The sequence below is a fragment of the Carya illinoinensis genome, chromosome 15 (assembly GCF_018687715.1).
Source record: "Carya illinoinensis cultivar Pawnee chromosome 15, C.illinoinensisPawnee_v1, whole genome shotgun sequence".
Lineage (NCBI taxonomy): Eukaryota > Viridiplantae > Streptophyta > Magnoliopsida > Fagales > Juglandaceae > Carya > Carya illinoinensis.
Genome location: NC_056766.1, coordinates 39,445,566 through 39,517,654, shown reverse-complemented (window position 1 = coordinate 39,517,654; position 72,089 = coordinate 39,445,566). Strand labels below are relative to the sequence as shown.

Sequence of the window (72,089 nt, the reverse complement as noted above, 5' to 3'; positions counted from 1 at the left end):
GTAACCCACCCAGCACAAAGAGACTGAACCTTTTCTGATCAGTATATTTAAGGATGGTAGAGCCAAACAAAAATTTGAAAAAAAAGGGTGTGTGTAGCAGATTCAGCAAGAACTAGGACAATTCAAGGCAGCCTTTATTTGCTGGACAGTGGTGCCAATAAGGTTATTAACAGTCGTCACCGACTCCAAAGTCAGTTTAGCAGAAGGCAGGCTGCTCACTAGTATCTGAAATGCCACTGTGATTAGAGAACCACTGCCCAACCTACCCATGCTCCCGTGCGTGCTAGAGCTCGTTGATGCACCATCTCCTCCCTGCATGTGATCTGGACGACCGTCGGGTGAAATGGTGAACCCTGAAGGTAGCAGAGGAATGTATGAAGGATCTTCACCGCTCATTGCGATGTTTATAGCTGGAAGATCAACGGGGCAATACACCACAAGTGCACCTGAAGAGTCTACGCAACTCTCTTGAAGTATCAGCATATTGTTCTGGCTTGTGTTGAAAGCCTGTTCCAGGAATTTCATACCATTAATCCACCAACCAAAAAAAAAGATTGAACTTTCAATGAAATCTGTTCATAAACTTACTCGGAGCACAGATATGCAGTTCCCGGGATGCGACCCGTTTGCTATATGGGCAACCTCTTGCACGGGATTGCCATTGGAGAGAACATCCCACTAAAATAAGATATAGAATGAAAGCAAAGGAACAGTTAGGATAAATGAAATTCCAATATAACGTTTTCGAACTTAATTGATTAACAGATTTCCAGCGTTTATATATACACCTGTGCTCGGGTTCTTTCATCCTTGAAGAAACTGAAGACATTTTGTGGGGAAATTGGAAGCCAAATCGTAGTAGCCGCACTAAGAACCACGCCATTGGGTTGGCCTGGATCTGTGCTCTTATGGACAGTCACTCGAACTCCGACTTCATTCATCCCGGAAAGGGTGGTCCACCGGTGGCCGTTAGATGTGCTTATGCTTGCACAGAAATTGTTGACCATTCTTTGGGCAAGTTTCATCATGCTTCTCTTGCCATCAGGTGATGGAATCACTGCAAAAATAAGTTATATCCTTATCAATAAAGAAAAAGGTAAGAAGATTAAGAATCATTAGAAATGTAGTTGAGATTACCTCCTCCAAGATCCCGGGTGGTAGAAGAGCTCGTCACCATAAGACAAGCAAATCTTTCACACATCCTGCAAAGAATAGTAAGCCATCTTTCAGCTCCAAATGCCAACCCACTGTGAATAAGATCTCTATAAAGCCGATGCGTGGGGTTTTTGTCTTCAATTTCCACATGCTCCACCCAAGTAACCTGTTTTGGCATTTTCCAGTAAGACTGAGTAAAAGCTATCCCAATGCTTATAGTGGGTGAGTGAAAATTAATGGAGTGCTTAATAGTGGTGGGAATTGAAATGTATAACCAATGACTAACTCATTTGATTATAAATTTGAAGACCTTGGAGTAGCCATTAGGCATGTCTTGAATCAAGCATCCTGAGGGAAGCCGGTGGCATCGAGACTCAGAAGCAAATTGGTTACCACGGGGGAAATCATAAGAGACGTCTACAATTGCCCACAAGCCTTGCTCAATTTGCTGACAATAACGGAGGAAATAGAATTCTCGAGTAGGTACTAATGGTGAAAGCACCTGCAATTCTTTGTACATCTGCAATTAAAACTTTAATGTGAGAAGTTCTTAAATAGCATAAGAGTATTGAAGTCAGGAAAAAAGAGAGATAAGAGAGAGAGAGAGATGATGCTTGTTACTAGTTACCAGTTGCAAAGAGCCACTATGACTACCCAACATTCCAGATGATATCACTTCAAGTGTCTTTGCCACTGAGACAATTGTGGGAAATAGCTCCACCCACTTGTTCTGCAAACCCAAAACCAGCAATCGCTTAGAGATGGTTACAACTTCAAGATATTGGCAATTCCAACAAGCAGTTTTTTAAGGATGAATGGAATTTACCGAGTCCATGAACATATCAACCAATGATAAACCATTCATGATCACAACTCCTGAATCCCTAGATGCCTCGATTCTCAAATGGGGGTTTTTCAAGTCAGAATTGGCCCTTGGAAAAATCCTTTCATAGCTTTCAAAATCGAGAACATCCCTCCCATCAGTAGCGGACTTCATCCACAAGGGTTCGTTGGTCTGCACAAGCCTTAGCAACTCTTCCATGGCACGAGCAGCAATATCTGTCATGAGGGACTTGTCCATGTCCGAAAGGCATGGCTGGAAAGGCAAACTCGGCACAGCTGATGAACTTCCAGGAAGAAGATCAAGATCAAGATCAAGGGAAGGACCACCAATCCCTTGGCCTCCAAAACTTCCCATTGACAAGTCCAGTGAAGATACATGAATAGGCTGCACTGGAGGGAGTTGAGAAATTGGCCTCCCAATGTACTTAGCCGCAATGCTAGATATTCTATCAAGCTGCAAAAAAAGCCAAACAAAAAGACACCGACTAAATGAGCCCAATAAAAAATCAGATACAGCTTAAAGTATGAAAAAAAAAAAAAAAACACTGAGATAGCATTAGAGTTGAGGCAGTAAATAACCTCTTCTTTCAACTGTGCATTCTCCATTCGGAGTTTTTGTTCGTCGAAGTAGGAATCTTCGTTAACTGGAGGACCCCCGCAAGATGGGCATATGACATTTCTGAGAGCCTCTCGAATTGCTATATTCTCGCAACGGATCTTGTCATTCTCTGCTCGTAGCGCACAGTTATCAGCTCTTTCGTGTTGGGCCTGAACGATATCAGATTACATAAAAAAAAATCTCCAAGAAAACGGAAAAGATCAAGGCATGCGATCGAGAAAGTGAGCAATACCTTCATCTGGGTCCTCCGGTTCTGGAACCAAAACTTGATCTGCCGAGGAGCCAAGCCTAGCTCCCGACTTAACTGCAACCTCTGCTTCTCATCTGGGTGAGGGCACTCCTTGAACATTCTTTATGCCCACGAAAGGAATGAAAACATAGAAACCAACTCAGAAAATCCATCATCATTCAAAACAACAAGGTTTTATAAAGCATCATGCATAGAGAATAAATATATGGGCTTACGCTTCGAGCCTCTGAATCTGATGAGCAGTGTGACGATGGTAGCGCTTCTTCCTCCTCTGAGGATCGGAGAAGGCATCGTGGGGGTCCCCGCCGTCTCCACCGCCGTACTCCATATTCTTCCCTAACCCCACTCTCTCTATCTACCACAAAAACCTCAACACCCTCGCAGTTCTCCCACAGTATTTGCCAAGATGCTGCGCAAGTGAATCACCAACAGCCCCTCTATACAGCATTTACCTTCATACAAACATGACAGCAAACAAACAAAGAAAGACTAGAATTTTGGGCAGTGTTTTAAGGAAATATGAGTATGGTGGACGCAGAATAAGCATATCATTTGGGGAAGTTAAAAAAACCCCAATGAACCCGTTTTCTCTCTCTCTCTCTCTCTCTCTCTCTCTCTCAAACGATGATGACAAGAGAAACGGCCGAAAAGAAAAGCATCAAAGGATTATATATCGGCATGATTTGGGAGTGAGTTAATGGCAGTGAGAGACAGGGATGAAATCTTGGGGGGCATAATTAAGTAAAACGAGAGTCATGTAGAGGACCCGAGCAGAGCACCCAGCCTCACTTCCACCCCAACCTCCCAACGCTCACCCAGCTCAGCCACACTTTCAACTATGTCTGCCTGCCTGCCTACCCACCTATCTAAACAGTAACTGACGGATTTTTAAAGCATTGCCTCTGAAAACACGGAGTCTGCCATTTAAATTCTCGCTCTACCCTATTGGAGACCCTCTCTCTACTATTAAAGTATCGGTATGTAGAGTGTGTACGCACACGGCCAGGTGTGCAGTAATGGAGCATTTATGAGGACGAGGTCCCGGCGAAGTCCGTTAGTGGACATCCCCGGCGAGATTCCGATCGTGTAATGACAAAAGCATCCTTTTTTGTTTTGCTTTTTAGTGCTCTTTTGGTGTCCAAAAGTCAAAACTTTAGGCTGTACAATTTCAAGAGAGGGGGCCATTTCTTGTGCCTGCGAGACATATCCAACACCCTTATTAGAATGACCAAAAGATGATCTAAGTTTATCGAACTGCACAAGATTCTTTCCGAAATCCCTTTCATAAAGTCAAGTCTTATTATATATAATTTGATAGAGATAAATTCAATTTGTGTGTGTATGTATATTTTACATGAGAGGGAGGATTTCAAATCCAAGTTCTTCAAATGGGTTATATGTCATCAAATTATTAAATTTTTAGTGTTTTTTTAATTATTAAATTGTCAATTTTATGTACATGATATAAGGAGATTACACATGAAAAGTTATTTGTACAGAATGAAGAGTATGCAAGTTTTAGGCATTCTATTTAAAAAAGAAAATTGGGATTCAAATTTAAAAAATTAATTTTTTTCACAATAGATTCTACTTTTTTTTTTAAATGAGTGTATACACGAGACTTGCGTATATTATATCTAGTATTACTCGATTGTACATACCTGAGACTTGAAAGATTATGATAAGACAAAGTTTGTAAATTGAAAGGGAGAAAAAACTCCTTTAATCATAGTGTATAAAAAAAATAATAACATGAAAAGGTTCATTATAAAATTTAGACTAACAAAAAGTACTAGAAAGAAAGAGGTTAATTATATTATTATAGCATATTTCCTTTTTATTTTTTTAACGAGTGTGCAAAATTTGCGTATTTTAAAATTATATCTAATATTATTTAATCACACATATCTCAAATCTAAAAAACCGCAAGATGAATTAATAAGAAAAATGAAAAAAAAAAAAATCCTTTGGATCGATAAGTTTGTAAAATGAAAAGGAAAAATACTCCTTTAATCATAGTGAATTAAAAAAACAATAGAATGAAAAGGTGCATTATAAAATCAAGACTAACAGACGGAAGAAAGAAAGAGTTAAAAATATTAATATTGTTATGGTTAGCTTTCGACCAAGTCGGCTTGGACTTTGGTGGGGTTCATAAGCTTTCGGGTTGCCTTTATTCTTCGTGTGTATTTATCATTTCACACACGTGGGGGTGAGAGAGAGAGAGGAAATAGGTCCCACGTCTTATGATTTTTAGTGTAATGTTTGTACATACATTGTATAGTTTTTAATTAAAGTAAATATGGTATAGTACTTTATATTTACAATTCTAGAGATATCTCGTGTACTTCTTTTAAAAAATTAATAAAATTCAAGACTCACATAAAAAAAGAAAATTATTTTTTAATTAATAAACTTTATTTATATTTTTAAATGTGCGAGATTGCACATTCTAACACTTTATCTAATATTACTCGATTGTAATATAAAAATAAGAATTCTATGCCACACACATGATCTTATTTGTATATCTCTATGTACATATTTATTTGTATATAAAAATTTAGAAGGATATACAATATATTAATTACTTGTGATTGGATACTTTAAAATCGTGACTTCTATTTTTACTCATCTATATATGGATCATATCTTTAGAATTTCTATTTTTTTAAGTAATAATTAATTTTTTTTTCTTTTTCAAAGCTTTATGGATTTTGATGATTATTTTATAATAAAATCTAAAAATCTAACATATATTTGATAGGTTGACTTTGAAAAATTGACAATCTCTTTAAAATTTTGGAGACTTTCTATTAATGATCAAATGAGTTTTCTATATCCAAAAAAAAAAAAAAAAAAAATACTACAAAGAACTTGTTTGGATACTTAGAGTATCTCAGGATTTTGTAAATATTTAGTTAAATAAATTCAGTGAAAATATTTTATTAGATTTTTAGAAAATTAGAGAGAAAATTTTGAATAAAAATATATTTTAAAATAAATATTATCTTGGAGTTTATGAAAGTGAATATATAAAGTTAAAAAATTATTTGAATACGATCATTTTATATTATTTTTGTTTTGAAGTTTATAAAAAGTGTATTAATTTTGTGTTTGAATAATAATTAGATGAAAATGTTAAAAATTTAAAATTAGAATGTGTTTTGTATTCGAGTAATATATATTTAGGAACTAAGTTATAAGAAATTTGAAAATTTTTAAGATAATTGTTTGCCAAACATATGGATTGAGCTGAAAATTAAAAATGCATTTAGAATTAAGTATTTTATATATTTCATTTATATGTTGGTTGATCTATTTATAATATACAAATTGAATCTTTAATTTTAATAATATTTGGTCTCTTTTGAGATCCTGGCTCCTCATCCCCTATGTAATGCTTGTACGTACGTAGTTTAGCAAACATCTCTCCCTCTGTGTATGTGTTAGAAACCCATGATACATGCCTATTTTTTTCCCTTTCTCGATCTTTTGTCTCTTGACAAGACAATACTAAAGCATGCCCCCGAAGAAAAAACATGGTTTCGTGGACCATATAATATAACCATGCATGATTCTTTCCCTCAAATTCCAACGTCCGGCCATCTCTCTCTCTCTCTCTCTCTCTCTCTCTCTCTCTCTCTCTCTCTCTCTCTCTCTCTCTCTCTCTCTCTCTCTCTCTCTCTCTCTCTCTCTCTCTCATGTGTCTTATAAGTATTAACTGTTTGATGGTATGCTTATAAAACCACAAATTAAAACAGCAGCAATAGTAGTAATGGTGTGAAAAATGGTGTAAAAATGGTGTAAAAGATCGATCCAGCAGTAGGTGAGAGGCTTTAATTTATGCAAAATATACGTACATACAATTCTCACACACTCCGAACAACATAATATTGTTTGGTCAGGTGGGAATTAGTCTATTTATATATATAGATGGCGGTCGTTAATGTGTTAGATATAAATATATATATATACATATATATATATATATATATAACTAGTACTGTTGCTGCTGCAATATTATAAATATGGCCATGCGCTACGTAATTGAGCATGCATGCATGCATGCAATATCTTATAATCTAACATTTGTTAACTCTATAAAAATAGATTTTATAAATTTAAATTTATAAATTAGAGTACTCCACGCATAATAAGTTAGACTTATTCATAATAAAAAATATTTTAAAATTTAATATATATAACATATCAAGATACGTCAATTTATATATATTTATTTTTTGTAAGATTCTTGGATAGAATTAGTTATCGATTTTGTTCATGTTTTATTAGAAAGGAATTAAATGACAAAAAATAAAAGTGAATATATATATGGTATTTCAAATTGCCGAAAGAAAGATATATGCTATAATATATAAGAATAATTCTACTTATATAAGAATAATGGAGCATTTATGAGGACAAGGTCCTGGCGATGTCTGTTAGTGGACATCCCCGGCGAGATTCTGATCGTGTAATGACAAAAGCATTCTTTTTTGTTTTTGCCTTTTACAGCATCTCTATTCGGTGTTCTATTTTACTATTATCCTTAAATTATAGAAAAAAATTTAGAGAGGAGTGATAACCCCCTCTCATCTCAGTTCCTATTTTATTCGTTACTAATGAAAAGATAGAGAATTCAGCAATAGGAAATTCCCTTCTACTGTTGGAAATAAATCTCCCATTGATGTTCAATTAAATTTACTTGTAGCTGATGATATACCGAGCTATCTCTAATTTCATAATGACGTTGAATGAAGTTCATAAATTTTGAGGTCGGATTGTGCAAAAGTTCTGGAATTTGATCATCAACTTGATTGTACTCTATGTTTGGACCCCTACTATCATCACACTCGTCATCAATATCATGTTATGTAGAATAACACATGTTTTCACTATATTTGTTAGCTCATTAAATTTAAAAATTCAATAAGGTCCATGGACAATTACAAATCGTTGTTGAAATACCCGAATGCATGCTCGACATCTTTTCTTGTAGATTCTTGTGTTGTGGTGAAATGTTTGTCCTTATTTCTGTAGGATTGTGGAATCGTCTTCATAAATATTGCCCACTTGGGATATATACCATCCGTAGGTAGTACTCTATAGTGTACTCATTACCGTTTATTGTGTAATTGATTGGAGAGCACGTTCTTGGACAAATTTCGTGAAAATAAAATATCTCTCTAGCACATTAATATTATTATGTGAATCAGATATACAAAAAAATGCATGCCATATCTAAAGATCATATGAAGTAATTGTTTCTAAAATAATAGTTGGTTTACGGATATGGTCAGAGTGTATACCTTTCCAGATAGCGGTGCTTTCACCATTGTCTTGCAACAAATAGTCATTTGAAAAACCACTTACCATTGTCTTGCAAAATTTTCTTTAGGCTTTTCAATCCAGTGCTTTCACCAATACGTATGTATTTATCTATAAAATCTGCAATAACCCTATATGCCAATATTCTAAAAGTTACGGTTATCTTTTACATAGAAGATAATTCGAGTCTTCTGGCATTATCTATTTTTTAGACGAAGTATGGCTCGTCAGCCTCTACCTTATTTAGAATACGGAGAAATAGGAGACGACTCATATGAAATTTCATTCGAAATAGGTTCGAGGGATACTAGATTTTCTATGAAGTAATAACGAAATAGGCACTTGTGTCCTTGAATATGATCACACAGAATAAACTTACGATATTGTTGATTGCCACGATGTCTCGATGACTCTCCATCGACTTCGATATTAAGAACAGCTTTCAACTCATCTTTAGAAGATAAGTATGTGAGTAATTTGCAAAAAAATGAACGGGCCATTTGATGAAAGAGGATTGGAGATGAGGGGGGAATGTTGAATTTTGGTTCTTAAGTAAAATGAAACTTAGGTTTGTGAAAATGTGAATGCTAGCATAAGGTGGATTTATAAAGTAAAAAGTTACCATTACATATATGACAAAACATGTTACCGTCGAAAAAAGGATAAAACAAGTTACCATTAAAGAAATGACAAAGCATATTACTATTAGAAGCAGGAATTGAAAATGTTACCATTAAATAAAGGACAAAAAATATTACAGTTGATAGAGAGAGGACAAAGAATGTTACCATTAGAGAAATAACAAAAAATTTTCTAGTTGATAAGTGGATGCATGGTACCTTTAGATAAACTGGAAAAAATATTACCGTTCTATCAAAATGAAAAAATGTTACCGTTAGACAAATGCAAATAAAATATTACTCAAATATATGTGGACAAAATCAAATTAAAAAATACCATCGTGTTGGAAAAATCATATATTTTATTAAAGTATTATTTTTAATATTGATGTTGGTTTGAAAAATGATATTCTATCTGGAGAAAAAAATCGTATAAATATTTATAAATAAATTTAGAATGTGATATTTAAAAAGAGGAGAATAAGACAAAAGAGTTAATAGTTAAGAATAGAAATAAAAATGAGAGAAAAAAGTAATAAAAAATTAATAAAAAAATATTATTTTAATAGAATAAAAAAAAAGATAAAAAATGATATATATGAAATTTTTTAAAAACAAGTCAAATCTAAGATAAATTTATACGAAATGTACTTTTTAACTAAAATTCTAAGAGAAAATTTAGAAAACGGATATGAATGCTATTAGTGCGCCCAAAAGTCAAAACTTTAGGCTGTAAAATTTCAAGAGAGGGGCCATATGATCTTGTGATTCTTGTGCCTGCAAGACAAATCCAACAGCCTTGTTAGAATGACCAGAAGATGACGCACGTTTTTCGTACTGCACAAGATTCTTTACGAAAGTCCTTTGAGAATTGAGATCATAAAGTCAGTCTTATTAGATATTTGATTGATATAACTACATTTTGTGTGTGTGTGTGTGTTTTTTTAAGTTATTAAATTGTCAATTTTACAGTGTCTCATTTTTTATTCTAAAGTTGGACATGATTTTTATGTACATGATATAAGGAGATTTCATATAGAAAATTATTTATACAGTTTTAGAATGCGTAAGTTTCACGTATTTTATTTAAAAAAATAAAAAAAAAATTAATTTTTTCTTCATAAATTCTATTTTTTTTTCAAGATGAGTGATATATGAGATTTGTATATACTGTATCTAACATTACTCGATTGCACGTACCTTATACCTAAAATATTATGATAAGACAAAGGGATAAAAACCTTTTAATAAGTTTGTAAAATGAAAAAGAAAAAATACTCCTTTAATCATAGTGTATAAAAAAAAAATAGCATGAAAAGGTTCATTATAAAATTTAGACTAACAAAAAGAAGAAAGAAATAGGTTAATTATTATTATAATGTCTTTCATTTTTAAAAAAATTAATTTAAAATTTATATATTTTAAAATTTTATCTAACATTACTCAACCAAACGTATCCAAAGAAAAATCATTTGGATAAGTTTGTAAAATTAAAAGGAAAATACGCCTTTAATCATAGTGAATAAAAAATAAAAAAAATCAAAAGACTAATAAAAAGAAGAAATTGAGAGAGTTGATTATTATTATTATTTTTATGGCTAAGTGTCGTCCAAGTCGGCTTGAACTTTGGTGGGCTCATAAGCTTTTGGGTTACCTTTATTCTTCGTGCACATATTTATTCACACACACGTGGGGGAGAGAGAGAGAGAGAGAGGAATTAGGTGACCACGTATTATTATTTTTAATGTAATGTTTGTACATTGTATAGTTTTTAATTAAACTAAATATGATTTAATACTTTATATTATAATGAGAAATGATATTTATAATATTTCAGAGTTTTCAAACCCCATGCACTTTTTTTTTTTTTAATAAGTAAAATCTAAAACTTATATGAAAAAAATTATTTTTTAATTAGTAGACTCTATTTAAAAAAAAAAAAAAAGAGTGCCCGAGATTGCATATATATCCTAAAGTTTTATCTAACATTACTATATTGTAATATAAAAATAAGAATTCTATGCCGCACACATCTTATTTGTATATTTCAAGGTACATATTTACTTGTGATTTCGATACTTTAAAATCGTGACTTCTTTTTTTTTTTTTTTAATCATTTATGGATATATTTTAAATTTCTATTTTTTAAGTAATAATTAATTTTTTACTTTTTTCAAAGTATTATGGGTTTTGATGATTATTTTATGATATAATCTAACATATATTTGATCGGTTGACTTTGAAATGTTAACAATCTCTTTAAAATTTTGGAGACTTTCTATTAATAATCAAATGAGTTATATATATATATATATATATATATATATATATATATAAAACTACAAAGAACATGTTGGTCAAGAACACCTAAAGAATATTAAGCGTTTGTTTGGATACTTAGACTATCTCAGGATTTTGTAAATATTTAGTGAAATGATTTCAATGAAAATGTTTTATTGGATTTTAGAAAATTAGAGAGAAAAATTTGAATAAAAATATATTTTAAAATAAGTATTATATTGGAGTTTATGAAAGTAAATAGATAAAGTTAAAAAGTTATTTGAATGTGATCATTTAATATTATTTTTGCTTTGAAGTTTATAAAAAGTGTATTAATTTTTGTATTTGAATAATAATTAAATGAAAATGTTAAAAATTTGAAATTAAAATGTATTTTGTTTTTGAATGATTTTTAGAAACTAAGTTATAAGAAATTTGACAATTTTAAGATACTTCCATGTTTGCCAAACGTAAGGATTGAGCTGAAAATTAAAAATGCATTTAGAATTAAGAATTTTATATATTTCATTTATATATTAGTTGATCTATTTATAATATACAAATTGAATCTTTAATTTTGATAATATTTGGTCCCTTTGGACCTTTGGAGATCCTGGCACCTCTTGCCCTATATGTAATGCTTGTACTCTCTCTCTCTCTCTCTCTCTCTCTCTCTCTCTCTCTCTCTCTCTCTCTCTCTCTCTCTCTCTCTGTTTTAGAACCCCATGATACATGCTGGCCTATTTTTTGCCCTTTCTCGGTCTTTTGTCTCTTGACAAGACAATATTAAAGCATGCCCCCAAAGAAAAAACATGGTTTGGTGGACCATATAATATATATAACGATGCATGATTCTTTCCCTCCCTCAAATTCCTAATAGATGATCACAACAAATCTTTGTAATCACAGCAAATCGTTTTCCTTGATTTTGTCTAGCAAGAATTACGAAGTCAACTATATTCATTTTCCATATTTTAGTCTTTTGTTTTTCTCTGTTTTACGTACAGCAGAGTCAATTACGTGCTCTTTCCTTTCCTGTCTGTATAGATATATTTGTATAAATAGGAGCCTCATTTGTAATACATACTGTGACAGAAATTACAATAAAATACAAGTGTTCAAATTCTCTATATGGTATCAGAGCCAGGTTAACCTATGATCAATGATGGGCTCCTGCGACCTACCCACGATGATGGTACTGGAAATACCGGCCCACACGTGAGGGGGCATATTGAGTAGTCCCACATGGTTTAGGAACAAACTCATCCTGGGCTTTATAAGGAGTTACCCTACTCCTCTTATTAGGCCTTTTAAGGGGAGAAATTGGTGTTTCACCAACTCCTTCCATTCCACCCTTTTACCAACCAATAATATTGTTGCCATTAACGCTCATGCCCAGCTTCCTTACAAGCTCACCTCCTCTAATTTTGCTGCATGGCGTGCACAACTTGAAAGCCTTGTCATTGGGTATGACCTTCAGGACTTCATCGATGGCTCTAATCTATGTCCCACTCTTGGGGCTACCCCGACTGCTGAAGCATTTGTTGCTCGTAGTCGCTGGATTCGTCAAGACAAACTTCTGCTTAATGGTATTTTTGCTTCTGTTTCCGAAAGCATCTTGCCATTGATTGCTACCTCTAGCACTTCACGAGAAGCTTGGCTCAAATTGACTCGGCTTTATGCCAATCGCTCTCGCAACAGAGTGATGCAACTCAAGGATTCTCTTAATTCCTTGACTCGTGGCTCCAAAAGTGTCACTGAATATCTTCAGCAAATTAAAACCACTGCTGATGAACTAGCATTGGTTGATTCTCCTCTCACGAATGATGATTTAACGCTCTATATTCTTAATGGCCTTGGATCTGACTTTCGTGATATTGTGGGACCAATTCGTACTCGCGAAACTCCTCTCACATTTGAGGAACTTCATGACCTGCTTGTTAGTCATGAGACCTATCTCAAACGCCTTGAGACACTGCAGCACAACACCATTGCCACTGCAAATTATCACCAGAAAAAATCTTTCTCTCCCTCAAACAGAGGCAAGTCCAACCGCACCTCTCATCATTCACGGCCCAACCAGCTATCCAATCAGTCCCAGCATACATCTCAATCCGCTCCTAAGAATTCTGTGGTTTGCCAATTCTGCTCTATCGCTGGTCACACTGCTCGTCAATGCCGGAAGTTCTGGACTCCTTCTTCACCAAATGCTAATTGTGCTGCCACTAGTCCTTCAGCAGATAAGTCTTGGGTTGTTGATTCCGGAGCCTCCCATCATATTACTTCCGACCTGTCCAAGCTTTCTATTCATTCTGAATACGATGGCACTGACGAGGTCATAATCGGTGATGGATCAGGTTTGAAAATATCTCATACTGGCACTGTGCATTTTCGATTACCCACTCGAAATCTCACTCTCACCAACACACTGTGTGTTCCTACCATCCATAAAAATTTACTCTCTGTCCATCAATTCACCAAAACAAATAAACTTGCTCTTGAATTTCACCCTTATCATTTTTTTGTGAAGGATCCGACGTCGGGGGCGATACTCATGCAAGGCAACTGTGACAACGGCGTCTATACACTACCTGCTTTCTCCTGCAGTTCTGGTACCTCGAAGACAGCATTTTCTACTGAACGTGTATCTTCAGAAATTTGGCATAACCGTTTGGGTCATCCCTCTCGGTCTCTTGTTCATCATTTAATCAATCGTTTTCAATTGCCTTCTACTAAAAGCATCTCTAAATCCTTATGTACTGCATGTTCTATCAATAAAAGTCATAAACTTCCTTTTCATGCTTCAACTATTTCCAGTTCCTTGCCTCTTGAGTACTTGTTCACGGACGTCTGGGGTCCTGCCCCTCACACCTCCCTTGAAGGCTATCGTTATTACGTTCTCTTTGTTGATCATTTTACCAAGTACTGCTGGTATTTTCCCATGAAACTAAAATCGGAAGTTTCCACCATTTTTCCACAACTCAAAGCTATTCTTGAAAAGCAATTTTCCTTACCCCTTAAAAATCTTTATTCGGATAATGGGGGGGAATTCATTGCTCTAAAAGGATATCTTAGCCAACATGGCATCAGTCACCTAACCACGGCTCCTCATACCCCTGAACAAAATGGGGTGGCTGAACGATGCCATCGGCATATAGTGGAAACCGGCATGTCCTTAATCCATCAAGCTCATCTTCCACCATCCTACTGGAACTTAGCCTTTCAAGTCTCTGTTTACCTAATAAATCGAATGCCGACCCCTCTCCACTCTCTCAAATCTCCCTTTGAGGTTCTATTTAAATCCAGTCCAAATTACCACAAACTCCGAATTTTTGGTTGTCTATGTTTCCCATGGCTCAAACCTTATTCCCAACACAAACTGGATCCTAAGTCTCGTCCATGCATCTTCGTTGGCTATTCCACCTCACAGAGTGCGTACAAGTGCCTTGACCCTGACACTCATCGCATTTTTCTCTCTCGGCACGTTCGCTTTGATGAAACTATTTTTCCTCATTCTCACAAGCCGTCCACTTCTTCATCTGCTCCACCCGTGCCCTCCTCCTCTCAGCTTCTCATTCTTGATTCTTCTATACCAACTCAGTCCACGACACCCTCCAGTGATCATGCTGTCTCGGGTCCGCTGTTGGAAGCTGCTAGTTCATCGACGTCGTCACTGCCTTGTGTTAGTATCTCCCCTGCACAGCCTTCATGTGATAAGGTACCTTCTCCCCTGCCTTCTTCTCCTGTACCTCCTGCATCAGTCATTGAACCCAGACCACCTCAGCCTTCTCGCATGGTTACTCGCTCCATGAATCACATTTATAAACCCAAGCGACTTTTCATGGCTACCAAACATCCTTTACCTCCAGCCTTAGAACCCACTGGCATTCAGCAAGCCCTCAAAGACCCTTCCTGGCGTCAGGCCATGAGTGACGAATTCACAGCTTTGGTTCGACATGGTACCTGGAAGTTGGTTCCTCCTCATCCCTGCCAGAATCTCGTTGGCTCCAAATGGGTGTTTCGCATCAAAAGAAAATCTGATGGCTTCATTGATCGCTTCAAAGCACGTTTGGTTGCCAAGGGATTTCATCAACGACCCGGAATTGATTACACCGAAACCTTCTCCCCAGTTGTCAAACCTGCCACCATACGCATCATCCTCTCCCTTGCCGTGATGAATGGTTGGCCCATTCACCAACTCGACGTTAATAATGCGTTTTTGCATGGCACCCTCCATGAAGATGTGTTCATGATGCAACCTGTCGGATTTATTGATGCCTCCTATCCTCAGCATGTTTGTCATCTGCAAAAATCCATCTACGGACTGAAACAAGCCCCGCGGGCTTGGTATCATGCTCTTCATGACTGTCTCTGTCGTCTTGGCTTCACCAAGTCTGCCTCTGACCCATCGTTGTTCATCTACAAACAACACAGCACTGTGGCTTACTTTCTTGTCTATGTTGATGATCTGGTTCTCACTGGCAATGACTCTAAATTTATCTCTACTGTCATTCATCAACTTGGACTTCAGTTTTCCTTAAAAGACCTTGGGCCTCTTCATTTTTTTCTGGGCATTGAAGTCATTCCCACACCTGCTGGTCTATTTCTTACACAGCATAAGTATGTCCGTGAACTTCTTCTCAAAACCGAAATGGATGGTGCCAAAGATGTCACTACTCCTTTGGCAACCTCCAGTCGACTCTGTCTGGATGATGGTTCGAGTGCTGCAGTCAGTACCACATATCGGAGTGTCATTGGTGCCCTCCAGTACCTATCCCTTACACGCCCCGACATTGCGTTCCCTGTAAACAAGCTTGCTCGGTTTATGCATGCACCGTCTGAAATTCACTGGACTGCTGTCAAGAGGCTTCTTCGGTACCTCAAAAATACCCTGTATCATGGTATTCACCTTCGTCGTTCATCCACTCCTCAGCTCCTTGCCTATTCCGATGCCGATTGGGGAGGTAATCTTGATGATCGCTCTTCTACATCCGCATATATCATCTTTCTAGGTGTCAATCCCATTTCGTGGTGCACTCGAAAACAGAGAGCTGTTGCTCGCTCTTCCACCGAAGCGGAGTACAGGGCACTTGCGAGTGCCACTTCTGAAATTGCATGGCTCCAGTCTCTCTTCCATGAGCTTGGCGTCACTCTCTCATCTACTCCAAAAATTTTATGTGACAATGTCGGCGCTACCCAATTAAGTTTAAATCCGGTACTTCACTCTCGGATGAAACATATCGCCATCGATTTACATTTCGTCCGCGATTATGTCAGCAAAGGTATTCTTCACGTTGCCCATGTATCCACTCAGGATCAACTTGCTGACCTAAAGACTAAAGCACTCTCTCGTCAGCGATTCCAGCTTTTACGTTCCAAGATTGGTGTCACTGATGGGAGCACCATCTTGTGGGGGCGTAATAGATGATCACAACAAATCTTTGTAATCACAGCAAATCGTTTTCCTTGATTTTGTCTAGCAAGAATTACGAAGTCAACTATATTCATTTTCCATATTTTAGTCTTTTGTTTTTCTCTGTTTTACGTACAGCAGAGCCAATTACGTGCTCTTTCCTTTCCTGTCTGTATAGATATATTTGTATAAATAGGAGCCTCATTTGTAATACATACTGTGACAGAAATTACAATAAAATACAAGTGTTCAAATTCTCTATAATTCCAACGTCCATCTCTCTCTCTCTCTCTCTCTCTCTCTCTCTATATATATATATATATATATATATAAGTGATGTCTATCACTTGTCTTATAAGTATTAACTGTTGGATATATAGTATGCTTATAAAACCACAAATTAAAGCATCAGCAACAGTAGTAATAGTGTGAAAAATGGTGTAAAATTAATTGAAATAACTTAAAAGACCAATCCAGCAGTAGGTGGTGAGAGGCTTTTATGCAAAATATACATACAATTCTCACACACTCCGAACAATATAATATTGTTTGGTCAGGTGGGAATTAGTCTATTTATATATATAGATGGCGGTCGTTAATGTGTTAGATATATATAGTACTACTGTTGCTGCTGCAATTAATATTATAAATATGGCTATGCGCTTCTGTACGTAATTGAGCATGCATGCATGAATGTTATAATCTAACATATGTTAACTCAATATATGTTATTTTTCCTATAATAAATATGTAGTGTATAAATGATAAGTAGAACGACTCAATTAATTTAATAAGAATAAAATAAAATAAAAAATAATTTTAAAATATGTTGTGTAGTGTGGCGTGGAATAATGAGCATCATTCCTCATTATATAAAGATCATCAGTTCGATCAATGGGTATCTTTGAATTGTTAAGTTAAAAGTTGTAGAATTGGAAAAAGGTTATTTCCATTAACGTCTCAATTTCATAACAAGGTTTTATTAATTCATTTGTTCTAGAAATATTTGCACAAAGTTCTCGAGTCTCTCCACGTTTTCATTGCTAGCTTTGAATTGGTTCTTCACTTGAATTCATGATCATCATCACCACGAGTTAATGTACTACAAATATAATATTGGAATAAAAGTGCAAAAGGGTTTGGATCAAAGTAATTAAGAGAAGAACCTGTGGTCAATAGGGCACAGATAGCATATTTATTTCCATGAAATAAAAACATTAATTACCAAAACACAGCAACCTTGAGATAGCTTAAGTAATTCATGCATGCCAACACTCCTCCTTCAAATAATTGAGAACTTAAATATATAGATCATCATCATCATGAGAATCATGCACAATTAAGCACAAGTTCTTACCTTTTCTTCTTCCCAATGACTAATTGAGAATGGTACTTGGCACCCATTTTTAATTAATGTACTTCATTTAGTGAATCAATTAATTTATTTATTAAGAACATTAATTATAAGTAGCAAATACCCATTGCCCTTGACTTTATGCAATTTACTAATTGCAGCAGCAGCAGCTTGTTCCATCTTTTTATAAATAATTAGTTCTCAATGATTTGAAGAAGGAGGCTTTGCTTGCAACCATTTTTAAATCCAAAATTGAATGTTTGAATCAAATTTCGTGCAATCATCTTGAATGAATAAAGCACATTGACACGCTACTGTTAATAATATTTAATTCATGAAACTGTTTATTCTTAAATAACTATGCTCTCACCAGCTTGGAAGCTAGCATTCTACTACTTTTTTCTCATAAAATATTATATAATTGCTCGCATGCATGCATGCATTTGTTGAAATTGCGATCATCAATGCCATATATGATCTCTAGTACAAGTACTTAATTAGTGCGTGTGGTAGGTATTTATATAATCGAAATTTTTGTGTACAGTTATTTTTATATACTTCACTATTAATATAATTAGCTGCGTCATTTTTTTAAATATAAAATAATTGATTTGGCCGATCACATCAATGAAATACGCAAGAAATACACAAAAGTGACTCTATTTATCTTAACTCATATATAATAGAGATTTTCATAATAAAGTTTTTAATTGTAGATTTTTATTAAAAAACTCCACTATTAAAAAGTTGTTTACTGTTTGATAAATATAAGCCTAAACAGTTTTCAAAGTTAGTTACGGTAGTTTTTAAAAAAGACGTACATTCAGTGTCATCTGCAAGAGCTTATCAACAAATTAAAAGTTTCGATTAGGTGTTTTTTTTTAAAAATGTAGACTTTTAGATTTTTTTTAAAGTGCTTATAAAAACATTTTTATAAATTTTGATCTAAATATATCATTTTCTTTCAAGTAGATTTTAGACCGTTAAAATTACTTTGTAAGCTTCCAAATTCAGACCTAATTAGGCTCTCAAGTTTTTGCATATTTAGAAAAAGAACTTGTCAGTCCAATATTTATTAATTTATTTTCATGAATATGTAGCCAAACGTGACGATCGAGAACATGCATGATCATGTACTTAAAAATTAAAATACGGAATTAACCTAAATATTTTATCATAATTAAAATAAAAATTATCATAATTAATATAAAATATATTTTCTTTGTTAAAAATATAATATATAACTAGTAGATATATAAACGCACGCAAAATACGACTTTTTTTATTATTAGATAAAAATAGCAATAAAAGAACCAAAAATAAATAATATTTTATTATTATATAGAATTTAGATAAATAAATAATTCAAAGTAAAATTAAACTTTGAATGAGATAAATAAAAGTCAAAAAATATGTTAGTACTATATAAATTTTGATTGATGAAATATATAGTTAAATCGATGCATGTAGTGCTGATCTTACGATCGAGGAATGGGATATTGGGTGTGGTTCGTCTTTTGCAATAAAATATTAAAAAGGGGGGATTTCACAATCAATGCAATCAATTTTCACATATATATTACATGGTTAATTTCTTTTTATAAGTTCAATTCATAGTTGTACCACAACATTAAGACTTTGATTTTTGGTATGAGTTGCTATATATATACATTCAATGTTAATTAAAATGGCTAAGAATCATGATATAGATTCCATATAATTAATCTAATACATTGAGTTGCTGATGCAAATAAGGAGGATGCTTCGTAATTAGTGAAGCTGTTTTAATTGGTTGTTATCTTTTCTTAATTATTTATTGTTTTCCTAGTTAGACTAATATTTTATAGTTTTATTTTATTTGCAATTGTTATTTCCAAATTAGAGTGGTATTCTATTTTGTTGGCTATTTAAGGATCAATAATGTATGATTAAAGGCAATTTTTTGAATAATTAACAAAATTGCATGTTTGACCGCAAATGGGATTAGTCTGGTGAGATGCCATAAATCTATTAATTTATTTTCTTGGAGATCATATTCTAACTTTATAGAGAGATCAGATTATGTGCTTTTCTCTTCTTGATATCAGCCAGTGATTTGATTAATGAAATTGCATATTTGAACCAGGAAGTTGGCACAAGTTGCATGCTAAAATTCTAAGAATTATAATGAAATTAGATCATGCTTTAGATTTTTTTTTATAGCATTCATCATTTTTAGATGATCATGATCATGTGTATGGAAATAATTATAATGATTGGGATTTTAAGATTCCTATTACTAAGTTACGTACCTCTTAAACATGGACTCATGTAATATCCATTCTAATTTATAACTCATCTAGATTGCCATACGTACGTACCCTATGATTGCAACAATATTAATTTCTAGATCTAGAAATTCATTTATGAGGGATCGAATTAGTATTATATTAATTAAATTTCTTTTTTTTCCTACTGTATAATATGCTTACATTATTGCATATATATATATATATATATATGCCAAAAAGTTTTCTAAACGTATTTCAAGATACAAAAATCTTAAAAAACTATATATATATATAATAGGGATTATTACTCATACACAACTTTAGCACAAGTAGTATTAAAAAAATAAATTTTTTTTTTTAATTCTAATTCAAATATATCTTCCGACAATCGACCGTTTAAAAGTATTAAAAGATTATTTTTTTAAATGGTAACTCATGCACTAAGCTTTAGTACGTCTTTATAACATTTTAAAGACATACATTTCTCTTATCTTCAGTACTTCAATCATATATATCCTTATACAGTGCGTACAAGTTAAGTCTTGTTTTTACTACAAATCCTAAAGCTCGAGCACTCAGCTTGATGAAGGATATATATATATATATATATGTATGTATATGTATATATATGATCGAGGCAATAATATATGAGAGCTGCTACAGTTACTGAAAATTTGGTTCCGAATGAGTACTGAATAGGCTAAATCATCTTTTTTTTTATTTTTTTCTTTATTTTATTTACGCATTTTATAATCATTATAAATATTTTTTAAAAATAATAAAATTTAGATAATTATTATAAAATATTTTCTTAATCATTAAGTAAAAAAAAAAAAAAAACACACAATTCGGTGGAAATTTTTGGTAGAAAACTTATGTGGGAATGGTATTTCTTATAATGAGGTTTCATTCAAAGTTTAATAACACAATAATTATAAGCCTAAGCTTATAAGCTATATATGCCTGTCCAATTATATATAAAAGACATCATGGCCTAATGGTTTTGTCTTTTGTTCTTCTTCTTCTTCCTTTTGTTTTTAAAGTAGTTGTTCGCTGATGAATGTACAGCTTGGAACATTTGTTTTAATGCTGTTCCCTATGCTATTTCTGCATTCAACATCTCTCTCTCTCTCTCTCTCTCTCTCTCTCTCTCTCTCTCTCTCTCTCTCTCTCTCTCTCTCTCTCTCTCTCTCTCTCTCTCTCTCTCTCTCTCTCTATATATATATATATAGCAGCTTAGCTAGCTGCTTCAGCATTTAAACAAGCAAGCAGTAGTATACTGATTTTCCATCAAGAATTGGTGCATGTTTTCCAAAAACTTTTAAGCAATCATGTCATCATCATAATACTCATGATCTACTAGTAATTACGAGATCGATGAATCAGCTTATATAACATTGGTGTATGTGTTTAATTAATTTGTCCTTTACATTTAAGATATCTATGTTAAGTATTTCTTATATATTATTGTCTTCTAATTAATTAGTAGTACTTGATCTTTGTTTTGCTTAAAACATGTGAGTGTGTACTCCCTAGCTATATGTACATATACATGAGCTACAAAAATTTCACAAAAATAAATTTATAAATTGACGTAATAATTTTATATAATAGTTTAGATCTGCCATAAGCTAAGAGTAGTTTTAGAATCTAATGCACGTACAACATCGAGCGAAGTTAGTTTGTGTTTAATTTGTTTTTGTAAGATCTTTTTATAGTTAAAGTATTTCTTATATGCATGTCCCGTGCGGGTGTGTATATATATATATAACATCTCCTTGGGGCTAGCTTCTCCATTCAGTAGGAACATGCATGCAGCATATCTATATATACATGATTATAAGAAAACCCCTTATTCGTAATAAGGTTTTTGCAACCAAAACGATTATTCATTATAAAAATTGACCCATTCTCGTAGTAATTGATCATTTTCGTCATATTTACGTAACCATTAATCAACTTTCTTGTAGAAATATAATGCAAGTAAATGCATGCTTGGTTCTTTAAAAGGAATATCAAATCACGCTGATTTTTGTTACTTGACTTAAATAATTAAGTATCGAACCTAATTTCTTAGAGAACAAGCGATCAAGGTATACGTACTTGTCGACATAATGACCAAAGAAAATGGTTCGATTCATTAAAGTTGCTAGCTTGAGATCTTAATGGAGTTAGTCATGGTTATTGAATTATGCATTAATGCAACGCTTTAATGCTAAGCAGAAAATTGTTGGTATAGCTAGCTGTATTGGATCGTATGCTTAAAGAGCTAGACCGACCATATATTATATATCACTAGATAATATTTTCAATTTAAAATATGCAGAAGCGATCGAATAATTAATATCCCTGTATGAGCTGGTATATATATATCACCATTTGCACCAACATTAAATTAATGCTACTTGCATTTAAAATCTTACACAAAAATCAACTTTTTAAAACACATGGATGTTAATTTCTAGTTAATTGTGAAACCAAATCAAGAAAAAGTTATCAAATCATGATTGATTTAAATTGCTCCACTTCCTAAAATTATCGAGATTAAGTATAGCAAAATCCTCATTAATTAGAAATGAGTATTAGTGCTATACGACGAAGTTACACTTTTTCTTACAAGATTTATTTTGTTAGTTTTCTTTTGAATTTTTGATTTTTAGCATATCAATAATGTCTAACATATGGAAAATGAACTTTTTTTTAAGTTTTTATTAAATACATTTAGCATTTTCCATTATAAGTAGAAAACATTATTCATTTTCATTTAACTATACCTATATCATTATTCTCTTATAATGTGATGTAAAATGATTGACAAATAATTAAGCAAATGATAGCAACTAAGTTTCTAATCATTTGATATTACGCCAAAAGGTAACAAAAGAATGATGATATTTTTCTTAAATATAGATCATATATATGCCTCGATTGCATTAGTATTAAAAATGTTAATTACTTGCATATAAGCTTATAGAAAAATCTATGCGTGACGTCTTATGACCATCGAACACATGATCGGCCAATAAATTAAATGATTTGGTAGAGAAGATTTTCAACATAAATTGTGATGTGGATTTAGAAAAGTCGTGGTGATCTTTACAAGCTAGCTGAGGGTCGTTGAATGATATCTACATATAGAAAAAATCTATTCATCATCCTCTCATCATATATCTCATAATGTAACATTAGATGATAGGTTCACAAGTAAAAATATAATAAATAGTTTTCAATTATCTAATGCCACATAATGAGATTATGGAAGGATAATGAGAAGCATTACTTCTACATATATTGTGCTAATCATCATGTATTCTCTTTCTATCTATTTTTTCTCTTTCCCATAAAAGCTATTAATTATTGTACGCGTTATGATCAACTAATTTTGTGTATATGCATCAACCAAAATGAATAATTCAAAAGTCATGTGAAGCTGATTTAACCACGAAAATCATGATACTATATGTATCAATTACCATATTTGAGTAGTCAAAGTCCTACTTTTAGGAAAACTTCTACTTTCATTAATTTATTCACCACTAATTGCATGTTCTCATCATACATATAAGATCCTAATTAATCAAAGTCCAAAACATCTAGAGATCGATCGAACATGAATGCAGAAATTAAAAAGATCCGGCTAGCTAGCTAGTTAGATGTCTCCTTGCATGTGTACGCGTACGGAGTACCTGGATTTCCCACCCAATTCGATCAGTCTCCAGCATATATATATATATATATATATACACACACACAACCAAACTAGCCGAGTTATATTAATGCCATAGCTAGAGTGGGCTAGCCATAGCCAGCCATGTCAACCTAACTTCATATGTACATGATATGCAGTACTACTGCCCGCCTGCAAGCATGCTAGCTGCAGCCGAGGCAGGTCGACGTGGTCACCGTACGTACGTGTGCTTTTATAACTAGAGGTTCACGTCTTAAATACTTTACTGCGGGCGGGAGTTGAACTTAATTGATCGATGGTCCAACTAATTTTAAATTGAGGCGGAGGAACGGCCCCACCGTGTATAAATATGAGTAATTTCTGATTAGACTCATATATAGAGAATTGTTAAGTAGATAATGAAAGTACATAAAAATAATTTTATAAATTAACATAATTTTATATAATTTATTAAATTTATTTTATAATAAAAATAATTTTATAATATGATAAATTACGTTAAACTATAAGTTATTTTTATATAATTATTTTGTGATTAAAATATTTTTCATATATATATATATATAAATATATATACACACACATGCGTTTATCGATCGGCAGTTGACCTGGTCTTTAATGATCTATCTGCCATGCATGCGCGCACACTGCCCTTCCTTCACCTAAGTACACAAAATATTAAATCTTCTGCAGCTAGCTGCCTCTTAAATATTTGTGAGGTTGCATCCAATATAATTTCTTCCCAACATCCAGGTGAACCTATAGATATACAATAATATTGGTTAGGAATATTATGAATATATATTGATTGATTAATTAATATTCCAAGAGCGAGCAGGCCAGGAATTAAATATTTTGAGTGTTCACGTGTATGAGTAGCATGGTATAATGTACTATATACATATATATATATATATATAAACTTACTTGCTTTCTCTTTATTATTGCTATTATTATTAATTATTTGTTGTTGTTGCTGCTGTTGGTATCAGAATTATTATTGCGTTCTATCTCATTACTGATCAGTAGGGCTGATGTGCTGCAATATTATTGAGCATTTCTTGTTAGGTTGGAATATGGTTCCCATTCATGATCATACGCAAAGTTATTATATATATATATATATTTAGGATCGGTACGTAGCAGAAATAACTAGCTATGCATCTAGATAGCTGGAGGAATATGTTTGTAAAACAGATCATCATGATATTGTGAAATAAAAACAGATCGGAAGCAAAACTAGTTAGGATAATTCATATCACTTCCCCATAATTTATAAAAGTGAAATGTAAAGCCGTCTGGTGTGGAGACGTGATGATATCTTAGCTAGCTAGTAATTATATATAAAGCTTTGAAAACTGACATTTTTTAACATTAATGGGAATTTTGAAACAATTCAGCTAGCTAGCTAGAAGATCACCAGAGTAAAAGATCAGTTCATGAAATAATATAGATATAGTTGAAAATTGACAATTAAATATTGTTGCGTGCTGGAGCAGTGGATAAGAAAAGGAAAACTTGAAATATAGTCAAAGGCTGCAGGCTGTGTCGTGATGATGATGATGACGACGATGAGAAGTTTTCTTTGCAGCAAGCATGTTCTGGCGCTCTTTCAGCTTTAATTTAAGTTTCTCCTGATCATGATCATGATGAAGAGTTATATAATATGCTGTGTATTTCAGTTGATGAATGAATTATGAAAAGGTTTGAAGGTCAATTAGTGTATTAATTATCATCGCAAGTCCCCACTACTACACGTAGCACGTATACGCGGGCCGCCAGCTGCATGCATGACTTCCTCGATCTCATGTGTAATAAAGCGACCCGCCGCGCGCGCGTTCGCCTAGCTAGCTAGCAGCTAGCATGCAGCTGCAATTGCTTATCCTCAGGGTAATATTAATTAGTAGTTAAACCTCTTAAGTCTAAATCATATTAATCCTATTTGCTGTATGCATGCATGCAAACCCTAGCTAGCTGCTTGCACTGCATCATGTCATGTAGACGTACGTGCGTAAGCCTGATGGAATTGATCAGTTAATCAAATCAGGGTTTTACGCTATTAATGAAAGTTCAGACGATCGATCGAGTAATAATTGATCATTAGCTAGGGTTTGAGCTGGCCTGGCGGGCACCTAATGATCATGATGATCAGGTGAATCGAAGATTTCAAGAACATGATGATGGATTCATGATGATGACCAGAATTATATGCCATCATCATGTACGTGCTTAATTAATATGGAGTGCTCATTATATATAATAATATTATGGAATCAGTACTCATTTATATATTGATGTAATTAAGATGATGCATGCATGGTGGTATTTTATATACAGCTGCATGCGACATTAACCATATTAAGTAAATTATTGATTACTCATGTCATGGTATTGGTAATTAAAGATGATAAATATAGCAATAATTATGAAGTTTGTAACGATAAATTAAAGAGATGATATGTATTTATAATAATGATACTCTAAAAGCTCATGGTATATTAATGGTCTTAAAAAATATATATATATATATATATATGAAATACGTGTGAAATATTATAGATATATATATATATATATATATAAAGTGATTTTCCCTCACTAAATCATAATTTGAATGCATATTATAATCAAATACACAAAATAGATTGAATATAAGGATTCACATCCCTTAAAGACAAATAAATAAATAAATAAATAAATAACAAAAAATTTACATGCAGTCATTTTTGTGTATACTTTGTGCATTCCATTAATATGATTGGCTCTATCATTTTTTTAATATGAAATAACTGATTTGGCAAATTACATGATCGGTGGAGTGTGTAAAAAGTATGCAAAAGTAACTGTATATAATATTAAATGCTCAATAAATATTATACGATCCATTATATATATACATATGTCTATCTGTCTTCCACTTTAAAATTTTAAATTCAAACCTTAATTATAACTTTAAGGTATCTTAATCCTAAATATAAGCATACATAGAAAATGTATTATTAAGGCTGAATTGTCATTTGCAACAGTCAAATTGATCATCAAAGTAGCATTTAATAGAATAATAGATATTAAAATTGCAAGAAAGGAGAGATATAGAATCAAAGATTAAAAACGAATGTGATCATGACAACATGGACAAATTAAATAATATTATTGGGGATGATGAGTCAAGACTTAACAATTATGTTATCTTATATATACACATCATGATCTTGTAATCAAATACATGGATTTCAACAAATTAATTAAGGCCAGAACATGATTGATATATCTATATATGGTACACATGATATTCTTTAGGTACGTATATAGTTATACGTACGTACGGTATGATCTTCAAAATTAAGACTACACCATAATAAAATTTTAAAGGGATGTAGTTAATTATTTGTAATCGATCGATGCAGATCTGTCATGCATGCATAACGAACATATAATATATTATTATAATTATTGTTTTCGAAACGTCTAATTAATGTAAATATAATAATAATAATAACCATGGAATCCTATTTAAATGGACTCCGATAATTCATATATAATTAATTTATACAAGATGTCATATACGTAAGTCCTGATTTATAAACAAAACCAATTAGAAAACATAAAAAACTGACCATGATCATGCATGAACCTACCCCAAATCTTGAGCTAGGGGTCTTTTATTTCAGGTTTTTTAGTGCATGTTTTGGTATTTTTATTTCTTTTACATGACGACGTACATCTGATCATCATGCATGCGTGGACTGTCTGTCTGTCCATGTCAGTACTTCATGAGTGTGTAAATACTGTGGGAAATATGCATATATGCTAAGGCTAGCCGTACGTGTTCTTCAGCTGCGGCTAGGGTTTAACTATATATATTGAGTTTTGCATCCATTTGAGAAACCATGGGTGCTGGGTTGGTGCAGTAAACCCATGATCAGCAGAAGTAGTTCGATCTTAATTTGATCAGTCTTTTGTTTTTTCTTGAATTGAGCAGATGATCTCCCAATTATAATATAGACTTGTCTTTTCATTGGGGGATGTATTTAATAGATCGAGATGGTTTATGCATGCTGATTTTTTTTTTTTTTTTTTCAAGAATTAGATGGCTGCATGCAGTCAATTAAGAAAGATCTGCATGCATGGGGAAGATTTATCAATCTATTTTCAAGAAGAGATCATCAGTTTTTAAGTGATTTTGGTCTGAGAATAGTAGGGTAACTGGAAGGGTACTGTGCCTCATGATCTCTCTTATCATAATATGATCTCTCTTATCAGTAACTTCTGGATTTTGCTATTTCAATTGTTTCTGTCCATGTTCAAACCGGCCAATTCAAATGCATCCCCCAATAGATCTAACGGACTGGACGGAATCAATGATACTTTAGTAGGGGAGTTTATTTCTTTTCAACATCCCCCTCAACCTTTGGTTCAACACTTGCTATTTTGAGAGCCTTTGTTATGAAACAGGAAATTGGCATTATATATTCGGTTGGAGAAAGAATCTACAGTTTGTAATATGATTAAGAACATAGAAAAGAAAGACTTTGAGAACTATGGTATATATCTCATTGATGTATATGGAAGTACCTTAAGGAGTGGAGTACATACTTTCCAAGCCCATTACAACTACCAGGCGTTTGGGCATCCGGTTACAAGACTACTTCATAACAAAAATTCGAACTTGTAGCTTCATATGGTGTGCATGATCGACATGGAGCTACCCAAATATGCAATGCAAAACATACCATAGTCGATCTGCTATCTTGACATATGATTAGCATGCAGTATTTGCACGACTTAGACGTTTCTTCCTGTATCTCCATGCCACCTGAATGCGATTGGCAGCAAGGGATCTCCAGTAGGGTGATTCATACCTACAGAGAAGCAAATATCACAATGCTCGGTGAGAGGTGTTTGCAAGAAACTAAAATACTCTTTCTTGTTATCATGACTGGAAAAAACCACTTGCTTTTACAATTAGAATGTGTTATCTAATTCATCTTAAACAAAAGAAAAAGATGTGGTTTCTAATAAATCATGATGCGAGAAACAATGTAATTTATTTAGGCTCAGTCTAGTAGGGCCTGAGAAGCAACACGGTTAGTTGGTGACATTCTTAAGCACCCTTTGGTTACGAAACTATATGCAGGTAGCTTCTGTTTTAGAAAATGGAGCACCCCTGGAAAAGCCCCAACAAACAAGGCTTTCGTTTGCAATTGCTTTCATGCAGATATCTAAGATAGCAATCCTAAAAATGAAAAAAGCAGCAGAACAGAAATTTGGAGTCTCTTTAGCTCTGATAATCAGCCAGCCATGTTACTGGTGTTATTGTGAGAAATACAACAAAACCCTTCTGAATCGTGATTAAGGGAATAAAAAGTTAGGTTTGAATTACTATGCTTGCTGCCAGCATTAAGGGAAACATATTGGATTGATTTATTGTCTTGGACAACATAGATATGGCCTAAACAACATGATTGCATGAATTCCAGCACATGCACAAGCATATTTGTTGACATGAGGGATGTTTGGGAAATGAGATGAGAATTATGTGAATAGTAATAAAATGATTTTTGAATAGTAGTGAACTAGTTTTCTTTAAGATGCTTTAGTGGGTTTTGGGAAAGGAGATAGATAAAAGTTGAATAAAAATATTATAAAGTTCAAATTTTATCAGAATATACTTTTTTAACATTATTAATTATAAAAATATTAATAACTTTTTAATATTATTTTTGTTTTGGAATTTGAAAAAATTGCATTTTTTTTTCTTATGTTTGGAAGTTTGGGAAAGTTATAATGATTAGATAATAAAGTTGAAGATTTGAAATTGAAAAGTGTTTGTGTTTGAGTGATGTTTGGGAAAGAAATTTTGAGATGAGATGAGATGACATGGTTTGTGTTCCCAAACAAGCCCTAAGACTCTAATGCCTACCCTTTCAGGTCCACAACCAGGCAGTCTAAGGGATCCTAATGTGATTTTTAAGGCATTAAAAAGACTAGATGTAAGTTGTGTGAGACCTATACTCTATATAGCATGAAAATAAAATCAAATTTCAGGACCCAGGTGTAGTAATTTTGACATACATACACCAAAAACATTACATATTATGAGTTCTACTTTCTCTTTATTTTTTCTAAGAAAAATATATTTTTGGATTTTAGAAGATTTTTAGGGTCAAACTTTTAGGTTTCTAAGAAGCATTCAATTATTTTGTAAAATTTTGTTCTAAAATTGTAATTATAGTATAAGTCTACATATATGGACTTTATTAAAATTCTAAATAATATAGGTGTACTTTTGGGCGTAAATTCAAAAACATTTATCGTAGTTTTGGGATGTGAAATATAGATATACCATGAAATTAACTAGTATCTTAAGACAGCATATGCACCCAAACAGGTGTATTTATCACAAGATTATTATGCATCAAGCATTCAGATATGGGTTAACATAGAAATAACCTTATGGCTCCTTGAACATGTTGATTCCGCAAGAATCTTGCAAAAAGACTGGTAACTTCCTCAAGGTCAGCAGCTTTGAGTGAAAATGCTTCTACATTTGTTAAGCACCTTACCATCCTGTTGCTATGCAATCTCTGTCCAGGAATCCTTATTTTTTTCCCATCTACAATGGCAACCGTAGGAATAAATATGCTGGTATCCTTCAAATGCAGGAACTTATAGTGAAGCAAAGATTCTAGCTAGCAAGTTCTCTAGGCCCTTGAACATATGGAGAGGTAGTTATTGATTAAACTCATACCTTTATTTACTGAAGACTGCTCGAGACACCATGTGAGAAGCTCCTCACCACAAACATCCCCTTCAGATAAGGGAACTCCAATCCCATCATATCCTATGCTCTCTATTTTTCCACGTACGATGAATACCATCTTCTCAACCACACAACCTTCGTACAAAATTTTGCTTCCTTTAATGTATATCTTCTGTCTTAACCTCTCACAAATGGCATCTAAGACAGGATCATCCATCATTGAAAAAATCCGAACCTGCAGTACATTTTTTAATCCTGATAACATGCTTATGAATAGATTAGCGTAACTAGGATATCAGCGATTTTCATTACTTCAGGGTGTATTTTGATATCCCACAGTTTTTATACAATTTTCCAGTGGATCTCATCGGCTCATATTGCAAAGCCAAATGAACTTATTAAGTCCTTAAGTCTGAAAGATCTGAACTAAGTTTTAACTAAAGTGTAATCAATCAACATGCAAATTTATTCAAGGAACTAGCCATGCTACAAAACTCCAATATTCTGATACCTACCTTCTTCACAAATTTGAAGAGATGTCGTCTTATATCTCTCTGAAGGTCCTCCGGCAAATTCTCCACAAGAATTTCTTCATTTACTCCTCTGGTGGCTGCCCAATTATATCTTTCAGCTTGTCGAACTTGCCTACATGAAAAGCCAATTCTATGGGTCAGATTGTCAATAAATCCTGCAAGAGAAAGCACATTTGTGACTTAAGAGATGTAAGATGTGTACATATAGATGAACAAATAAAGAATCCAATGAGCTCAGCACGACCTCATTTTCTATCTTATTCTTATTAGGGAAGGAAGCGCCATTGGGGCAGAGCTTATTGGCTTCTTTCTTTTGTTATATACATATATAGCTTACAACTGATAATTTCATTAGGTGCCTTCGATATCTCAACTCTAAGCAGAGAGAAAAGATTTATCATCATCATTCCTTTCTCATTATAAATCCTCAAGTATAAAAAATCTCAAGTTGTTTGTCAGTTAATATTAGCTTAAATTAAAAGCACAACCCTACTCCTAGGTGTGAAAAGACTCTCAAAACAAGAAATCTAATAGAACATAGATGTTGTTGCATTGTTGATGGCAACACTAAACAACTTCGGTGCTGTTTGATTTCAAAGCATTTTGAGATTTTTTTTATCCACGGTTTATCCCTACCACCGACAGTCGCATTCTAGATGGTGAGCTGCCTTTCACAAATACAGAGCTCAAGTCCTCATTCTCATTCACAATTTATCGTTTATCATTCATTTTCAGTGAAGGTGCTAAGCTTAGCAAATGTTAATTGGCTGCAAAAATTGCGTTAAGGACAACTTCAAAAGCATGGCACAAAGATTTTAAATTGGTAGCCAAATGTTCTTGTCTGCTGAGTTAGGTAATTTTAGTGGAAAAAAATATCAAGCAAATATGTTTCTTCAATTATCCTGAACTCAAAACATAGGAAGATGAAATGGAAGGTGCAAGGCAGGAGTTGCACTTGTCACAAATGATGACCATTCCACTTCAATTTCTCTTTGTTATTTCTTTTCCCACGTCTAGCTTGTTTAGCAAAGAATTATAAAAAATAGCAGGTGTATTTTCTTAACACAATTTGCAATTCTCATCTTTTATGGTTTATGGTGATGTATTACATACAATAGACAAAGAGAGAAGTATACATATAATATCAATTCATAAATTGATATTATCTTACATCTAAAAAGAAGGATAAAAGAAACACAAAAAATTTACAAATAAGTTTATCTGACCTTTTTTTGTATTTTTATTAAATATGCAAAAAAAAAAAAAAAAAAAAAAAAAAAGAGAAAATAATTATGAAAAAGAAACAACTTTTCTTGTTGTGCTTTTTATTGTTTACACTAGAGGTTGGAATTTAAAAAAAAAAAAAAAAAAAAAAACGAAAAGGTAAATTGTGAGATAGAGAGGGATTTAATAGGGCATAAGTGAAAGTTGAGAAAAAATGAAATCAAAATGAGATAGTTTGGCAAGAAAGAAAATATGGCTCTCTCAGATTTTGAAGTCCTTAATTTCTTTAAGGTTTTTTGGGTCCCCACCAATTTAATAGTTGTTTCTTTACTCTTTTCTTTTTTATATTCCTATTTTCATCTTTCATCTAGTTGTATGGTTTCTCTTTAAAAAGGTAGCTGGACATTTTTTTTAAGTAACTTAGGCCAAGACAATGACCCAGAGCATGGTTCAGGAAGTTTTTATTAGCAGTATTAGAGTTTAGTAGTTGCAATGATAGACCATTCACTATTCCACTTACATAATGATGAAGGCTGCATTCTTCTTGTAGAATATGAAGATGAGATTGTGATAACTAAAAATGACTGGAGGTAATGCTAGGAGGATTTTACAGCACTGGTTTCATACCAGGACTTAGGCCAGTATAGAAGTTGTTAGGTCTAAGAAAGGTGTTAGCTTATCTAAGAGAAAAGTTCTTAGGTCTCAAAACTGGTTTATAAGGTGCTCGATCCAGTGATATTCCCATGGATCCATATCACAAAACCCTTGATAGATAAGAGAAAACTATTTGAAAATCTAAATCTTCTCAAATAGTTTGGAAGCTAAACTGTGTTACCATTGCTTGACTGAATATCTCACATGCAGTTAGTGAACAAAGTCCATCTTTGGAAGCTGCTAGGATTCCACCTTATAATAATATTATTTGATATTTAAGTAAATTATTTGTCTTGGATTTTTGTTCCTGCCGATTATAGACCTCAGAGTGGAAGGTCTTACTGAGGTTGACTGGCAGGCTCTCTTTCAGATAGGAGATGTACAAGATACAATACCTACCTAGGATGTGATTTAGTAACATGAAAGAGTACAAAACAAACAGCAGTAGCATAGTCTAAGGAAAAAATTGATATGGAGTAATATCTCACACTTCTAGTGGGCTGACAATTTTTTACTAGATAATCTTTTGATAATAGAGTTTCTTTTTCACATAACCTAATGTATATATATCATAAGGGTATACACATCTGCTTATTTATCAAATCTTTGAATAATTATGAGTGGGAAGTAGGAACAGTAGAATAATCCTCTTCTACAACACTTCCGAACCATAAACATTAAAATAAGAGAAGACTCTTTATGACATACCAGCCTCTTGCAAGGTATTTATAGAGTACCATTGGCTCTCTCTAGAAAGAATAGAGAGAGAGCATGGATTGAGGGGAAAGGAAATATAAAAGCTGAGAGAGAGAATTGACAAAGAACATTAAGACAAGAGAAGAGTGGAAAGTAAAAAAACGTAGAGTAGAACCAATTAAAAGAAGTGATTAGTACCATTGGCTCTCTCTAGAAAGAATAGAGAGAGAGCATGGATTGAGGGGAAAGGAAATATAAAAGCTGAGAGAGAGAAGTGACAAAGAACATTAAGAGAAGAGAAGAGTGGAAAGTAAAAAAACGTAGAGTAGAACCAATTAAAAGAAGTGATTAAACAGACTTCGTCCTTGGTCATCTTAAGTATAGATTACGTTGTAGTCTACTCTTAGAATGTGAGATTTTAAAATTGGATTCGAAAACCGTCAAGAGGGCTTTTTACAAGGAGGTATCATTTATTGAATTATTTATTTAGTAATGCAGTTATCTTGACCTAATCACTGTTCATGACCTATCATATAAACTTTGGGTGGTGTTAGCGGGCTGCCCAGCACTTACTGCTGGGCATACTACTAGCACAAATGCGTAGTTTGTTTTTTTATCATTTTTGTGTAAATAATTTTTTTAACATCCTTACCAATTAAGAAAAATTAAAAAAAAGATACAACTTCACTAATGATCACTTCCTTAATCACTAAGTAAAATAAAAATATTCAAGCGGTAACTTTGAACGGTAACATTGAAGGGGGCTAAGTAGCATTTTCCATAAACTTTTGGAAGGTAAAACTAAAGGTACCAAACATGCAGATTATAGGGATTTGTCTGGCAAAGAATCATTCCAAGTCATATGCATTCAAATGTTTCATATTTCTACATCATGACATCTTAGAGACATTTTATGTAGTTAAGAGAATGGCATACCTTCGTAGTTCTTCTGGCAAGCGTCGATGGCTCATCCACTGCTCCACATCACGACGTCTTAGAGACATTTCCAACCTCCTAAGGGATAACCACCAAAAGAGAAAAAGAAAAGGCAACTGGTCAAAGAAGACCAAAACTTTGGTGGTACATAATAAATTTGAAACGCAAATGTCATGTTTTGTTTTTCAAATTCTGTTAGGTAAGCGACAATACAAGTCACATCTAAAATAAGATTGGTAGCTATTATTCATGTATTATGTGTAACTCAACTTTGGAACTAAAAATACAAAGAAGAATGCTGTCCTGTTTTGAGTAACTGAGCAAAGAAACATGTGATGTGCTTTAATTACTTGCAACATTTTAAACTTGATGTTAACACGCCAACAATTGACATTAAGAAATAAGTAAAAAAAAAAAAAAAAAAATTAACACCATTTTGTTAATGAATTTGCAAAAACTAATTACTTTCAAAACCAAAGGAAACAGAAAAGGTAAGGAATGCGTGAGTCAAAAGAAGGGAAACAAATTACAAAACCAAATGCACAGATAAGCACAAGCTCACATCCTAAGGTGGCCTTTATAGATTGGTATTTGTGAAGGCATAGATACATGAGTTTTGACCAAGTGGACCCAAGAAGAAGAAAGAAGAACGGCCATAAAAATGATCAAACTAGATGATACAAATTAAACTCTAGCAATATTCATAACTACAATCTTACTGAGAATTAAAGGGATAGTTTTTCTTTAAAAAAGTACGCACCTCTTACAGGTGATCAAGTGTTAGCGTGATATGCTCTGTGTTTCCTTATTTAGCTTTAGACACTTGTATATATTTATTTACGTAGAATCTGTACAGAGGGCTAGTTTCCATACATAGACAGATTTTATTTACTGTAAGCGTGATATGCTCTGTGTTTCCTTATTTAGCTTTAGACACTTGTATATATTTATTTACGTAGAATCTGTACAGAGGGCTAGTTTCCATACATAGACAGATTTTATTTACTGTAATCCAGGCTTAATTCTAGCCGTGTATATTGCACTTTGGTGCCTTTATAATGATGAGAAATCCTCACAATGAGGTCTTCAAGCCATTTTGACATCAAGCCCAAATTCTGAACTAAAAACTTCTAAAGGAGAAGAAAAGATAAAGAAGGAAAATAAATGTGGTACTTCTGCATTTAAAGGATGGGTCTTAAGCAAAAAGGTCAAGAGATTTTATGGCTTCCAACTGTAATTAATCATCCACAAATCATCATCTTGATAGATTGCAAAGGACTTTGAATGGAAGTGAGATTTTGAGGTAAAAAAAAAAAAAAAAGGAAGCAAGGAAGGAAAACTGGAGAATTCAAGTAATGGGGAGTTGAGCACAACTGAGTGCATGTAATGTTTGATGTGGTAGTTCAGTACTTGAACATCATAAGGTAGCAGATTGGAACAATCAAAAGAGATAATTATTAGGTGCAAGAATACAGAGATGATAACTGTTAAAAAAACATTTCCTTCCTCTAAAAGAAGAGATGATTTTCACTTTATAAATAATTGCATATCTAAACCTAAGAAAAGTTTTAAACTTGGTCGATTAGGGTTAGGAACTTCTTTAGTTTATTTATCTTCAAACCCATACAATCTAACCATCATTCACATAATCTGCTGTTTGTGTCCACAAAATTATAGGTTTCTATTTTAGGAAACTTGTTTCCTTTAAATCTAGGGTTTATATTTGTAGAAGCATATTTTAATATTAGTGTCAAAAAGTTCCTTGTGACTTATTTGTTAATTTTAGTAATAAAAAATTCTGCATTAGAAAAATAGGGGAAACGGGGGAAGTTTAGAAAGGCATTTAGGGTTACCAAAAGAATACCACCAAGGGTGGTGTCACTATGGACCATTGGACCTTGGGTTACTCCCAAATGGTTTGACATGTACTAGGTTCTAAGTTCGAATCCAAAATATGGATTCACCTTAGACTATTAGCATTAGCTGCCTAAGGATTCATTGAATTCCTTAGAGGGAATGAGGTCTAGGCTTTGGTACAAACTTGACTTAAGGGAATACCTGCAGCTTTCTGTCATCTAGACCATCCTGTCTGGCATCCAACGGATAGGGTGCTGCTATAGTCACTCCCAGGTAGAGAAGCCACCTCTAGTTGCCACCTCCTACCGTTTTTATCCACAATAAAAGGGCTACCGAAAGCATAATAATAGCTGTTAAAAACAAGAGAGAACTATGTTTTCGATGCCGGATTCAACCGTGTCTTCAATTTTTTAAAAAGTAAATGATTTTGTTAATTTAACTTCAAACATGGATTGAACCATTTTTTCTATCCTCTAAACAGCCAAACAACTCAAAACCGAATGCTAGAAGGGATCCCGAAAGGCTGCAAGTTATTGTGCAATCTCTAAACAAGGTAAAGATGAGTTTTCTTCAAGATTGTACAAGATTCAAAACGGTCTCCCTTCTTGTAATAACATTGAGGCTTCCTTGATGTTTCTGTGACTTGGGGAACCTAAACCAGCCACAAGGAGGAACAAAAAGCAGTTCTTGTGCACAAAACTGAGTGGACAGATACTGCTTTTTCACTCATCCCTTAGTAAATGGCCAAAACTCCTAGGTAAGGACTTGGTTGAGGCTTATATCAGATGTATGCGTGCTTCATTACAATTATAGGGTACATGTTAGAATGTTATATTTCGATTGAATTTCTATACATGTCCATAGTTAGCAAAACTGTTTCCTTCCAAGCTGGATCTAAAAACCAGTTCAAAAGAATATGCACACGTAGCTAATTATGAGAATCTTGTGAAAGGAAGCCCAATGTGCATGTTAGAGTTCAATGAATTATGTCTCAGCCACTACAAAAAGTTTGCAGCATAGCAACAGCAAAGGCTGCTGTTAGGCCTTAAAAAAGAGTCCTAATAAGCCTTCAAAGGCCATGACTTAAGAGCATGTTTGGGAAGTGAAATGAGATGAGAATTCTATGAATAGTAGTGAAGTGATTTATGAATAGTAGTGAAATGGTTTGAGTTAAGATTTTTATTGGGTTTTGGGTAAGGAGAGAGAAAAAGTTGAATAAAAATATTATAAAGTTAAAAAACTGTTAGAGTATAATTTTTAATATTATTTTTGTTTTGAAATTTAAAAAAGTTGTATTGGTTTTTGCATTTTGTTTGGAAGTTTGGGAAAGTTGTAATGATTAGGTAATAATTACATAAAAAAGTTGAAGATTTGAAATTGAAAGTGTTTTGTGTTTGAGTGATATTTGGGAAGGAAATTATAAGAAGTTTTGAGATGAGATGAGATGTTCTCAACTCATTTCACTTCCCAAACATGGCCTAAGTCTCCAGTGGGTTACCTTCTCAATGACCAAGATACATTACTTTTGGATTGACCTAGGAGTTGTAGCAAGTCAAACTCTACTTATACACTGCTGGTTTGACAGTATGCACATACCAACACTTAGTATCAATCATGTGTGATTGTCAGATCATCCATGAAAAAGAGTTGTTTTTATCAAAGAAAACATAATTGCGATCAAGAACTATCCCAAGAGTAAAAGCATGAGTAGAAAAGCTCAAAACGTTAGAAATGTGTATGCAAGGAAGAGTAATAATGAACATGGATGTGTTTCTTAAAGTTGCTAAGGAAATGTTGACACTTTGCATCTTAGGAAAGCAAGGTAAGTAGTATGATCATGCCCTTGATGTTCAAGCTAAAATGTTACATTTTCTTAACTGAATTTCCAAGTTATATGATATTGTTAGCCTTTTCTTGTAAGACCCTTTTTATGCACATGTGATATGATATGTTATGAAAGTTACATTTTGCAAATGCTTTAATGTGATGTATGTGCTATATATGTTTGTCACAAAAGCTACACGTATGCTTATGATTTGAAAAGTTATGAAAAGGTTCATGTCATGAAATTTATGAAAAAGGAAAAAAAGAAAGGAAAGAAAGTATGATGAATGACTGCATGACAGGTTTTAGTATTTGACCATAGAGGATATGATGTTACCAAAGTTAGAAGGGTGGATGAGCAAGCCATTCAAAAGCTGTGGTCCACCAAGATGTTTTACATACAATATGAGAGGTTAGTTCCCCTGGTGGCCACAAGACGTGGAACTGGTGCACAGCCTAGACACAACGGTTAATGTGTTTGTTGTTATGGGAGGTTATAGAGAAACGTTTTTTCTCAATGATATGCATCAGGTGTTAAATGTGTTTCAATGATTCTTTTAAATGAAAACCTACTTAATGAGATTTTTACAATATGACGTGTTACTTGCTAAGTATTTGATTCATTTCTGTTTTATGTTTTAAAATGTCACAGGTAAATGATAAGGACAAGTCAGCAGACTAGAGTTAGTAGAGGAGACATTGACTCAGTGAAGGATTGAACTAGTGTTTTCAGCAGAGGCTTTTGCATTTTGTTTGAACTCGTTTGATGGTTTTTCCTTAAGATCAGATGCGTTGGATTTTTACATTTATTCTTTTGAGGTTTATAATATTTATAAAATTCCAATTACCTGGTCTTATGGAAAGTAGTCAAGTAATATTCCTAACCTTAGCAGGAAGGGGTTGTTACAATTTAAAAGAGAAAATGAAATGTTTAGTACAGAAATAGCAAACAACTAATCTGAAGTATTCAAGTGAACTCCCTAGTATCCTCTTTAGTCAAGCGCATATAGGTAAGAGACATGTTCCCTCAGGCTATATAATCATGTGGTTTCTGGAATTTTAAAAATTCATATCCTTGATAATTCTATGATCCATATGGCAGAGAAGCTCCCATAGCAATAAGTTTTCCTCTTCAAGCTCCATTGAACTACCAAAGAAAAAGGGTAGAACAACTTGGTTCAATCTTCTCAACTCTCTCTCTCTCTCTCTCTCTCTCTCTCTCTCTCTCTCTCTCTCTCTCTCTCCCCCAAACAAAATAAAAAACAAACAAATTAAAAAGGTTATTGCCTCTCACAACAGGCAATGGCATTATAGCACGTTTCCTTTTCACTTACCTTTAATGGAATATTTGTCAAAAGAGGATTTGAAGAAAAATAGTAATTATATCAATCAACATTGAACACACACTATAACTACAACTTGTCAAGTGGCTTTGCATAAACAAACATTAAGGGGAAAAACAAAAACCATATGAAAAAATTGTACCTCCGTCCGAGAGCTTGAAGAAAGTTTTGCATATTTCCAATGAGGAGAGCAAAGAGTAAGAGGCCTAGTCCAATGATGGCCATGGTAAAAAGGACTTCCCCAACAAAGTAGCTAGGAGTTTGATTTCCAGCCAGCGTACTAATTTGCTTCACAGAATCATATGCAGAAATGAAAATTCAGCTAGGGGTATAATTAACTATGAAATTCAGAACAAAAATGATTGAATCACATATGAATCACAAACTTATTTCACAACGCACGAAATTTGATTATGTACTTGTTACGAAGTCAATACAATATCATTACTTTTCCAATGCTGTGGGACACTGGAAGACACACTCATAAGACCCTGATGTAGTTGACTTTGAGCTTCTGTTCCAGCATCAATAATGCACAACTACTCAATTGGTTTACAACTTCAAGAGAGAATGCATATGCAGGGTAATGTGTGGTCTCACTTGGGAGGAATATATATAAATCAATTATCAAAGCACTCCCATGAACTTTTGGGTTTATTTAGAGTTCTATACCTATATAGGAGTGGCCATTTATATGAGACATTATGTTCTATACCAGTCCAAGGCACAAGATATATAATCCCAAAGAACCTCAGGGATTTTGAGGTCAATAACATGAGTGCCTTTTAGCAGCATAGGCTTCCAATATAATGATGATTACAGCTCCCGTGTTCAACTAGAGTACTTTACACTTTCTTGTGGATATGACCTTCCTACACGAGGATCGCTAACAATTACCATATTATCACAAAGGGCCACAGTGAACACAATTCATGTTCAGTAAAATACCCATCTTGATCAACCCGTATCTAATGTTCATCTCTTATTTCAATCAAGAGAAGTAAATCAGGAGATAACACTCAAGAATGCACCCAACTACACCAACAATACAACCAAATAGAAACTCACATCTACACCTTGGGAAAGGAAACTATTTCCAAAAAGCACGACCGGCTCTCCCGATACCCCTCCACAAATCCACCTTTTCTATGCTTCATGTAAGAGTTTCCTATCAAAGGAAAACTAGGGTTTTCTTTATTAAGACTCCTGATTTACTGGGAAACTGAGTTGTGCTAGATTAGGATTCTAATCTTATCTTCTATTTAAAATTAAACTTGTGCATATTTGGATAGGACTTATCTTTGTAATTTACGGGAACTATTGTTTATTTCAAGGAAACACCTCAAAGAGGTAATTCGGCCAAAGTTTGACATTTCCAACCTCTTCCACCTTCCCCCAATTTAAGCCCATCACATTCTACATAAACTCTCTCTCCACTGCAAATTTGTGAAGCCATTTACCCAAAAGGATCTGTTAACTGCTCAAAATCTTGACCCCAAAATTCCAAAAATTGGGTAGGTAAAATCCTCATGGCTCACCAAAACATTTACAGTCAAGGTCCTACCCGTGTCTTGTAAACCTAGCAGAGTGTCTAATTTGGACTCTTGATTTTTTTTTTTTGATAGGTAAAAGAAATTTTATTGATCCACGTAAAAAGGCAAAGCCCAAGTATACAGGGAGTATACAAGAAAAAGCCTAATTACAAACTACGTGCTACGTATAGTAGCATAAAAGTCATTAAAACTCGTTCCATTCAATAATTTGGACTCTTGATTTAATTGACACTAGTTGTCAATTTCCTTGGAAGATACGGTTTTGGAGAGAAATGGTGTGCGTGGATCAGACATTGCATTTCAACAGTCAAGACTTTTGATTTTGGTGAATGGTTCTCCAGCTGGCTGGTTTCTTTAATAGTTCTCGAGGTTTGAGGCAAGGGGATCCCTTGTCTCCTTTCCTCTTTATTCTTGTCATGGATGCTTTGAGTAGAATGATTGAAGCAGCTGTTGATGGAAGCTTTTTGTTGGGGGTACTCTCTTGGCAGCATAACGCTCTCTCATCTCCTTTTTGCTGATGATTCCCTAATTTTCAGTGAGCCTAATCAAGATTATCTTTGATCTTTGAGAGCCCTTTAAATATGTTTTGAAGCTGTTTCTGGTCTTAGAGTCAATTTATCTAAGTCAAAAATAGTTCCAGTGGGTCCTGTTTCGAATACTATGGATTTGGACAACATTTTGGGTTCCAAGATTTCATCCCTCCCAATGAGATATCTAGGCCTTCCCTTGGGCACTCTTTCTAAATCTTCGTTGATTTGGAATGGAGTGATCAAGAAAATAGAGAGGAGGTTGGCTGGTTGGGAAATGATTTATTTGTCCAGAGGGGGAATAATTACTCTGATTAAAAGTACATTGTCTAATTGTCCATCGTATTTTCTCTCCCTATTTCCTTTGCCCGCTGGGATGGCTTGTAGAATTGAGAGAATCTTCCATAATTTTTTGTGTGGGGCAGGCTTGGGGAAGATAGGAAGTTCCATTTAGTAAGTTGGGATAAAGTTTGTTCATTGGTTGCTTGTGGAGGATTGGGGATTCGCAAGTTGAGGCTTTTTAACAAAGCTCTCCTTGGGAAATGGCTTTGGATGTATCATTTAGAAATGGATGCTAAATATTATGGAGAAATATTATTGATGCTAAATACAAGAGGGCTTGGGGGAGTTGGTGTTCTAACAAAGTAAGAAGTGTGAATGGTGTGGGTTTGTGGAAATATATTCGGAATGGTTGGGGGGATTTTCTCAACCATGTTTCGTTTAAGCTTGTATCTAGGTGTTTCCGCTTGTATACTCCCTATGTACTTGGGCTATGCCTATTTACTTGCTTTAATAAAACTTCTTATTACTTACAAAAAAAAAAATCCTCTTCCGACATTAATGTGACCTGAAAGATACTTGATTCGTACAGAAATAAAAAATTTGATGAAAATATAAATTTCAAACATGTACTTCAACTCCCTATACCACATTCTTTGATCAATATCAGCACAAATTGAGTCTGTCAAGCTAACAAACATGAGGCATGGAACAGAGGGATATACTCTACGACTAGGATGTATAGGCTAATCATCTATGAAAAGAAATAACATAATCAAATGACTAATCATCGAAGGACATTTGTTAACAAACATGACGATGAGGGGACAAGGCCTTAAATTTCCACATATAATTCCGGAGTTTCACGAAGCTAGAGTAAAGACCTTTGTAGTGTCAAGTGCATATAGAGCATTTTAAACGAATTGATATGCTTATTTTTCCGCCATTGCTACACATGGTGCAGACCCTTAGAATTATCTTGAAAAAAAAAAAATAGAAGTTGGACCCAAGAGTTTCCTCTAGCCATTATCCAACATATCATGTTTGCATTCCATTGAGCTTCAGTTCAATGCCAAAGAAGAGATCAGGTGGAAGACACCACGTAAGTGTCAGAAGCTAAAAGTTCCAAATCTCAAGTTATTAACAGGTCAGCCAACAATGATATCAAGTTCACAGATATATTCATATTTCTCTCAATTGTAGGGTTTTAAGGCAGGAAGTATATTGAAGAGAATAATCACAGATGCTTAAAGAGAAAACATCCCAAGAACTTTGGTTTTCAAATAATATTTTTATAGAAGATGGGGGACACAGATAAGGGTAAAATGAAGAGAAGTTGTAAAGAGCAATCTGTGATAATCGGAGATCACATGATGAGATTTTACGAGGAAATTATACATTCTCAGAATGATTTTGATTGTCTAATATGCTGGTTGACAGAAACCTATACTTAAAATAAACATATACTATCAAAGTTTCCGTAATATTCACTCAGATATTACGAAATGCCTCCAAAACACAAAAAGATGAGTTGAACATGAGAAAAGCAAAGTCCACAAGCAGCATGATAACACTTGCAATGTATTTTTGTAACCCTCTCAACCGCACAAGAAACCCTGTGTAAAACTAATTTCTGACAGGAAAAAAAAAAAAAAAAAAGAGAGAGAGAGACCGATAAAACAATACCTGGAATCCCCAAAATAACGAAAATGTATATCTGGTTATGATGCTTCGTTCTGTAGTAAGATTGACAGCTTGCCCATATATTCCATAAGAAAAAGCATCTGAAGTAAAACAACCACTAGCATTCTCATTGCTTGACCAGTTAGTCCATGCTCCATTGGAATCATCTCCAAACTCATTCCCATGCCCACAGTCAATGAATTTCATGCATCCTGGAACTCCAGAGTTTTTGCAAGCATCTCGAAGACATTGATTAACTCTCTAGGTAAGAAAGAGGGGGTAAAATGAAAAAATTAGAAAACCATTAAGCAAACACGTTCATCCATGTAGTAAACACACTAAGTGGCCAAGTAGAAACGATAGTAAATAATTGCATACTGAACTCTCCCATGATTAACGCTTCAAATACGAAGTAGAGATACAAGTTGTAAAGTTCAAAGCAAGAAAAAAAATTGCCTAAAAGAAAAAGAAAGCTCAACAAGCATCTTTAGATGATATGACAACCTCCACCCACCTGCAACCCTAAGAGGTACCAGCATGACCCAACAATATGGCCAGACAACATGAAAGTGAGAAGATTTATAACAAAATTTGCCCACGCTGACTCAAATACCAAGCCACTTGGAGACTGCCCGGCAAGTAGAGGTAGAAACCTGTACAACCTGGGAATGTATTGAACAAGAATAGCTGCCCGTAAAAGATTCTTAGCATAATTTGCTCCTGATGACCCCAAAGATTTTGGTAGAACTAACAGTATTATGATCTGCGCCAGAAAAAAAACTGTAATTTATGACAAGATTGATTCCCTTATCATTTAAATGAAGCATGTACTATCAGATTACTTGGTATATAAACAGATTGATCAATACAGGTAACCATTTTATAAACAATTTATGCAATGAAATGAGTTGAGGATGTATATGCATGCATCTGTTGCTTCAAATATTCATCAGTCAACAATCAATAATGCATTATTTCCCTTTTAAGAAACAAGTAAATTACAAATGCTCAGCCACCTACACAAAAACATCCTGGCACCCAAAAAAAAAAAGAAAAGAAACAAGTTTGATCACTTCAGCCTTTCACCACACCAAAGAAAATAAAAATGTAGCTCTTAATATCTAGCCTCCTTGGATAAGTTTGTCGGTGTCATTAGGGAAGTTCACCATCAGAAAGTTTGGACCTGCAATAGAAAATAAAAATGCAGAAAAATAACTTTGTTTAGCCTTCTGTTCTTGAGGTTTTGTTTGGACCTGTTCCACCGTGTGTCATTAATCACTAAAACCAAATTTCTAAATTTCTTGGGGTCAATCAAGGCAAAACACGTTATAATATTTAAGGGGTTCACAATTCACCACACTCGATCAAAACTTCACTTTATGGCCTAAACTCTGCGATAATCGAGAGGTCAATGTCCCACTACAGGATCAGTGCCAGGATGCAATCTGTGCCTTCTGGGGTCTATAGCAGGGCTTAGGGAGCCTATCATGGACCATCCTTACTTGGGAGTTTGTAACTTCATGTAAAGAATGAAAGAGCTCAGTTCAGTTTTGAGACTATACTACAATAAAGTGGCCTTTTTAAGCTAGCAAAAGACAGAGGCATTGCTTCACTTATCTAGTGAGAGAGTTATAATGCTTGGATAGATGTCCATATTGGATGGTTAAATAAGGATATGAGGTATCTCATCAAAAAATAGTATTACTGCTTCAGCCCAATTTTATCCTTAATGTTGCCTTACTCTTACCTCAAGCTAAACTCTTACACAATTCATCCAACTCCTCTCAACGAGACCCATCTTTCAAAGCCCTCAAAGATCCATAAAATCTTTTACCCCAAAAATGACCAAAAGTGCACTCTCAAAAATAAGTTCTTCAAATCGAAACTTTTTAATGAAGTGTCAGAAAAGATAATAACAATATATCATGAACAAAATCCATGTATATTAAATAATAGCAAAACATGGCATCTCAAAGAGAGGTGGTTTGCCTTAATATGACCAGTAACACGTTAACATCAGACACATCCACAACAATGTCCAGATAAAGAAATATGAATCTTCAACAAGAAAATCCTAAACAGCATGTGGCTGTGATATATGACTAGATGGTGATGAATACAAAGTTGATAAGGAAAAGGCGAGTCCTCTTACTTGAGGAAGGGGTAATACGACAAATAAGTCGATGAAAAAGAATCCACGAATATAATGGAGAGCAATTTTTTTTGGATGGTCAACTAACTCTCCAGCACCAACTACTCTTGACTCAGGGGCCACATAAGCCAACCTAAACTGCACAAAAGAAAATTAGACAAATTGGTCAAGAATAGAAGAAAGGCTCCAGCCAAAGCTAATACAAGTAAAATGGCATAATGACTGAAGACAATGGACGTCATGAGCAAAGTTTTTATTAAAAAATTACTTAAAATGTTGAAACGAGGAATTCACAAGCATGTCATGAATTTAACCAAATGTGTGTGGGTGCATATGATATTTGATATAAGATGAACATCTACAGCAGAGGCATAAAGTGAAAAACATGTATAACCCATTATTCTTGTTGCTTGCTTGAAAGTGGATATGAATGTATAATCGTATCATTGTAAAGGGAGCAGAATGAAAAGACAATAATAATGATTTTGAAACCTTTTTTATCCACTATCCTTTTGATCATGAGTTGCAAGTGAGAAATTTGATGGTGTAAAATAAAACAAAACATTATAATGGGCTCAAGGTATTTATGCATTTAGGGCCACTCAACAAACCACCCAACCTGTAATGACCCTGTAATGACAACAAAGGGTCAGTTCAATTTCGAGTTTACAAAATGGTCTGATCGGTTATCTGGTTTTACTATGCAAACTCGCTTGGAACCCGAACTGAACTGAGGGTAATTATGAAAATAAACATATATTTTGCATATATGCCAAACAATTATGGCCTGAAGATACACAAACTAGGCACTATCCCAGTTCAAAATTTCCCCAACCTTACTTTCCCCAATTCAATCTGTCCTCTTCTTAATTCCATCCCTCTTCTTACTTCCTCCAATTTCTCCAAACTAAGCGCAACCTGCCCCACTCTTCTTAATTCCCCAAACATGAAAACAAACAGTGCCTACTGGTGAGGACCTCGAATCATCTTCACTAGATCAGAATCAGTCCTACTGGTATGGTGGTGGATGATATTGGATGATTGCTTGTAATGTTGGTTGTAGGGTGTCATCTTTGCTTCCAGTCAAACACATCCCCAACAAAATAAGCTAGTGCCTTAATCCTTGCACATCCCAAATGTCTTAATAATATGAAAAAAATCTATCCATTTAGCAACAACTCCTACATGCAAGTCTCAAATAGCTCACACCAAACAATTTCTCCCAAGAAGTACAGACTTGTAGGAATAAAATGTGTTTAATGTCCTGCACTTACATTTCTGTACATTGTAAAAGAGAGAAATTCATTCTTTGCATAGACTTTGGTCCTCTGCTGTTATGATATCTCGAACTCAGAAAGTTTGCGAGTTCTAGTTAAAATGACAGCCCCACCTCTTGCAAAAAGGGGACGGAATGCCAGGTCTTGGCCTCAAAACCCAACAGGTGAATGTGTAACTTTCCAATGAAAGAAGAACAGGAGAAAAACCATCATAGACCAGGAAAGAGCATTCTCTTTTAAGGATGATACAATGCATAGAACATAATGGGAAGCAAGCAACCATCATGAACACAATCCAGAAAAAATAATAAAAACTCAAATGTTTCCTTTAGGGTGCCATTTATACATAAAGCACATCTTTAAATGTGGTTGAGACATAATTTCAGCCGAACTAAATGATCAATGGAAAGTTGTGTTACAAGGATAATTTAGGTATATATATATATATCTAGCTGTATATAGCAGACAATAAGGCTGTAGATAACGTGGGAATACTTAACGTATGAGCTGTAGTTAATGTAGGAAATACTTTACGTGTATATATATATATCTAGCTGTATATAGCAGACAATAAGGCTGTAGATAACGTGGGAATACTTAATGTATGGGCTGTAGTTAACGTAGGAAATACTTTACGTGTACAGAAAATTCTGCAGCGATTAGCGCCGAAATACTTAGCAACATATATGTAACTCTATCTATAAATAATGAAAGGAACCCAAGGGAAAAGGGATTCAGACCAATCTTGACATGGATCAGAGCTTTTACTCTGATTATCATTTCTCGGTGGTCTTTATCCTGGAAAGTTTCTGAGTTGTGACAGTGGGTGAGTTTCTAAGTGTGTGGTGACTGTTTTCTCACATGTCTGTTGAATTCCAACTTGTGGGCTCGTTACCTTGGTGGCTTTGAGGCTGTCGGCAGGTTCTGTGTGGTGGTTTGCCGTGATCTTGTTCTGGGCAGTGTAGTTTGGTGCTTGTCGGCAGTTTCTGAGCAGTTTCTGGTGGCTGGAGACGTGCGGGTATCTCCTTTGGTGAGTATCGGCAACTTCTGTGGAAGTTTCTGGTGGAGTCCGAAAGTTTCTGGGTGCTAGACAGGTTCTTTTTTTTTTCTCTCGCAGTTCCTGGTTTTTGCCGTGGGATTTTAATTCTCTGCTTGGTATTTCTACGCTGGTTGAGAACTTGAGTGGGTATCGGGCCTCATTTGACTGTCTTACTTGGAGACTTAGCTCTTTATTTTGTGAACTGAGCTATTTGACTGTGGGCTGTTATTTTTGGCATTAATTGGACTTATTCTTGCTGTTTAAACTTGGGCCATCCGTTTGTTCTCTTTGCCTTGGTTTATTGATTGGATTTGCTGTTTGGGCTTATTTCTTTTAAAGTACTTTTTCATCATGTCTATTGAAAATACTATTATTCGCTTTACTGGAAAGAATTTTCCTACGTGGGAATTTCAATTTAAGATGTTTTTGAAAGGAAAAGAATTATCGAATCACATTGATAATTCTGCTAATATTCCAACTGATGAAAAAGAATTTGCTCAATGGGAAGTCAAGGATGCCAAGGTAATCTCTTGGCTATTAGGGACGATTGAGTCTCACCTTGTGACCAATCTTCGCTGTTTTACCACGGCTCAAGCTATGTGGGACTATCTCCATCGCATTTATCACCAGAATCACAGTGCTCGGAAATTCAAATTGGAGGTGGAAATTAGCAATTATACTCAAGGTAATTTGACCATTGAACAATTTTATTCTGGTTTTATTAATCTTTGGAGCAAGTATTCTGCTATTGTTCATGCTAAGGTTCCCTCTACGGCCCTCGCGGCTCTTCAAGCAATTCATACTGAGAGTCAACGCGATCAATTTTTGATGAAGCTCCGCCCTAAATTTGAGCCTGTTCGAGCTGGTTTGTTAAACTGTAGTTCGGTTCCTTCTTTGGATATTTGTTTGAGAGATTTATTACGTGAAAAACAACGGTTATCCACTCAAATGGGTATGCCTTCTGAGAAAGTCTTTTCTGAGGCTGTGAATGTAGCATATGCAGCACAAGGGAGAGGGAGGAACAAGGAACAGTGTTTCAATTGCAAGGAATTTGGTCATATTGCCCGAAATTGCCCTAAGAAAGTTTGTAACTACTGCAAGAAAGATGGTCATATCATCAAAGACTGTCGAGCGCGGCCTCATAATTGCCAATCACAAGCTTTTCAAGCTGCTGTTCAGTCCTCTTCTCCTTCTTCTTCTGCACCACCTATTGTAAACTCTGATTCATCTGTTCTCACACCAGCAATGGTCCAACAGATGATTGTGTCTGCTTTTATGGCCTTAGGCCTGCAAGGTACGGATACTAACTCAACCTCTTGGATTGTTGATTCGGGTGCTTCTAATCATATGACTGGAAATACGGCGGGTCTCCATGGGGTTCATAAGTATAGAGGCTCGCAAAATATTCAGATCGCTGATAGCAGTACTCTTCCTATTACTGTTGTTGGTAAATTGGGCTCTTCATTTAGTGATGTTTTTGTCTCTCCTGGATTATCTACCAATTTGATCTCTGTTGGATAATTGATAGATAATAATTGTGAGGTTCACTTTTCTTGTGGTGGTCGTCTTGTGCAGGATCAGGTGTCGGGGACGGTAATCGCGAAGGGGCCTAAAGTGGGACGTTTATTTCCTTTACAGTTTTCTATTCCTAATGTTATTTCTCTTGCTTGTACGGCTACTGCCAATACTAATGAAGTCTAGCATAAGAAATTAGGTCATCCTAATTCTGTTATCTTGGCTCATCTTATGAAACATGGTTTTTTGGGCAATAAAGATTTCTTTTCCTCTTCTCCTGTATCTTTTGATTGTGCTACTTGTCGTCTTGGTAAAAGTAAAACTTTACCTTTTCCTGCGCATGGTAGTCGTGCCTCTAATTGTTTTGAGATTGTGCATACTGACGTTTGGGGTGTAAGTCCTGTTATTTCTCATGGTCAGTATCGTTATTTTGTCACATTTATTGATGATTATAGTCGATTCACTTGGATATATTTTCTCCGTTCTAAAGCTGACGTATTTTTTGTCTTTCAAAAATTTGTTGCACTTGTTGAGACACAATTCCGTACTTGTATCAAAACGTTACTCTCCGACTCAGGCGGAGAGTACATGTCTCATTCTTTTCAGAATTTTCTTCAGCAAAAGGGGATCATTTTCCAACGTTCTTGTCCTTATACTCCTCAACAAAATGGAGTCGCTGAGCGTAAGAATCGTCATCTCTTACATGTTGTCCGTACTTTGTTGATTGATTCTTCTGTACCTTCTAAATTTTGAGTAGAAACTTTATCTACTGCTATCTATTTGATCAATCGTTTGCCTACTGCCACTCTAGATTATGATTCTCCCTATTTTCGATTATCTGGCATATCCCCTGAATATCAATCCTTTCATATTTTTGGGTGTGTTTGTTTTGTTCATCTGCCTCCTGTTGAGCGTCATAAGCTTGCTGCACAATCTGTCACGTGTGCCTATATGGGATATAGTCCTACTCAGAAAGGATTTGTTTGTTATGATACTCATGCAAACAAATTCCGAATCTCACGGAATGTGATTTTCTTTGAAAATCAATATTTCTTTCAATCTCAAGTTATTTCTGATCCTCCTATTACTCTTCTTCCCACTTTTGATGATGTGTCCTCTTCTATTGAGCGATTTAAACCAGGTATGGTGTATCATCGACGTCTTCCCCCTTCTTCCACGCCCCTTCCAGACACTGATCCGTCATCTGATTTTGTGATTCCTATACCTCGGCACTCCACCCGGGCTACACATCCACCAGATAGGTATGGTTTTCCTCATATCTCATTTACTGCCACTCTCGACACTGTTTCTGTTCCTCACTCTTATACCTAAGCAGCCACCCAAGTATGTTGGCAGCAGGCCATGCAAGAAGAAATCCAAACTCTTCAAGATAATCACACTTGGGATCTTGTGATTTGTCCCTTTGGTGTTAAACCTATTGGTTGTAAATGGGTGTACTCAGTCAAGTTTCGAGCTGATGGCTCACTAAGCAGATATAAGGCCCCGTCTTGTGGTTCTTAGGAACCGACAGGAGTATGGTATTGATTATGAAGAGACATTTGCACCTGTTTCCAAAATGACTACTGTGCGGACTATCTTGGCACTTGCTGTGTCGCAAGGGTGGTCTCTCCAGCAGATGAATGTAAAGAATGCTTTTCTACATGGGGATTTGAAGGAAGAAATCTATATGTCTCCACCTCCCGGCATGTTTACTATACCTTCCTCAGAGGTTTGTCGGCTACGCCGATCCTTGTATGGACTGAAACAGGCTCCATGCGCATGGTTTGATAAATTTCGCTCTACACTGCTTGCTTTTCATTTAACTCATAGTCAGTTTGATTCCTCTCTTTTTCTTCGCAAGACTTCTGTAGGAATTGTATTGCTTTTGATATATGTTGATGACATTGTGATTACTGGCTCTGATACTGAGTTAATTAAGCAATTACGACAACATCTCAAGGCCTCTTTTTACATGAAAGATCTTGGTCCCCTGCAGTACTTTCTTGGCCTTGAGGTGCAGCTTACTCCGACTGGTACATTGTTACACCAGCACAAATACACACAGGAAATGATTTCATTGGCTGGTCTCCAATTGGGTAACTCTGTTTTTACTCCCTTGGAGGTAAATATTAAGTTTCGTTAGGAGGAAGGCGAGCTTCTATCAGATCCATCATTGTATCGGCAGCTTTTTGGGAGTTTGAACTACTTGACAATTACTCGTCCTGACATTTCTTTTGCTGTGCAGCAAGTAAGTCAATTTATGCAGGCTCCCCGACATCTTCATTTAGCCGTTGTTCGTTGCATTATCCGATATCTGAAGGGCACCTCTACACGTGGGTTGTTCTTTCCTAAAGAATCTTCCTTACAATTGGTGGGATATAGTGATGCTGTTGGGCTGGATGTGCGGATACTCGTCGCTCTGTTATCGGCTAATGCATGTTCTTAGGCAATGCACTCATTTCTTGAAAGAGTAAGAAGCAAGACAGAGTTTCCAAATCCTCCACTGAGTCTGAGTATCGTGCTATGTCTTCCGCATGCTCTGAGATCACATGGCTTCGTGGTTTATTGGGTGAACTTGGTTTTCCTCAGCTGCATTCCACTCCTCTTCATGCTGATAATACCAGTGCTATTCAGATCGCCGCTAATCCTGTCTACCATGAGCGTACAAAACATATTGAAGTCGATTGCCATTCTATACGTGAATCTTTTGACAAACATGTTATTACTCTCCCTCACATTTCCACTGAACGTCAAACTGCAGACATATTCACTAAAGCTCTTTCTCCGCATCGACATCAGTTCTTGGTTGACAAGTTGATGCTTCTTGATCTACCAACATCAATTTGAGGGGGGATGTTACAAGGATAATTTAGGTATATATATATATATATATATCTAGCTGTATATAGCAGACAATAAGGCTGTAGATAACGTGGGAATACTTAACATATGAGCTGTAGTTAACGTAGGAAATACTTTACGTGTATATATATATCTAGCTGTATATAGCAGACAATAAGGCTGTAGATAACGTGGGAATACTTAACGTATGGGCTGTAGTTAATGTAGGAAATACTTTACGTGTACAGAAAATTCTGCAGCGATTAGCGCCGAAATACTTAGCAACATATATGTAACTCTATCTATAAATAATGAAAGGAACCCAAGGGAAAAGGGATTCAGACCAATCTTGACAAGTTGCCCTCTTTTTTTTTTTTTATAAGTAAAAGAAGTTTTATTCAGCAAATGTAATAGGCGAAACCCATGTACACATGAAGTATACAAAAAAAGCACCTAAATACATTCTAAGAAGGGGAAAAGAAGACAGAAAATTATGAGCAGAAGCTCGACCAAGTCCTAAAGCAGAAAACCATTGCAGTAAAGAAAATACAAAGAATTTCCAGATTTCCTCCAAAGAGCGCTCCTTATTATTAAAGCATCGCTCATTCCTTTCCCACCAAATACACTACATGAGACACAAAGGAACCATTTATACACAAACACACACACACACACATTTATTATGTCAAGATATTGATGCACATAATGAAGCAAGGGAAAACATGTAAAACTTTGGTCAACACAATAGCTTACCTAGACCCAAAGCTTGGACCAATCAATCAAAAGGTTTCAAGTTTGATACTGACTATAATTAGCGCTAGAAACAGGATTTGTTTAATGTCTTGACAATTAGTGCAATGCCATAATCCAATGTGCCTTAGCCTAGCAGGACTTGTGATCGATAGAGTGTTAGTTGGATTTGGAAACTTAGGTCTAGCTGTCTGTGTTTATCATTGCCTATGCAATCTTACTTTTGCTTAGAAATCAGGAGGTGTGGAAGGGCTTTTCAGTCTCACTGAAGGAAACTGACTTTTTTTGTCACTTTATAAACTTCTTTTATCTACTGCCTCTGCCACAGGTCTTTCTATTTAGGGGCAGGAATTCCATCTATAACAACAGCTGCAGAGTTGAGACAACCAGGAAGCCGCAAGTGTAGTTATGGAGCAGGGGTTCATGGTTTTAATAGTTGATAAATCTGAACTACTGGCAGCCGCCACCACTTCATATTCCAGCGGACTCATCACACTACCAGCAAAGTTGGTGTGATGCCACAAGCCATTACTATTGCTTACCACTGTCAGCTGATATGTTTCACAAAATACGTGAAACATATGTTTTTTTTATAATTAAACGATTGTATTAATAAGAATAGGCATAGTTCAAGTACACAAGATGGTATACAAGAGGTAACACCTATCTAGGAGGTGGAGCACACATTAGAGGAGCTGAGATTATTTTTTGTTAGAACTTTGCTTTTATGGGACAAAGCTGTTGATTTTAAAGGCCTCGAGCTTCCTGATTTCATGGCCAAAGCTGAACTTTGTTAACATACATGAAACATATGTTAACACAGGCTGTCTAAATACTCAAAATTAAACTAATAATGTCTCAGGAGGCACTCAAAAATTTTGTAACTGATTCATTTAATTTATTAGCGAGAATTACTCCACATGATATGAAATTTTACATGAGCTTCAACATACGGTCCATATGGCAGGCAAACGAACTTAAAAAGAAAACAAAAGAAGCAGAACAAATGCAGCTTCTGCGAATGGGAAAGTACCAATTACCTGAAGAAGCATGTGGAATAAGTATATGAGATCCGTCAAACTTCTGAAAACCACCATTGTTGTGGTCATGGGCCAGTCCATAACTATACACTTTTTATCCTGTGTTCATGGAGTGGAGAAACGCAAGTGAGTTTGTGCTGTAGTAAACCACAAGAATGTTATCTAATTCAAATGTAAAACAGGGCTATAAGAAGTTTGGAATATGGTCACAGAAGACATAGATGTGAACAAATATTATAAGCCAAGAATTGCGTAGTTTGAATAAAGGAGATAGATATGGTGTATAGATTCAAAGTCGAAAGATAATTTCTATCGAGTCGATTTTTTTTCCTTCCCACTCTGTCCTTTTTTCTCCGTGTTTCTTATACCAGAAAAGGCAAAGAAATGAACCCAGATAATTGATAAAAGTTTGCGACTATATAGACAACATTGTGACAATAACCCATCAAGAGCTATTGTACAGCCTAAACATCAAATAAACTTCCAAATTAAAAACCACAAAGACACAGTAAATGCGAATAAGTGGATCCAACAATGATGATTGCTAAACAATCCTCAGGCTTTATCGCATGATTTGATAAAATTGTAAATTAAGTGAAAGAAATTAAAAGAATTTATCATTACACCCCAATTCCATGCATTCCACTATTTTAGTAATGACAAATCAGGAGCTTCTTGAAATTCAAAATTACTCGTTGCAAAATAAAAATTTTAGATTAATAGCTGAAGAAAAAATGCAACAGCTTAAAAATAAGGATCAAGGTAGAGAGAAGCTTGGCCGGGTGGAAGTAATTCTATTTGTCAAAAGGGGGAAAAATCACCCTTATCAAAAGTACGTTGTCTAACCTTCCTACATATTTTCTATCTTTATTTCCCATTCCAATTGGTGAGGCAAATCAGTTGGAGAAGTTATTTCAAAACTTTTTGTGTGGAGGTATAGGGGAGGAAGCTAAGTTTCATTTGGTTAGTTGGGATAAGATCTGTACTCCTTTGTTGTCATGTTGTGGGTTGGGGTTTCGGAAGTTATCTTTAATAAAGCATGACTAGGAAAGTAGTTGTGAAGGAATCATAGGAGTGTGATTCTTTGTGAAGAGTTGTGATTGACTCTAAATATGGGAGCGCTTGGGGGGTAGAGTTCTAGGGAGGTAAGAGGTACTTATGGTGTAGGGGTGTGGAAAGATATTAGGAGAGTTTGGGATGCTTCTGTAAAACATGTCATTTTTGTGGTTGGGGACGGCTCCAAAATTCATTTTTGGCATGATCCATGGTGTGGTGGTAGGGCTCTTTGTGCTGTTTTTCCAGATCTTTTTTGTATTTCTCAGAATCCAGATGCTTCCGTGGCTGAGTTTTTGGATTGTTCTAGTGGCTCTTCTCATTGGAATGTTCTACTTTCTAGAGCTGTGAGTGATTGGGAAATGGGGGCTGTTTCTGAATTGCTTGGTCTTTTTTTTTTTTTTTTTCTGATTGGCACCGGGTGTCTTGAATAGCGTCTTGACTAATCCCGGAGGTGCATAGGCCCTCGGTAAGGAGTTTCCCACAAGTGCACCTCGGGTAATTCAAGTGAAAAATCCCTTAGTCCGATGGCCCCTAGAAATTGTTTGCACCCAAGGGGATTTGAACCTTAGACCTAGGGGGAGCATACCCCTAAGCCCAAGGCCTTTACCACTTGAGCCAAACCCTAGGGGTTAATTGTTTGGTTTATTGTATGCTACTCAGCTTGGGAGGGATTTGAGGAAGATGGTCTGGATGCATACTGGTAACAAGAAGTTTTCAGTTCGTTCTTGGCATAAGACGCTGTCTAGGCTCATTCTTTTCCTATGAAGAGTATTTGGAAGAGTAAGGTACCTTCAAAGGTTGCATTCTTTGGCTGGTCTGCTTCTTTAGAGAAGATTTTGAGTTTGGATAATCTCAAGAAGCATGGATTAAATGTTCTGAATTGGTGTTTCTTACTCAAGAAATCTGGTGAATTGGCAGATCATCTATTATTACATTGTGGAGTGGCTAGGTTGTTATGGTATGGAGTGTTCAATAGGTGTGGTATGGCTTGGGTGATGCCTAGGAGGGTGGTGGACCTTTTTGCATGTTGGCGAGGTTTTAGGGGTAATGTGCAAGTAGCTGCTGTTTGGAATATGATTCCTTTATACCTTGTGCGGTGTATTTGGGTTGAGAGGAATGGTCGATGCTTTAAAGATAAGGAATGGTCAATGCTTTGAAGATAAGGAACGCTCGGTGGATCAACTTAGATGTTTTTAGTTTAATTCCTTATGTCAATGGGCTTTGGCTATTGGATTTAATGGAACTAGTGTCTACGATTTTCTTGTTTCTTTTTCTAGTTCCTGACTTGTAAGAGGTTCAATTTTTGTATACTTCCTGTATACTTGGCTTTGCCCTGTTACTTTGCCCTGCTCTACCACCCATAGATCAGCCCCTACTCTCATGGAAGAGTCACTCACCTAGTTTCAAAATACTGGAGAGTTGGGTGAGTTCGTTTGCTGTAAATGATGCCTCCTTCTCCTTTAATTTTCTTAATTGATCACTGCTAGCCCCACATCAAGCATGTGAGAGAGGTGGAGGGAGTTGAACAGCTATTAGAGCCTATGATACCATTTTCAATGTCCAAGGCATGGACCTCCAAATATTGCAGTCCTCCTTCTGGGCCTTTGTGTAATGTGAGTCGGTGTTACCCTTCATATATATTACAGGTCCTTTTTATTTGTGCCTTTTTTTTCCCTAATAGACCAATTAAAATTTTTCAGGCTCATTGAATAGCATGAGAGATCAGCAAGCTTACAGCACTTTGTGCTTGAGTTCATATACAAAAGCTCAACTTGAGCTTCAGCCAAGCTCAAGGCCTATTTAACCTTTGAGCTACGCCAAAGCAGGTATAAGCTTATATCAGCTCAACTTGTTTAAGCCTACATGCCATCTGAACTTCCACCAAGTCATTCAGCTTTTCCTATTTTCATCCTGTTTTTTTTTTTTTTTTTTAAACTCTTTTAATGGATCTAAATATTCCAGGGTAAGTTCCTCCATTGGTTCTTGGGGTATTGTCAAACTCAAATTTGTCCATGGTATAAATTCTCAAAAACTCATCCCCATGCTATGCACTGCATTTCAAGGTAAACCTCTGTCTAATCATATTAATTTACTGATGAAAATACTAACATGACACTTCTTTGCAGTGTCAAGACGAACCCAGCGAAGACATGCTTAAAGTACAGTACGCATTTAAAAATTTTAAAAATGTCTAGTCAACATGCCATGTCGAAAAAATTAAAAACAAATTGAAAATAAAACTTCTAAATAGTTAAAATAAATAAATTCAAAAATCAACTAAATTTGATAAATAATTACTAAACAAAAGGCTTAATGAATTAATATTACGAAAAAAATAAAAACTTTTTATTAAAAAACTTAAAACAAAACAACACAATCATTATAAAAATACTTAACATTAAAACCTAAAAAAAATAAAACAGAACATTAAAAACTCAAATTATCAAAACTTTTTTATGGTGTTGCTAAATAGTGGTGAAACGGCGGATCATTTACTTTTTACATTGCAAGTTTGCTAGAGATATCTGGAATTATTTTTTCAGCAAGATGGGAATCGCATGGGTAATGTCGGGTAGGGTGGCTGAACTTTTAGCATGCTGGAAAGGGATCACTGGGACACCACAAATCACAGCCGTATGGAAGATGGCTCCTATATGTATTTTTTGGTGTATTTGGAGTGAACGAAACTAGAGACATTTTGAGGATCATGAACGTTCCTTGAAAGAGTTTCGGAGTTTTTTCTGGAAGACTGTTTTTGTGGGCCGTTGCTTTAGATTTGAATGGTCTCAGCTTCCATGATTTCCTTATAACTGTTTCTAGTTCCTAAATAGGTGTATGCATTTGTATACTTCTAGTGTACTTGGGCTATGCTGTAATACTCGGCCCAGGCCAGAACCAGAAGTGAGTCCAGCCATTGAAGGCTATAAGTCGTCGTGTAGGTAAGTGTTTTGTTTTCCCTTTTCAATTTCAGTTTTCTCCCTCCCCCGATTCTTTCTTCTTCCTCCCGAGTTTCTCTCCCCCCATTTTCTCCCCAGTGACTTTCTCTCACCTTTACGTTTAGCAATTACCTCATCTCAAAATTTGTCTGGTGTTAACTTCCTTCTTGTTTACCTCACCCGTAGCAAACCCTCGACTTCTCTTATACGAAATTCTGGAAATTTCTGCCCCTCCACACCATGCACCTCTTCTATTTTGGGCCTTGCAAATTAATCTTTTCCCTCTCTGGTAAGCTTCTCATACCCTCTCTTTTCCTCTCTCTCTAAATCTGAAATTTCTTCTTTTTGTTTTTCTTGGTGTTCTCCTAGCCACCAGAATTTTTTTTTTTTTTGTTTTCAATTTTAAGTGTAATCACCTCTTATTTCATTTTTTTTTACTTTTTTTTTTCATCTTTGCCAATTTTTGCATAGCCATACGACATCCTCATCGTTGCAAATATTCTCGTTGCCATCATTTTCTCCTGTTTTCTCTAGTGAACCAAGGTAAGTGTTCTTGCTCTCTATTATTCCATAAAGCTTAGAAATTTCTGTTTTACAAGCTTAGAAATTTCTGTTTTACACATTGAGTGGAAGTTTTGTGCTATTTTGGAAATCTTGAATAAATTAGTGAATTACATGAAACTTTGGTGGGGATGTTGGATGGATTTGGAATTGGTGTGGCTGGAATTTGCTGGAAATTTTTATTTGGGTTATGCTTAAATAGCAGGATCTATAAAGGAGTTGTTTTCTTGTATTGTTGCTGGCTGGGTGAAAATTGTTGGTTGTTTGAGCTACTTCATGACTGTTTTTGGTGTAATATTGTGGAGTAAAGTATTTATAAATATTAAAAAAAAAAGCTGCACGAGTTGATAGGTAGATGTTGGGTGGAGATTACTTGGCTGTACGGGGTTTTAACTGTTGATGGTTTGAAGAGGTGACTACTTAGCTGTACTTTATGTTGGATATTGGGTTAATAAGAGGCTGTTTGAGGTTTAATAAAATAGGCTTGTGGCATATGGGTTTGGGTTATTAATTGATTTGAGAAATGTTTATTGATTAGGTTGTGATACTATAAAAAGCCGGACGCAAGACTAAGTTAACGCACTGCAAAAGTGTAAGCGGGGTTTCTATACTAGACTTTGCATAAAAAGAAAATGAAACGAGGTTGACTTTTAAAATATGCATGTTTTATTTTTGAAAAGAAATGTGAAAAACAACCTCAATTATTTGTTTCGGCACTACTCATGAACTCTATATGAAAGAGAAAGTACTTTTGTCATGAATGGTGCAAACATGAGCACATTTTTACATATTGTTTCTGAACTTTGTAAAAAGAGCGAAAATGAGATTTTTAAAGTTTTGTCGTGGTTAAGATGAAGATACTTTGATTTTGTACTGTTGAATACATGTAATGATCTAAAGCTACTCAGTATTTTGTTAGGATACAATGTGTAAGTTGAAAAACCTTGGCATGAGTTTCTGTTTCTGTATCTGATTATGATCTGGTTCCGTTAATATTTCTGTTCTGTTTCTGCTAAAGCCCCGCCATGGGTATAATAGTGGCATACGACTCTGCCATTAGTATAATAGTGGCATAAGGCCCCGTGATGGAAGCTTTGCTTGCGCTAAAGTGTTTACGGTCATATTGGATGGATGAATCAAGGGTTACCTCAGGGCAACACCAAGATCCGAATTGGTTAGAGTATGAAAATCAAAACTAACTCGGGTTAGCACTCAATTATCGGCAACAAGTGTTTAAACTTTTATTGAAAAATAGCATAATGAAAATACAATGCAAAACTGAAACAAATAGAGCTAGAGTTCGGCTAGCCCTCCCCCAATCTAGATCTCAATCCAAAATAATTCAAACTCCTAAATCTAAGGAAAAAAATCCCTAAAATTAATGAAATAAATCTAGTAATTAACAAATGGTAAAATCCCTAATTTTTAGAAGCAACAACTCGGTCACTTCCTCCAATCCGCCTCATCCCTAAAATCAAGGGATTTGCTTCATCCCCTACAATCAAGGGATTTAACTCATCCTCTAAAATCAAGAAATTTGCCAACAAGCCCCATCTCCAAAATTAGAGATTTGCCAACAACTCGATCAACCTCTAGTTGGCAAGTGGTTGGTCCTTCTTGCATCTCCATCAGTCCTCCCCCCTTCAAGACCGACCTTGTCCTCAAGGTCAAGCTCCGGAAATTGCTCCTTGCTCTTCACCCCTAAGTCTTCCTCCTCCTCAGCCTCCATCTCAATGAGAAAAATTTGCTTCACCTTGCATTTGTGGCTCATTGTGAACCTCTCATTGCAATTTAAACAAAGCCCATTTTCTCTTCGTCGTTGCCTCTCTTACCATGATAGCCTCTTCATGCCCGCGGGTAGTGGTTTGACTCCATTTGATGCACCTCCACTAGGGCCTCCCGATGAAAAGTCCTTGCTAAAAGTTTTGTTTGCACCAAATTTAGAAATCATTGGGGGTGGTTTCCTTACCTCAAAGCGGCTATTCTTCCTCAAATCTTAGAGTTGATCCTCCTTAATCCATGCAACCTCCAAGGCTTGTATCAAGGTTTTCGGCTTCTTAAAATTTACCTCCACCGCCAATTCACTCTTCAAGCCTCCCATAAAAGTTCCAATGAGGGCTTTTTCCGACCAACCGTGTACCGTTGTAGACAAGTATTCGAACTCCTTTTGATAATCCCTTAAAGATCCAGTTTGCATGATCTTTGAGAGAGTCTCATGGTAGTCCATATATTCGGTTGGTTCAAACCTCCCCAAGAGCTCCTTGACAAATTTCCGCCATTTAAATTCCCTCATTTGAGTTCTATAGGTCTTCCTCATCCATTTCCACCATTAGTTAGCCTCCCCCTCAAGGAAGTAGGCGCCATAGGACACCTTAGCATGGCCCTCCATGTCATTATGCTGGAAGTATTGCTCGGCCCTACTTATCCATGTGCTCGGATCATCACCATCCCCCCTTGGCCTTCATAATTCCCTTTCACTTTCCTCAATTGATTCCTCATTAGGGCTTAAGGAATCTTTGTTAGATGAATCCGAAACCTCCACCCTCTCATGGTGTTGGCTTCTTCTAGACCCAACGGAATGCTCGCGACTATGGTGTCTCTCGGCCCTTCTTCTATGGCGCCTTCCACTTCCACTCTCAGGTACCCTCTTTTGGTTCACCAATTGCTGGAGCACCTCCTCTATCCTTCCAAGCCGTTCATTGGTGGCGATTAGTTGTGCCTCCAAAGTGGCTTCAATGTTCTCAATCCACTCCCTATACATCAGTTGTTGATTGGTCATGATCTTCCTCCTTGGCTTCCTCTCTACGGGTTGGACAGCTCTCAATGAAAGCACCAATAATGGAAGCCTTGCTCGCGCTTAGGTTTTTACGGTTGCGTTGGATGGATGAATCAAGGGTTACCTCGGGGCAACACCAAGATCCAAATTGGTTGGAGTATGAAAATCAAGACTAACTCGGGCTAAACTTTTATTGGTTGGAGTGTTTAAACTTTTATTGAAAAATAAAATAATGAAAATACAATGCAAAACTAAAAGAAATAGAGCTAGGATTCAGCTAGCCTTCCCCCAATCTAGATCTCAATGCAAAATAATTCAAACTCCTAAATCTAAGGGAAACGATCCCTATAATTAATCAAATAAATCTACTAATTAACAAATTGGCAAAATCTCTAATTTTTAGAAGCAACAACTTGGTCACTTCCTCCAATTTGCCTCATCCCTAAAATCAAGGGATTTGTCTCATTCCCTACAATCAAGGAATTTGACTCATCCTCTAAAATCAAGGAATTTGCCAACAAGCCTCATCTCTAAAATCAAGGGATTTGCTAACAACTCGATCAACCTCTAGGTGGCAAGTGGTTAGTCCTTCTTGCATCTCCATCACCCCGCCATGGATATAATAGTAGCATACGGCCCGACCATGGATATAATGGTGGTTTATAACCCTACCACGGGGGTAAAACATGGAAACAGCCCAGCCATGGGTATAATGGTGGTTTATAACCCTATCATGGGGGGTGAAATATGGTATACGGCCCAACCACGGGTATAATAGTGGTTTATAACCCTACCATGGGGGTTAAACATGGCATCTGTCTCGATAGGATGCTCCGATGCAATATGAAGAGGATGTTTCAGTTTACAAAATGCCAACGGGTTTATTTTTGGAATAACAAAGTTTTACTGAAAACTTCGCTCTGTTATTTTTGCAATATGTTTGTTTATGCATTCGGAAAGCAAATTGTTTCTAATTCTACATTTTGAAAGTAGAAGCTTTGTTATGCATTCCAAACTTTGTAAATGCTCATGTTTGCATACTAATATAGTTTCTTTACTTATTGCTCACCCCCTTATCACCATAACATTTTTCAGATGACTTTGATGATACAGCTGAGGAGTAATGGAGTATGTGGCAAGAGTAGTTAAGGGTTGTGATTGAGTACCTTGGAGTACAAGTGTTGTTGGAAGATTTATTTATTAAGTAATTTGATTTTAGTATATTCAGATGTTTATGAAGACTTATGTATTATTTAAGTTCATTATGTTAATATAGACAGGTGGAGAAGTTGTTTTATTTTATTTGGATTATGGTATTGAGGAGTTGATGGATTGATTTGTGTAGTTAATTATATTAGAAGAAGTTATGTTTGGTTTTGGAGTCTTTGCAAATATATTTTGGTTATGAAAGATATGATAGAAGTTTGTGGAAGTGCTTATCAGATTATAAGAGCTAACTCTCCGAACCTCTGAGATCGGGGCGATACGATGCCTATCTTTATATCAATAAAATAACTTATTACTTATCAAAAAATATTACCACAAGGGACTGGTTGGAGGAGGTGGAGGGGATTGGCCAAACCCACTAGCCCTTTTGCGATGCTAGCTGACAGCGGTGGTCACAGCCAGCGCAAAGGGAGCAGACTGTCTGACCTGTGGGGTTACTTAGGTGGTCACCCTTTACAAACCATCTGACAGTTTGCCACATTAGCATTTTCGGTTAATAAATTAATAGTGATTGGAGGAATGGATCACTTTGGAATATGCTTCGTACAGCAGAAATAGTTTTTTTAAAATTTGACCCTAGGGACCAATTTGGGATTTGTTAAACCATAGTATACAACATATGAATCTATCCTGATTTTTATCCTCAGAGGAGTTACCAAGTTCTCCCTCAATTCCTAATTGGACTTTAGTAAATAATTCATCAAAATAACTCCTTTTATCTTACCTTAAAAGAGAAAATGAGAAAAGATTCAAAAGGATTGGGCGCAAAGCATATTACCAATTGTTTAATTCTAAAAATATCATATGGAATCTATAATTGTACTTAATAATAATTTAGATTAATCCCAAAACGCTGAAACAAATAAGTATCCATTATAAACCTTGTTTGATCCAAGTTAAATACTTTGAGACAACATATGATAAGAGCCTTAGCAAGTCACAACCCATCAGGATTAAAAACTTTGCAATGACCCTAATTTTATGCTTAAATATGATGTTCCAAAAAACGAAAAAAGATGAGAACCATACCCCAAGTGTGGACAGCAAGAAGAAAAATAACGGGTCCACAAAAATTGCCACCAAACAGGAAATGACAAAAAATTTGTTCCATTGTTGCACGACTTTAGTATGAGGGTTCATGACACCAGGAATATATTGTTGGAGAAAAGAAAGAAATCTCCTAGCCCATCCTTTAGCATCCCCATAGAGAGCATTATGGAACTGCAAACAAACAAAATGCATAAGATATGAAGTATTTGTATAACATACTTACCAAGATAAGTATTTGTCATTATTCTATGTAACTCATGCAATCAACCACAGAACAGGACGAAGTCTTAGGGAAGTAATGGTACAATACAATGAAGTTGTGCAACCACAAGCAAACTTTTCATAGAAAGATAGATAACAACTGTTTGGATAGCAACTACAAAGACCACATGACACCTAACACCTCCACCTCTGACAGCTACACTACTAGGCAGTAACAGTATGACCACTCACTTCGCCGAAATCTGCACAACCCCAATTGATAATAACCGACAACCCAACCCCCATTGAAACCTACAGAAACTTGATTACAAAGGACTGTAACCACCACGTCCCGCTCTTCTAGCAATTACTACTGCTTGTTTCGTTAACAAAATTACCACCAACTCTACCATTCCCATTTGTCCACTGCAACAGCACTAATGTGATCACTACACCTGTCGACATGATCACAGATATTATTTCCATTCCAATAATACTATTACTGATACCATTAATCCTAGCCTCATATAATTATCTATTTGTTTATAAACAGCTGTAATACTCTGCACATAGTATTTATAGGGTGATAAATGGGATCTATATTAGTTGAGAATGAGAAGCTTATGTGGTTTATAGTGATTCTAAGGGACTCCAATTGAAACATTGACAAACCCTTTTGAAGTATAAGCCCATATGTGACTTGGGCTTCCATTTGGTTGTTATCATAGCATAGAAATCTACAGAAAATTCCTTTTGCTTTCAACCCAGAGCAAAGCAAAAAATGCAAAAAAATTATATCACTGTTTTTATTTTTCAGAAAATAGGAAAAGAAAAAGGTTCAAGAATATTACCAAACATCAGAAAAACGACATAATTTCAAAAGAGAATATTACCAAATAGGATTAGATTTAGGAGAGCATCACTTAATTTACAGGCCATTTGTAATACATTAATGACCACCACCACAATTAATTTTTCATGCATTTGAATATGAAAATCTTTTATTTTTTCCTTTTTTCCTTCTTTTTTCCCCTAGGTTGGACATGGGGGGTATGGTCCATCCTAACAAAGAAAAATTCAAGGCTAATGAAATAGAGAGAAAAAAGACTGCTGGACTAAAAGTAAAGTCCAATACAGTTCTTTACAGAAATGAAGCCACTTTGGTTCCCACATCATTGTAGTACAAAATTCTCAATTGGATCTTTTGTTCTGGTTGGAGGAGAAATTATCAGAGTTTTGAATTTGGGAGAGAAAAGAAGGAAAAATAAAAAGTAAAGACAAGCACTCCACTAGATTGTTGTACAAGAAGTAATATGGTCCTTCCAAGAGAGACTGGACTAGAGCAGCGATTGCCAATACATGGAAGCGGTATATGCATTCAAGCTTCCAGTATGGTTCTTAAACAACCTACTAATGGATTCTTTCATCTTTCTTGAATGGTTTCAGTATCAACACCAGGGAAAGACTCAATCTTTCCCACAAATCAGTGTGATTGCTTCAAGGAATCAATATTTGGCCACTCGTGGTTCTTTCCTAGGGTTTTGATCAAAACTTTCCTATAGGTAAGGACCTTGTCTCACTCATACTCTATAGCTTAATTGTATCGATGTTGAGTTAAGGTTTTTAGTAGAAAAAAGATGCTTTAAGAGTGCTATCTGGCTTTCTAAGTAATCACCTAGGAATAGGAATAGGAATAGGAACAGGTATAGGAATAGGCGAATTTCTCCTTAAAACAACACAGTCTTGACAAGATTGAATTTATAATGTATTAGTGTTTAAATATATTTGAAGTGGGGTGTGCACTTTAGTGTTATATGAAAAAAAGAGGGAATTGGTAGAAAACAAAGATTTTATGATCTGTGTGCATATTGCTAATATTTCTAGGATAGAGTTTTGCATTATCAACATGTTTTGGACCTAGGTTGCATGATTTGCTCATAAAGTAACATCAGGCAGTAGCATAAGCCATGGATAAGCATCTTATTATGTTTCACTTAATATGCACTGCAAACTTTCAAGAGCAATGGAGTCACCGAGAAAGTTCGCTCTCTTAGGGTTTTTTTTTAGGTAAAATTTTGCAACCTAGTGAACACAGCGTAATCCATCATATAGTTGTTTTTCCAATGTTCAAATTCAGAAATCCTAGGATACTTGTGGAAATTACAGTGTACTAATCTTTGCTGATACATTGATGGTTTGTACAGAAACATGATTAAGGCCTCGCAGAATATCTTTTTAGTTCAAGAATAGATATGCTTAAGGACCTATAAGTGCCCCCAAAAACCTAGGAAAATAAATTCAGAGCCTGCTTCACAAAGGCATTAAAAGGGACCTCAAAACCAGAAGAAAAGAAGATGGATTTACCACGTAAATCATCCACCCGACACAACTTTGTTTAAAGGCTGCAAACAGACAGAGTTTCAAAAGCTTCAAAACTGGAATTAGTAACGCAAAACCATGTTCTAGAGACTAACGAAAAGCTAAGTTTGAATGAGGTCAGATTTGCACACAAAGCATAGCATAAGACAAACTTACATTGCATCATACATGTGAGAAAAGTAAGAAAACGTTGTTGGATTCATTAATGGGAGGTTGATAGTGTGTGAGTATTATTGTTAGGTTATTAAGTGAAGGTTGTCGAGTTCTTGAAGTTTAAAAGCAAAGTACACAAATATGATCATTTTTTGTTATCAGTAATCAAGAAGTTTTATTCATAATAATGAGCAAAGCCCAAGTACACAGGGAGTATACTTGAGAGATACCTAGCTAAGTACACAAATATGATCATTTTTTGATAAGTAATAAACTTTATTGAAACGAATGAAACTAGGCGGAGCCCATGTACACAGGAAGTATACAAGATGAGACACCTAATTACATTCTAGAAAACTGAAAGTACGCAAATATGATCATACCCCTGTTGTTTCAACTTTTCAATGATATGGCTTTATAAAAAATATTTCAAGTTATTTATATGCTATAAATTGTTAGCCCTTCCTCATAAGCCCCTTTTTACCTACCTTATATGATGTATTATGTTCTCTCAAGTTTATTCAAATGTTTTTGTTTCATACTTCTTCTACATTTGTGATGTGGATATAACATTAATACAGGGAAAAAATTTAAATGAAAGAAGGATTATATAGGAATGAATGAAATGCTTTTTTCAATTTTTTTCCATATTAAATGGTGCAATGGTACTAGAACTAAAGGTTGGTCAGCCAACCTGTATGGTTCATGGGATTGGCTCACTCAAGTGCACCAGAGTTTATTGAGTGATATCAATGTCTTACATGACCTTGCATGTCCACGAGAAGGCAGTCATAATCCTTGCGATTGTCAACCCTCACATGGGGAGTAACTTTAGGTGGGCCACCCAAGAGATAAATGAAAATGATGTTTTGATGATATGCATTCAAGATTTATAGTTGTGTTTCTTTAACATGTTTTCAAAGATGACATACGTTTATGACTATTTAAGGTATGATAAATTTATTTTTGATAAGTATGATACATATATTTACAGAATATCCAAATTTTTTTATTATTTTTTAACTATCCAAATACTGTCAAGGATCGTTCTACAGGCTATGGAGTATCTACCTGGAGTTTTTACCAAGAAGATGTCCGTTAATAAGTGCTTATAGCACAATAGTATAGCATACTAGTTTCTGTTGAAGAGTGCAATGGTATCGTATTATCAATGAAATAGGTTTTGCTTTGATGGAGTTCGTGAATCTTCGCACTTCAGTATGAAACCATATATAGCATCCTAACCCTAACAAGAAAGGGGAAGTTTCTGACAAGGGAAGTAACTAATTAAATAATTAATAATTATACAAATTAATTCCATTATAGATCCTAGCTTTTTATAGGCAAGTTTTTTAGGAGGAAATCATATTATCTTAAAGACGCACATCAAACTTGAAATCTAAGCGACAAGGTGACTATCAACAGTAAAGTTTTAGATATGATGCAGGCATGTGGAAATATTGAAGTAATCACCTAGGATAGAAAAAGAACACTCTTTAGGTTAAGAAAGAAAAGCACCTTGGGATCAAATACCAATGATGCCCTTGTATTCTTTCGTTGAGCTGCTAAGAAATTGTGATGTGTTGGGCAAGTTGTGCAATAAGGATCGTTGCACATTCCCAACTGCCCAGACCTCAGTAAATGTTCATTTTTGCCAGCATAGTTGTCAAACTGCCAATCATTTTGATCCTTCCCTTCTAAGGGAGGAAACATTCCAGCCAAAGTTTCTGCTGTTTTGTGTCTTGTTACACCTTGATTTGGCAAAAAGAGGGTTTCAGGTTTGCGGCTAACATACAATGGGCCACTCATCTGTATGAATGGAGTTCTTCTTTCACTCCTTAGTGGACCCGTATGGCCCACAAGATTAGTTTCACTTTCATAGGACTCCACTGAGTTCATAGGAATTGAAATTGATGCACTCCTTGTCCTATATCCCCGAAACTGAGAATCGGCATTATCATTCAATGAATGCCCATTTGTGTCTGAAAGCATAGGTACATCATCTTTTTCAAAACTAGCCATATTTTACTAAGTAGACCTGCAAAATAATATGAATTAAATATCCATAATGCATATATGAACATGCTAGCACTGATAAGTATTTGAAAGTGAAAATTTATATAAAACCTTAAAAACTTTAAACAATGAAAGCAGATGGAGAACCATGTCAAATATCCAAAGCTCAAATGTCAGTAACAATCATAGTTTGAAATATTGAAAATATATCTCAATACTTTAAAATATTTCAGTAACGATCATGATAAACAAGTAGGATATCTTAAAATATCATTATTTCCCCAATTTTATAGTTAGAAGAGGAAGCACTTATCCAAAGGTGACAGGGTCACACTTGTTTAAAGTACCCTCTCCAACATGTCGACCTACTTCCTATCATTATTTCTGCAACCCCATGTCGACCTACTTCCTATCATTATTTCTGCAACCCACCAAGGTGGCTTATCGCATAGAGAAACTTCAATGGGATTTCTTACATGGGGACAAATGATGAGTTTAAATTTCATGTGGTAAAACGGGCCATAGCATGTTCCCCACTTTCAGAAAGAGGTCTGAGTATCCAAAATTTGCAGATTTTTAACAAGGCTTTGTTGGGCGAATGGCTATGGAGATACCCCACTAGAATGGGGGCCTTGTGGAGAACCATCATAGATTCAAAGTATGGTAGAGCATAGCAAGGATGGCTCAAACGAGGAGAGTGGGCCACATGAGCTGGGGTTTTGGAAGCACATAAGAAGAGGATGGGATAAATACCTTATACCCACTTTGAGGTGGGTGATGGGTCCAGAATTAAATTCTGGCATGACATATGGTATGGCAAGAGGGCACTCAAGGAAGCTTATCCAGAATTCTATGGGATAGCAAGAATTAAGGAAGCCTCAATTGCAGACGTCCTAGATTTATCCAATGGCACTCCCCAATGGCATGTTACATTCTTTAGAGTCACCCAAGATTGGGAAGATTGCGCCATCTTGAAGTCCTATAACCTAGTATAGTCTATTTGTATGGGACAAATGATTTGTACAAGCTCCAAATAGACAAGCCCCGCGCAGTCTCCTTGTAAAAAAATGGACCCTACCTTTAAAAGGTATAAAAAATACATTTTCTCTTGTAGTGGGACCCACTTTTTAACAAAGGGCCTACACAGGATTTGTATATTTTGGGCTTGTACCTAGCATTACTCTTTGTATGGAGGTAGTTGAAGATAAGATTTCTTGGCACCCTTCTAAGAAAGGGAACTTCACCAACAGCTCCTTCTAGCAATCCATGAATAGGCATGATGCAAGTCCATTTCCATGGAAGAGTATTTGGAAATCAATGGACGGGCTTAGAGCTTTCTTTTTTAACACTGTTACATTGGTCAATTGTAATCAATTTTAATGGCATGAGCATTCATGAATTTCTTTCATCCCTAGAACATCAAGCATAGGCGACACTCTTGTATGTGTCACGTGTACTTGGAAACTTGCCTATTCTTATGATCAATAAAATCTTGTTTACCAATAAAAAAATATATATCATTGAGACACGTAGTACAATAGTATTAAGTGATGGAACTAGAATCCTTTAGCTAGAGTCTATTCCGTAGAACCATCAGGAGGAAACCATAAAAGCCTACCTCAAGCCTTGGATAAGCAGAAATGTGGGCAAGCCTAGGAAAACACCAGCAGGATAGTTGGCCATAATCATCACCTCTAAAAGGAACAAAAAAGCGTAGGAATTCAGGTAGTTCAATTTCTACGTAGATATGGGAGGCAATGATTGCAATCAAGCTTGGGACAATATACTTTTATATAATTACAGAGTTAGATAGTTACATAGTCACTCTTTACCATGATATAACAATAGATTTAGATAATTTACATAGTCACTCTATCCATTACTCCTGAAGGATATAATCATTCATTTCTTATCGTCTCTTTGGCAGAAAGAATAAGATTGAGACCATTCTTAATACATAATCAGACCGGAGCGTGAATTGCCCAACATAAAATACCAAAAAGCACATTAGATTGAAGGAAAAACTATTTAACAAAAACTAGTGTCCCACATTAAATTCCTTATTTTTTGTAGCTTCCCTACAGGGAAGCTTTCTTGAGTCTTGAGTATTATTATCCTACATAAGGTGATCATCCACCGTGCAGACTGCTTAGGCTTGTATTGACAGCACTCCCATTTTTTTATGACGTGGAACCTCGTCAAGGCAGGGCGCATCAGACCCGCCCCATATGTATTAATAGTGCCCCTCCATTTATCTGACCGTTATTCTTATATGCATTTGGTGTCACCAGAAAATCTACATGCATGTCTTTATTTCCACTTATCAAGATCCTCTCACAATTCTACAACGAGACTTTCCCATTAGTTAAACTATCCACCAAGTTTCATTAGCTTAGTTCCCACTGCCAATTTTAATTAAGTTCACCAAGTTTCCTTTGGAAACAGTAACCAATGAGCGCCACCATATATTTAGATTCTCGTAGAATCGTGTATCCACGTCCATGTATACCCAGAAAAGCATATTCCGTAACTTTGCGTCCAGAAAAGAAACAAAACAACAAAAAGTTCCAAGGAAGAATTGGAAATGACTTGTGGGATGGCTAACTCACAAAAAAAAAAAAAAAACGAACGATACAAACTCGTAAACCAAAAGAAAAGGTTGCAAATTTTACACACCTGTTTGAAGCTGAGTACCAAATTGAGTGAGTTGCAAACTGAATCAACAACGCACCCTGCCGCCAATAGAGACAGTGCCCCCCTCACAAAAAGCAACTGAAGAAAAGGAAGAAACTTGAGATAACCATGCTAGTATTTGGCTATGAGAATCTCTTCAGAGAGTGTTAACAGGTTTGAACTAGTCAGAACAGAGGAGCGACGCTGACTGCAGATAAAAGAGAAGGCTAAAAAACAAAAAGAAGAAAAGGAGTTACGAGACTTTGAAAAGTCAGCCACTTGGTTGGGAAGAAAGACAGAGGAAAAGCAAATATATTGGTACGGTATGATTGGCTTCGCCTGATTGGCCCTATGCTTGGAACTCTATGAAATCTCCGCTGAGCGCTGGCGGGATTACCACCTCCCCCATAACAAACATGGAACGACCGCTTGCTCAGCTGTCAGCACTCTCTTTCCTTCAACTTCCCATTTTCAAATAGAGTAGTTTCCAACTTTCCTGTCCCTTTTCCCGTCATAAATCTCATCCCATGTAAGACGTTCCTTATTTATGATTATTTTTAAAATATTTTTAAAACAATATTAAATATTATAGAAATTACATAATATATCTATTTTTATAAATTAAATTATCTAATGAAAATGAAATTAGGAAATTAAAGAGGATTTATATTCTAATTAATAAACTTCAACTCCTTCACATATTATATTTAGGAAAATATTTTAGTCACAAAAAAATTACATAAAAATAAATT

At 35.3% G+C, this 72,089-nt stretch overlaps 2 protein-coding genes across 3 annotated transcripts in view; both read right to left on the bottom strand.

Moving 5' to 3' along the window:
* The window catches only part of LOC122295423 (homeobox-leucine zipper protein HDG11-like), a 4,329-nt gene extending 421 nt beyond the window's left edge, over positions 1 to 3,908 (bottom strand). The window contains exons 1-10 of the mRNA XM_043104444.1: positions 3,083 to 3,908; positions 2,850 to 2,967; positions 2,578 to 2,766; positions 1,982 to 2,452; positions 1,784 to 1,885; positions 1,466 to 1,675; positions 1,138 to 1,321; positions 789 to 1,057; positions 589 to 678; positions 1 to 507 (exon numbers count right to left, since the gene is read on the bottom strand). The exon at positions 1 to 507 is cut by the window's left edge and continues 421 nt beyond it. Of these exons, the coding sequence (XP_042960378.1) occupies positions 103 to 507; positions 589 to 678; positions 789 to 1,057; positions 1,138 to 1,321; positions 1,466 to 1,675; positions 1,784 to 1,885; positions 1,982 to 2,452; positions 2,578 to 2,766; positions 2,850 to 2,967; positions 3,083 to 3,195 (2,151 nt within the window). The 5' untranslated portion in view covers positions 3,196 to 3,908 and the 3' untranslated portion in view covers positions 1 to 102. The remainder of the gene's footprint in view (positions 508 to 588; positions 679 to 788; positions 1,058 to 1,137; positions 1,322 to 1,465; positions 1,676 to 1,783; positions 1,886 to 1,981; positions 2,453 to 2,577; positions 2,767 to 2,849; positions 2,968 to 3,082) is intronic.
* A 24,446-nt stretch (positions 3,909 to 28,354) lies between these two features.
* LOC122296033 (probable cyclic nucleotide-gated ion channel 20, chloroplastic) lies at positions 28,355 to 71,841 on the bottom strand. 2 transcript variants are annotated; one of them, XM_043105417.1, is made up of 14 exons: positions 71,341 to 71,841; positions 70,283 to 70,358; positions 68,167 to 68,686; positions 63,895 to 64,086; positions 54,310 to 54,408; positions 45,848 to 45,985; positions 44,210 to 44,458; positions 43,699 to 43,956; positions 39,796 to 39,941; positions 34,630 to 34,707; positions 31,102 to 31,231; positions 30,575 to 30,821; positions 30,277 to 30,439; positions 28,355 to 28,685 (listed from the first exon to the last, which is right to left on the bottom strand). In XM_043105417.1, exons 3-14 carry the CDS (start codon positions 68,668 to 68,670, stop codon positions 28,586 to 28,588), a joined length of 2,304 nt encoding a protein of 767 aa, XP_042961351.1. In that variant the 5' UTR covers positions 68,671 to 68,686; positions 70,283 to 70,358; positions 71,341 to 71,841; the 3' UTR covers positions 28,355 to 28,585. The 2 variants fall into 2 exon arrangements, with proteins under 2 accessions (XP_042961351.1, XP_042961350.1); XM_043105416.1 differs by lacking the exon at positions 70,283 to 70,358.
* Positions 71,842 to 72,089: the final 248 nt, after the last annotated feature.

Excerpts from the sequence above, each read along its gene's own strand:
- LOC122296033 (XM_043105417.1), bottom strand. The coding sequence starts at position 68,670 with ATGGCTAGTTTTGAAAAAGATGATGTACCTATGCTTTCAGACACAAAT. Across the intron at positions 39,942-43,698 it reads CGTTATTTTGGGGATTCCAG|CAAATTAGTACGCTGGCTGG; the intron begins GTATTGTTTTAT and ends GATTCTGTGAAG. Across the intron at positions 31,232-34,629 it reads TTGCCAGAAGAACTACGAAG|GCAAGTTCGACAAGCTGAAA; the intron begins GTATGCCATTCT and ends CTTTTCATGTAG.